The following is a 72,089-nucleotide window of genomic DNA, read 5'->3' as shown; positions in this document are numbered from 1 at the left end:
GATGCTGCCCTCATGGAGCTTCTCGTCTAGTGGGATAAAACCGGTAATAAGAGAACAAATTAATGGACAAGATGTTTTAGAGTGTGAAAGGTACCATGAAGGAGTATCATACAGGAGGGAGAGTGCCTGGGGAGTTGAAAGTTCTCCTTGAGGATTTTGGAAGAGACTTAAATGAGGAAAAGCAGTCACCCATGCATGTGTAGGTCTGGAAGCAGAATATTCTAGACAGAAGGGTCAGCATATGCAGGGAGCATGAAGCAGGAGTGACCTGGAAGAATGCCACTATGCTGGAGAGAATGAGAGGAGATGTGATCTAAACGGTGGCCAAGAGCAGGTCACTCAGAGCTTTGCAGGCCATGGCACAAGGTGTAGATTTTATTTGAAGTGTGATGAGAAGCCACAGGGCTTGGAGCAGAAGAGAGACATGATGTGATGCACGTCTCATACAGTTCAGCTTAGCTGCCATGGGTGGAGATCCAGGAGGGGATCTTGGCCCCTCTGGTGAGAGGTGGTGCACATTAAGATGAGCTTGTCTTGGGCAAGGGTGGTCTCCATGGAGGCAGAGAGCTGCTGATGGGCTTAGGGTGCACCTTACAGATAGAGCTATGGGACTTGACCAACTGCATGCGGGCAGAAGAGAAGAAGGGAGTTGAAGAAAATGTCTTGGATTTTATACAGTACCTGGTGACAGCATGAACTGAGACCGGAGGAATGGGGATGAGAGGAAAAGGGCTTTGGGGGCAGAAAAGGCTCTGAATTAGCCATATTATGTTTGAGTTGACAGTGGACAGGCAAGTGTAAATGTCAGATTTGCAATTGGATATTTGAATTTGAAGCTCAGTGGGGAGGTCAGAGATAAAAATAGAAATTTGGGAGGCATAGTTATGTAGTAGGCTTTTAAAATCAGGACACGTGGTAAGGTCCCATGGAGATTGTCTGTCTTTCTTTCTTTCATTCTTCCTTTTTTTTTTTTTTTTTACAGGCAATATCTAAATCAAAACAAAACAAAACACCTGCAACATTTCATTTCAGTCATTGTTTTACCTTCAGACTTCCAAATACCATTCTCTTTCAAGGCCGTTGCTGTTAAATACATATTTCATTGGATGTTTCACATCCCTGCTACTTACTATCAGGAACGTCCTTCACTTCAATTCTTGATCGGTTTCTCTATTTCTAGTTTTGTTTCTGTACCTTCAGACCCTTAGACAAAGGCAGCTGATGCTCTATAATTCCCCGAGGCCATGAGTGTCTTAATGAGGACCCAGAAGAAGCATCTGAAGAGCTCGACAATAATTTATTTGAGCATAAGCAGGAAGATCCATATTTAGATAATTCTTTTCCCATAGCGTCATTATCTCAATGCTTCTGCTGACAGCCTTAGAGATAATAGCATTCAAAATGTAAATAATGAAACAATACACATGGTAATGAGAGAGACTCAGAAAATACAGTAGTAATGAAAAAATAACAAGACAGCGATTCTAATATTGTAAATACACAAGTTTGCATTAGTGACAGATTATCTCTGTAATGCCAGGCTGAAATAATTTCGAAGCCAGTGTAGCAACTGCTGAACAACATACAAGGTGTCAATCCAGTGCCAGCTGATACATTTAGAGAATTAGGCAGGCTCTGAATAATTAGGAGTATAGGCGGATCTGGAATGGGCAGTTTGCTGCAAAGTATGGGCGTGGTGGACCTTAGCAGCTGAGATGACAAGTGCTTCTAGGCAGGTGCACATAGGAAATCAGAGGCAGAAAAACATAAAAAAAAAATATCAAAAGCCACAGACGGCTCCATATGCGAAAAACCCATTGGAACCACTTTGTTGGATGAAATCTGTTTTCTACAAATAGGAAAGGGCCTAATTATTTTCCAACCTTACTCTTCCGACAGACTCTGTTGGATTTCTATTTCCCTATCCCTTGGCTGCCTTGCTGGCTGAATTCATGCTTTTCCAATATTAGCAGAGTCACACCTTATTAATAGAGACTCCCATTGGGGTACTAAAAGTTTCAGTGTTGTCTAAATCGATCTCACATGTAGTTCATAGCCTCTCACTTCCTGTTGTCTTAGGACTGACCAGAGGGCCGGGCTTGTTGTGTTCTCTCACTTCTCGTCGTTCTTCACCTCAACCCCAAATATCACCCCTGGAACATCCAAGGGGAAGGAGAAATCTGACTAAAGGAACCCTTGACTTGTTAGGATTCAACGTTATCTCTGTAGGGCAGAGGTTCAGTTGTTGGATCCCTCATGGGACATATTTATGTGGTACTTTGGAAGTCCTCTGAGAGCTCTGACTTGGACCATGTTGTCCTCAATCATTTGAGATGCACCCACCCCAGTATTATACCTCCAAGTTTCTTAATGCGGGGTCCTTATGACCCAACAAGCTGCCTCCTTGGATGGGATAGATCCACTTCCTAATCCCTAGAATCAGAATGTTAATGGTAAATGGGGCTTTGTAGATGTGAGTAAGTTAAGGATCTTGAGATGGGGGACATTAGCCTGGATTATCCAGGTGGATCCAAAGTAATTACAAGGGTTCTTATAAGAGGAGGGTGGAGGGTTGGAGTCATATTGAGAACATATAAGGACAGAAGGAGAGGTCAGAGAAGATAGAAGGTGCTACACTGCTGGCTTTGAAGATGTAGGAAAGGAACATGAGCCAAGGAATGTAAGCAAGTTTGTAGAAGCCAGAAAGGACAAGGACACAGATTCTCCCCTAGAGCTCTAGAATGAAGGTGGCCCTACAGACCCATTTTAGCCTTCTGACCTGCAGAACTCTTAAGAGAATAAATTTGTGTTGTTTTATGCCATGAAGTTGGTGGAATTCATTACAGTAATAACAGGAAACCAATATAGGGACTTTCCAGATGGCTTGGGTTTTGAGTGATGTCCTTTTGAGCTGGCCTTGCCAAATGATCAGAGCACACACTACTCCCTCAACCGCTCCCCCTCCTCACCCTGGCACAATGGCTCTGGCCAATCTTCATCTTCAGAATCCTGAAGGCAGAGGCATTCCCCAGTTTGAAGATGCCCTGTTGCCTCCCAAACCCAAGGGAAGCATGTCAAGTCTTCCAAAAATGTTTTCACAGTGGCATTTGAACTGCAGCTTACTCACATCAAAGGGAAAGGGTCTTTTTCTGGCCCTTCTAATTATCACGAGTAGTCTGCAGAACCTTCCCTACTTTCTTTAAAAGTGGAGAGTCCTCTCTACTTCATCCCATTGAGAGAAGAAAAGTCAAAATGTGTCCAAGACCTGGTAACTACTTAGTTTGAATTGTTCCCCCGGGAATTGCTAGTCAGTTATTTATATGGGCTCAGTCAGAGGTGAGGACTAATTTCTGTCAACCCTTAATTCAAATGGATATATTGGGAGCTTTTCGGGGTAAGATTTTACTTATTTATTGATTTGTTTATTGATTGATTGATTTAGAGAGTGTGCACAAGTGGGGGACGGGCAGAGGGAGAGAGAGAATCTCAAGGAGACTCCACATTGAACACGGAGCCAACATGGGGCTCGATCCCACAACCTTGAGATCAAAGCCTGAACTGAAATCAAGAGATAATCGTTTAAGTGACTGAGACACCCAGGTGCCCTTATTTGGCAGCTTTTTATAATATAAGGCAATTTATTGCTTTTTGTCCCATTTAGGACTTAATCTCAAATTCCAGGGTGACAGGGGCACCTGGGTGGCTCAGTGAGTTAGGCAACTGCCTTCAGCTCAGGTCATGATCCTGGAGTCCCAGGATCAAGTCCGGCATTGGGCTCCCTGCTCAGTGGGGAGTCTGCTTCTCCCCCTGCTTGTGTGCTCTCTCTCTCTCACTCTCTCATTCTCTCTCTCAAGTAAATAAATTAAAAATCTTAAAAAAAAGTTCCGTGGTAATAGGACAAGTTCCATTTAACACGCTGTTGAACAATTTGTATGCGAAGTTCAAGGCCGATTTTCTACATAGAGAGAATAGGTATGTAACCTTGGATTTGAGAATTCTAGGAGAGTCATTTTTATTTAAAATATGTATAGTTCTGCTTAAAATTCTTTAGTCAGTGTCTACTACATCTTTGGGTTAACGATCTACAAAGTACATCTTTAAAAATGCAACAAAGTGAGTTTGTGGATAACTGAGTAAGGGTCGCTCTTTCTTACTATGGTGTTCACTAAGTTGGTGACGGTAGTATTTTTCTAGCATGGTGCCTGGTGCTAAAGAGACACTCAGCACATGTTTGTTGAATAACTGGATGAGTAAATGAATCGTTATATCTATTTGTATATGAATAAATAACCTACCAGCTCCTCTAATACTGTGTCATACAACAGCTTGACCTGGGAACCACTACTTAAGTGGAAGGCTGAAATAAGAGATCCTTATAAAGCTGGCAGGAAGCCAAAGGACTCTGGAATGCAGGAGCTTGGGGAGGATGGGCAGGAGGGATGTGTGAGCCTGATGATGACCTCACCTGCTTTGGACTTTGCTTCTTGTTTTCGACTATGGTTGTTAAAAATTCACAAATATTGATCAACACATTTATTAGCCATGGGTAGAACAGTAATGAGAAGGCCTTGGGTAAAACAAAACACTTTAAAAATAATTGTGCTATTTCTCCCGTCAAGTGAAAGACTAAATTTGGGTTCTGTCTTGATATGGAGTATTGGTATCTGGGTGTCCAGCCATTTGGAGGTCATTTCAGTAGAAATTCTGTATCATCGTAGATGATGGAGCTAGAAATCTTGGCTGAGCTTCTGGGGACCATATGGGGTCGTTTGGAAGCTTTTATTTGGTTTAGTAATGGGACTCCTTGCTTTATACTAAACATGAAGCACCACAGATGTGTTACCCGTGTTTCTGTCTTATTTGCATTCTGTTTTTCCATGCTATCTTACAGTTTTTGACCCCGAGAGTTTTTAGATGATTGGAGTAAGTCAAAACTGCAATACTATAAAGGTTTCCAATAACCAAATATTTTAACTAGGATATTCAGAGTATTCTAACCAATCAACACTTAGACCATTTTTAAGTTAGAATTGTAATTATTAAATCAGTGTGTAGGAAACAGGCACAGATATATGATTATTTTACTTTTGAGACATTTACTTAAGCTCTGCTCTGAGGATAGCATTTCATATGTTTAATACTTAATGTAAACTTTTTTTTTCCTCACTGAAGTGTTTAGCTTTATCATGGAGAAGTTGTTAATATCTGATTATATTGATAATTTAGTGATTTAAAAAACTGAGCTCAATTTGTTTGTGTCACAAAAACATTGATTTAATTTTCTATTTCATGTCATGCTTCGTAAAGTTAGTGAGTTACGGTATATTGGTATAACTTCATATTTTGATTAGATAGATTTACTTTAGTCCATGTATGCATTACCAATTTTAAATTATTCAAATATAATAAAATAAACATGCTTAGAGTAAATTTGAATATTTAAAAAACAGCTTTCTTTGAAAATGAAAAAAGACCCTTTGCCTTTCTTAAGTGTGAGAATTACTTGTGAACAGTTTTACGGTGGTACTTGCAAAGCACAGATATGCTGGCTAATAGACACTGCTGGATGTTATTGCTACAATGAATGAAACATCGAACCAGTTGAACTGTATCCAGGAAGTGAATTGTGGTGCGTATTGTGATGTACTAAGTCAAGGAATTTTTTAAATTTGTCAGTTACCCTTGACACAGCTACATGTACTATTTAAACTAGTTGTTATAGCTCTAAATTAGTAGATGTTTGACCACGGGAGCAAAAAGTAAATAATTGAAGGGGTATTAAATTTGTGTAGCTGTGGGTCAATGAATGATTCCTGAATAATAGTTTTTTTTTTTAATGGAGGAAAGAAGAGAAGGGGAAGGAGATTAAAATTTAAAAAGTGAAACAGTGGGAGAGCTTGGGCTTTGGACATGGCAGTTGGCTTTTCACCTTTGCTTTCCTCTTAGTAGCTATGGGTACTTGACAATTTATTACTCTCTTGTGCCTTAATTTCTTCACTATTAGAGAAAATAATTCCTGCCTTCAGGGCATTTTAAAACTAAATAATGTATATAAAGTAAATTGCTCAGTGCCTGGCACTAAACTTTCAGCACAACAAATGGTAATTCCTTTCTCCCCTCTAAAGAAGCCTATTCAGACATGAGACTCTAAATGGAATCATAAAATTATAGAATTTTAGAGATGTTTGGCTCTTTTAGAAATTACCTATTGCAATTCCTTTTTTGTGGAGATGCAAGATAGGGCTTTGGGGGCCAGAAGCAGTCCATGAAGAGAGAAAGAGGAGGAATTATCTGCCTCATCTTGTTTCATATCTCATTTCTCAGTGGTGAAATTTACTCCACCGGAAGCTCAGGTTCTCACACTTCCAGGTAGGATTATCCAGCAGCGTGGTGTCCATTCAGCAAGCCAGAAACCGAGGGTATGGGTTTCACCCAACCATAAAGACACTGTGCAGCTTGGTGAGGAGCTGATCAAGAGAAAGACAAATGGAGGCAGTCGAGGGAATCTGAAAAGAAGATTTGTACCCAATACACGTGCATTATCAAATTGAATCCTTACAACAGTCTTAGGAGATCAGTATTATTATTTTCTTCATTGTAGTATCCCAGTAATGGTACCCTGTGGGCAGTCTGGGTACCCTGGACAGGCAGCAGTGGCTGGTGAACATTCGTACCATGAGGACTGGGAAGGAAGGGGGTGGGTCTGAACCGTGCTATGACCCCAGCGCATTCCCAAAGGTATGGAGGTACCAGGTGCTGCTGTCACTGATGCGCTCCAGCCAAACCAAAGACCAGGGGACAGCAGGCGCCATGCAGCGGCTGTTTGCTCAGGGCCTGACAGTGGATGGCATGGCATCCTGCAGGCAGATGACAGCACGCTGGGCCATGCTCATCTACCCCGTAGGCTTCTGTTTATGATAAAGCTTAGGAGTTGTTTGCAAAAAAAAAAGGGGGAGGGAATACATATTGATCATTTGTATTACTGAATGATTAAATGAGTAGGTGAATGAAACTCTATTTCCTATCTCCCAAATCAAGACACTTCCCATTATGCTCTACTCTCCCATGTCAAAAAGATCCTGCACTTGTCTTTTTTCAGTCTGACATAAATAAGTAGGCAGAAGATCCAGAGTCCCGTTCACTTGCCTGGTCTGTCTCTGAAGAAAACATTTGGTCTTTCAAGTAGATCTGCATTTAGAACTGGAGCATCAAGCCCCACTGTCTTCAGGGACCAGTCAGAAAATGTAAATGAATAAATCCTGTATAAAAGCAATAGGCCAGGGGCACCTGGGTGACTCAGTCAATTAAGTGTCTGCCTTCAGCTCAGGTCATGATCCCAGGGTCCTGGGATGGAGCCCTGCATTGGGCTCCCTGCTCAGCGGGAGGCCTGCTTCTCCCTCTCCTCCCCCTTGTGCTCTCTCTCAATATCTCTTTCGCTACCTGTTTCTCTCTCTCAAATAAATAAATAAATAAAATCTAAAAAAAAAAAAAAAAAGAAAGGAAAAGAAAGCAATAAGCCACAGGCAGTGCAAGTGCCACCTAATGTCATACAGGTTTAAATTTTAGCCAAATAAAATAGGTCTGAAGCCAAAGTAGGCTCTCATCAATTAGCTCTTCCCTTAACATTAATTGTCCTTATATTCTTACAAATACTTAGAAATCTACATCCAAAACAGAAAAGTTTTTTTTTTAATGAAAATTAAGATTACCCGATGTTAATACTGAATTAGCAGTATGTACAATCACCAAAAGAATCTTTCCCAAAATGTTGCAAAGCCTTATTAGGACATCTACTGGCATTCCCGGCTAGACCTCTTTCCATTCTCACTGGAGTTTGTCCGCACAAACTTGGAGCTTGGGATCTAACATATTATCACTAAGAAGCATTGGTATGCATATTAGGAATATGTAATGAATCTTAATAGCATTACTTATTATCCCAGAATGCTCAGTCATACTAATGCAGGTTCGCACTGGCATACACATGCTCATAATTACGGAAGGGATATTTCTTTACCTTTCTATCTGGGCTTCTCTGATAAGTTGTTATGCAGCTGGCATTCAATGCAAATTGGAGTTTGCTGGCTTCTGATATGCATACTCTTACTAATCAGCAGATTACTTGTGTGGAGACTGCCCACCTCTAAAGCTATGCTGTCACATTTGGAATAAATAATAGAGTCTTGCCTTGAATTTATAAAATACTGAATGGCCTAGTTTAGACTCATGAAGTAGAGCTTGGTGAGTGTGGTTTTCATGTGTAAAAAGGACATTTGCTGGGCATTGTAAAGCCTGGAAAATGAATACTACCATATCATTGGAACAGTGATTACCATTAAACAGAATTTGGCAGAAAGTGGCTACAGCAACTGAAATACAGAAAAAGTTATTAATATAATATGGCCCCTCTGGTCTGGACCAATAAAACCTTCAATCCAAATGCTAAATATCCCCGTTACAACTAGAGGATTAAGTTTAAAATACCTTTTCAAATTTACTTTAAGGTACTAGGTCATTGTCATTAACTCATACTGGCGACTTTAGTATTCATTCTTTGATAATGAATAAAAGGAACTATTGACAAAAGCAACGGGTTCTGAATAAATAACAGCAAGAGAAAACATTTTCTAAGTGCAATTGAAGAATTTTTTGGTGAAACTTGGAATGAGCTAGTGAGATCAAAACAATTCGATTTCAGAAAAAAAATACTAATAAACACAGGTACAATGAATTAGATTAGAACAAAGAACTGACTTTAATCCTCATCTTGGTTCTAAAGGGAATTCCTTCTTAAATGAGAAAACTGAGATGCAGAGGTGTTATATATTCAGCTGATAATTGGTAAAGTTGGCATTTATACGTACATCTTGTGGACTCCAAAATCTTTGCTCTTGTCCCCATCCCTAACCACCAGGCTGTTTTAGTGGCAGGTTGAGAACCATTTAGGTAAGAAGTTTTGTGAACAAGGCTCTGAGGAGGGCATTTGTTTTTCAGACCACTGTTTACAGCTACAACTTGATGTTAAAAAGGAAACATGCTTTCAAAATGTTAAAAAAAAAAAAAGACTCTGTGTTCCTGGGTTTTCAATAAGGATCTTCCTCTAAAACAATTTAGCTAAAAGCAGAACATTGTTCTTGTTCGATACAAGGGAAGGCAGATGTTGAATTTATAATACTCTGACAATTATGCAAAATACATATGTACTCGCATATGTCCACTTGGTCCGTAAGAACCAGATTCTTTTAATCTTTAGAAAAGAGATTCAGTTTCTGTGAGTGAACTTCTAATACGTTACCACCATGTACCAGCAAGTTTACTTTTTGCATCCTCCGCTACTGAGGGGTAATTCCTACTGCTCTAGCTTCAATACCCCTTAGACAGCCAGTGTCACTCTAGATTCCTGACAATTTATGCTGCTGATTATAAATTTATGTGTATATGTATGAGAATGAAAAAAGATATGTAGTGATTTGTGAGAAGCATTTTTTAGACAGCATGTGGTCAAGATACTTTTTGGATCATCCCATCAAGTGACTTTGAATAGTAAACCAGAGAGATTAGTAGTTTTTGAAATGTGGAATTTGTAGTGCTATCTGTATTCAGATCAACAGGTGGCCATTACCCAAACCACCTTTATACTTGGTAGTGTAGTTCATTTTTATGTCTTGGCTATATTAGTTTTCTGTTGCTGTATAACAAATTATCACACCCTTAGTGGCTTACAACAACATACGTTCATTAGCTCACAGTCTTTTATGTGAGAACCCCAGGACAGCAAGGCTGAATTCTCTGGCCAGGTTCTCATAAGGTCAAAATCAAGATGCTGGCAGAGCTGAGCTCTTGTTCTGAGGCTACAGGGGAGTATCTGCTTCCAAGCTTATTCTTGTTGGCAGAATTACATTTCCTGCAGCTATTGGACTGAAGTCCTCATGTCCTTGCTGGTTATCAGCTGGGAACTATTCACAGAATCTAGAGGCTTCTTTCAGGTATTTTCCATGAGGCCCCTTCTATCTTGAAGCCAAGAACCTTGTTTCAACTCCTTCTCATGCCAGAAATCTGACTTCCTCCTCCACCGCTCACTAGAGAAAACTCTGCTTTTAAAGGGCTCGTGTAATTAGGTCAGGCTCACCTAAATGGATTTCCCTTTTGATTAGCCAAAGTCAACTGATTATAAACTTGATTACATCTGCAAAAATCCCTTTTGCCATTGTATTAGAGTTCTCTAGAGAAACAGAACCAATGGGATATTGAATCTAAACATAGGCCAAAGCTCCTTGGTCCTCCCCATCTAGCTCAAATGCTGTCAGGAACAAAATGGTCAGGCCTTAACGACAGTAGAATAGGAGAGTAAAACATATGAAACATTCAAGAAAGTAAGAAAACATGACTCATAATGAAAAGAAAAAGTAGTGAGTAAGAGCAAACCCACAAACAATTGGAGCCCCAGAAAAAAAGCCCCATAAAGAATATTTCAATGAATAATGGTCAAAAATATTTTAAATTTTTAAAGATTTATTTGTTTTTATTTTATAAAGATGGGGGCAAGGTCAGAGGGAGAGGGAGAGAGAGAATCTCAAGCAGACTCCCCTCTGAGTGTGGATGATACAGTGCTTGATCCTACAACCCTGACATCATAATCAGAGCTAAGATCAAGTCAGACAATCAGCTGAGCCACCCAGGTGCCCCCAGATTTTTCTAAATTTAAATAAAATAATGAACCCATAGTTCTCAGAAGTTCATTGAATACTTCTCATAGAATGAACTCCCATGCCACATATCACACACACACACGAACACACACACACACACATAATTATCAATCTGCTAAAATCCAAAACAAAGAGAAAAATATTAAAATCAGCAAAAGAGTAAGAACACATTAATACAGGGGAACAAGTATACAAATTATGTCTGATTGCTCATCAGAAACAAAATGAAAGCCAGAAGAAAATGGAGTGACATTTCTAAGGCATTTGATAAAAAATTAAGTTGTTCTGATGATAATTATGTGCATAGCTGAAGTTTGAAGGCATGTTTTCAGAGAAGCAAAAGTTGATACTCATCAGTAAAAGACCATTACAGACATATTAAAGGAAGTTCCTCAAGCTAAAGGATCCTGTAGATCCAGAAACTTGGATCTGTAGAAGGAATAGAGTGATGGAAATGGAAAATGTATGTGTAAATATTTGTTTTTAATTAAACTTAAAGTTTAAAATTAAGGCAATTTCTTAAAGCAAAAATAATTATGATTTTGGGGGGTTATATGATTGATTTACAAATACTACCTATGGCAGCAACAGCACAAAAGACAGGAATGAGGTAGTTGAATTGTAGTATAACAAGTTTTTCACACCATACTTTTTGAGTGGTATAATATTAAAGTTAGATTATTATGAGTAAAGGATGCATAGTATTATCATAAAAGCATCCATTAAAATATTAAGACAATGAGATATAGCTAAAGACTTTAACAAATGGAGTGATAAAACTGATTAACAAAAAGTTGACCCAAAAGAAGTAAAAGAAAAGAAAAAGAAAGAACAAACTAAAAGGTATAGAAAAAACTAGAAGGTATAGAAAATACATATCAGGGGCGCCTGGGTGGCTCAGTGAAAACCTCTGTCTTTGCCTCAGGTCATGATCCTAGGGTCCTGGGATCAAGCCCCACGTCGGGCTTTCTGCTCAGCAGGGAGCTGCTTCCCCCTCTCTCTCTGCCTGCCTCTCTGCCTACTTGTGATCTCTGTCTGTCAAAAAAAAAAAAAAAAAATCTTAAAAAAAAAGGAAAATATATATCATAATGGTAGCCTAAGCACAATTAAAAATATTGTAATTAAGAACCAGTAATTTAAAACTTAAGAATCAATAATCATATTCCATATAAATGTTAAAAGCTTAAAAGACACATATGATTAGTATTAAAAGAAAAAAATCACATGCTGCTTACAAGTGATCACCTTATATATAAAGACATAAGTAAGTTTTTAATATATATTAATTGCTTATATATTATATATAATTACCCTTATTTTTTTGTTACAAATCTTCATATAAGTTATGTATAAATATAAGACTGGATAAAATATGCATACTTTTATCCTATGTAAAATTATCCCCCCAAGTAATATTAAGTCATTTTTTTTTGTGGTAAATGTGTGTGTAGGCTATAATTTATTTGAATAGATTGATATAAATTTTATCTACTCAATATGGATCAAATTTATTTTCTTTATTTTTTTTTGTTTCAAGTTTTTATTTAAAAACTTTTGTTTTATTTAAATTCTAGTTGGTGTAGTATAGTGTAATACTGGTTTCAGGAGTAGAATTTAGAGATTCATCACTTACATATAACACCCAGACCTGATCACAACAAGTGCGCTCCTTAATACCCATCACCCATTTAGCCTATCACCCATTAGCCCATCCCCCATCCACCTCCCTTCCAGAAAACCTCAGTTTGTTCTCTATAGTTAAGAGTCTCTTATGGTTTTCTTTCCTCTCTCTTTTTGTTTTCTTTCCCTATGTTCATCTGTTGTGTTTCTTAAATTCCACATATGAGCTATATTATATGGTATTTCTTTCTCTGACTGATTTACTTTGCTCAGTGTAATACACTGTAGCTCCACCCATGTCCTTGCAAATGTCAAGATTTCATTCTTTTTGATGGCTGAGTAGTATTCCATTGTATATATATACCACATCTTCTTTATCTGTTCATCAATTGTTGGACATTTGGGTTCTTTCCATAATTTGGCTATTGTTGATAATGCTGTTATAAACATCAGGGAGCATATATCCCTTTAAATAAGTCTGTTTGTGTCTTTTGGGTAAATAACTGGTATTGTAATTGCTGGGCAGTTCTATTTTTAACTTTTTGAGGAACTTCCATACTGTTTTCCAGAGTGGCTATATTTAGAATTTACTTATTTATTTGACAAAGAGATAGCACAAGTAAGCAGAGCAGCAGGCAGATGGAGAGGGAGAAGCAGGCTCTCTGCTGAGCAGGGAGCCCAATGTGGGACTTGATCCCAGGACTCTGAGATCATGACCTGAGCTCACTTAACCAAGTGAGCCACCCAGGCACCCCAGAGTGGCTACATTTAAAGCAGAACTTTGAAAGAAATTTCTACCTTTGAATGCCTATGTTATAAAAGAAAAATTTATTAGCTTCTTAGCTAATGAAAGAGTAAATTAAACCCAAATAAATAAAAAGAAGGCACAGGTGAGTACGAAATCAATGAAAGAAAAAGACAAAATTTAAAAATCAATAAGATTCAGTTAATTATTTAAATAGAATAATGAAATTGATAAATCCTTGCAAAGGTGATGAAAGAGAAAAAAGAAGAAAGGGAGGTAGATGATAGGAAAGGCGATGGAGACAAATTAACAATTTTAGAAATGAAAAATCCTAAAAGAAGGAAAAGCTTAATAATGAAATATTATGAACAAGTTTATGCAATGGTTAAATTCCTTGAAAAGCACAACTGAAATAAAAGTTGACACAGAAGAAATAGAAAACATTGACAGCCCTGTATTTGTTAAAGAAATGAAATTTATAATTTAAAATTTACCCATAAAGAAACCTCCAGGCCCAGAATTCTATCAAATATTTAAGGAAGAAATAATACAAATCTTGCCCAGATTATTTCAGAAACCATAGGAGGAGGGAATACTTTTTTTAAAAAAAAAAATTGTATCATATTTTATTCTTTTTTTTTTAATTAACATGTAATGTATTATTAGCCCCAGGGGTACAGGTCTGTGAATCACCAGGTTTACACACTTCATAGCACTCACCATAGCACACACCTAATGTCCATAACCCAACCACCCTCTCCCTACCCCCATCCCCCCAGCCACCCTCAGTTTGTTTTGTGAGATCAAGTGTCTCTTATGGTTTGTCTCCCTCCCAATCCCATCTTGTTTCATTTAGGAGGGAATACTTTTTTTTAACTTATTTTATGAAACCAGCATAAACTTGATAAAATCATTATGAAAAAGACAAAACCACAAAATGAAATTACAGACCAAAAATCAATTGTATTTCTAGATATGAAACATCAGTCATGAAAATAACTTTTATTAGGGTGCCTGGGTGGCTCAGTAGGTTGAGCATCTGACTTCCCCTCAGGTCATGATCCTGAAGTCCTGGGATCAAACCCTGATTCAGGCTCCCTTCTGTCTCTCCTTCTGACCCTCCTCCTGCTCATGCTTTCTCTCTCACTCACTCTCAAATTAAAACAAAATCTTTTTTGTGGGTCAAATTGTAAAATAAATAGATGAAAGAAAGAAAGAAAGAAAGAAAGAAAGAGAGAGAGAGAGAGAGAAAGAAAGAAGGAAGGAAGGAAGAAAGAAAGAGGAAGAATATTGCCTTCCCCCCGGGGGGGGGGGCATGGAGGAAAAAAAGAAAGAAAAGAACTTTTATTAATGACAAGTAATACTTATTTATATATTTATTAATGACAAGTAATATTTATTAACAAAAGTGTTACTTATTGCAGAAAATCATCTCATATTGGTGAATTCAACTCAGTGGAATGTTTTTTCTTCTTGATCTATGGAATGTCCCCTCAAGGACTGCTTTTGGTGGGAAAATGTGGCAAAAGTTGAATAGGCACTGGGAAGTTGAAATGTGTGTGTGTGTATTTGTAGGAATGTCCAGGGATTAGAAATACGAACATCTTACTTATAATAAATTGAGTATAAGAAGGACTGTAGTAGTATCCTAAAATGGTGATATTAAAAGATCTCTTTTTGGACTGGGTTTATAAGATATTGGATTATAGAGTAATTTCTAGTCTTTCTATGTGACTATTCATCATTGACTCACTTTTTGCTAGTAAATGGTAACACTCAAAATAATAAAAAGTAAGGTTTCTGTGAAGGATTGGGGAATTTTAAGAATTGCAGAAACTTGAACTAAATACAGTCCAACTATGTCCCTTTTAAAAAAGAAAGAACTTACTTTTTAGGGAAGTTTTAAGTTAATAGAAAAGTTAATCCTCCACACATGCATAGTCTCCCCCATTATCAACATCTCTGGCAAGAGTGGTACATTTTGGGGCACTTGGGTGGTTCAGGGGGTTAAGCCTCTGCCTTCTGCTCAAGGTCCTGGGATCGAGCCCCGCATCAGGCTCCTCAGGGAGCCTGCTTCCTCCTCTCTCTCTCTCTCTCTGCCTGTCTTTCTGCCTACTTGTGATCTCTGTCTGTCAATAAATAAATAAAATCTTTATAAAAAAAAAAGAGTGTACATTTTGTTACAATTGATGAATCTACATTAAAACGTCATCGTCACCTGAAGTTCATAGTTCACACATTAGGATCTGCTCTTAATGTAGTACATTTTATGGATTTCGACAAATATGTATCCACCATTATAGTATTTTTACTACCCTAAAATTTCTGTACTCTGCCTGATCATCTATCCCTCCCTCAAACCTCTGGCAACCACCGATCTTTTTATTATCTCCATAGTTTTACCTTTTTCAGGATGTAATATAATTGGAATCCTACAGTATGTAGTTATTTCAGATTGGTGTCTCTCAGTTAATAATATGCATTTAAGATTCTTTCATATCTTTTCAAGGCTTGATAGCTCATTTCACATTGAATAACATTTCGTTGTCTGAATGTACTACAGTTTATCCATTCACCAACTGAAGAACATCTTGGTTGCTTCCAAGTTTTAGCTGTTATGAATAAAGATGTTACAAACACCTATGCGCATGTTTTTGTTTGAATGTAAGTTTTCAACTCCTTTGGGTAAATACCAAGAAGTGTGATTGCTGGATTATATGGTAAGAGTATGTTTAGTTTTGAATGAAGCTGCCAAACTGTCTTCCAAAGAGGCTGTGCCATTTTGCATTTTTACCAGCAGTAAATGAGAATTTCTGTTGTACTGTATCATCACCAGATTTTGATAATGTCAGTGTTCTGGATTTTGGTCATTCTCGTAGACATGACATGATATGTCGTTGTTTTAATTTGCATTCCCATAAGGAGTTTGTTGTTGAATATCTTTTCATATGCTTATTTTCCACCTGTATATGTTCTTTGGTGAAGTAACTGTTAAGGGTTTTAGCTCATTTTTCAGTCAGGTTGTTGATTTTCTTATTGTTCAGTTTTAAGAATTCTTTGTACCTTTTGGCTATTAGATGTGTATTAGATATGTATTTTGCAAATATTTTCTCTCAGTCTTTGGTTGGTTCTTTCATTATTTGTTTGCCTTTCACAGAGAAGAAATTTTTAATTTTAATAAAGTTCTGCTGATCAATTCTTTTGTTTATGGATTATATCTTTGACGTTACATATAATAAGGTCAATGTCAAACCCAAAATCACCTAGATTTTCTCCTGTGTTATATTCTAGGAGTTTTATAGTTTTTTGTTCTACATTTAGGTAAGTGGCTTATTTTGAGCTAATTTTGGTTAAAGGTTTAAGGTCTGTGGGTTTTTTTTTTTTCTTTTTTAGTATGTGCATGTCCAGTTTTTCCAGCACCACTTGTTGGAAAAATTATCTTTGTTCCATTTTATTGTCTTTGTTCTTTTTTTATTATTTTTTTAAGATTTTTATTTATTTATTTGACAGAGATCACAAACAGGCAAAGAGGCAGGCAGAGAGAGAAGGAGGGGAAGCAGGCTCCCTGCTGAGCAGAGAGCCCCATGTGGGGCTCAATCCCAGGACCCTGGGATCATGGTCTGAGCCAAAGGCAGAGGCTTTAACCCACTGAGCCACCCAGGCACCCCTATTGTCTTTGTTCTATTGTCAAAGTCAGTTTACTATCTTTATGTGAATCATCTGTTCTGTTCCATTCATCTGTTTGTCTGTTCTTTCACTAATACTGTTTTCATTAATTATTATAACTTTATACTGTCTTTTTTTTTTCTTAAGATTTTATTTATTTATTTGACAGAGAGAGATCACAAGTAGGCAGAGAGGTAGGCAGAGAGAGAGGTTGAAGCAGGCTCCCCACTGAGCAGAGAGCCCAATGCGGGACTCAATCCCAGGACCCTGAGATCATGACCTGAGCAGAAGGCAGAGGCTTAACCCACTGAGCCACCCAGGCGCCCCAAACTTTATACTATGTCTTGAAGTCAGGTAGTGTTAGTTCTCCAACTTTGATCTTCTCCTTCAGTGTTGTGTTGGTTATTCTTTTTTTTTTAATTTTAAAAAATTTTTTATAAACATAAAATGTATTATTAGCCCCAGGGGTACAGGTCTGTGAATCGCCAGGTTTCCACACTTCACAGCACTCACCATAGCACATACCCTCCCCAATGTCCATAACCCCACCACCCTCTCCCTACCCCCTCCCCCTGGCCACCCTCAGTTTGTTTTGTGACATTAAGAGTCTCTTATGGTTTGTCTCCCTCCCAATCCCATCTTGTTTCATTTATTCTTTTCCTATCCCCCAAACCCCTCACATTGAATCTCCACTTCCTCATATCAGGGAGATCATATGATAGTTGTCTTTCTCCGATTGACTTATTTCACTAAGCATAATACCCTCTAGTTCCATTCACGTCATCACAAATGGCAAGATTTCATTTCTTTTGATGGCTGCATAGTATTCCATTGTGTATATATACCACTTCTTCTTTATCCATTCATCTGTTGATGGACATCTAGGTTCTTTCCATACTTTGGCTATTGTGGACATTGCTGCTATAAACATTTGGGTGCATGTGCCCCTTCAGATCACTACATTTGTATCTTTAGGGTAAATACCCAGTAGTGCAATTGCTGGGTCATAGGGTGGATCTATTTTCAACTTTTTGAGGAACCTCCATGCTGTTTTCCAGAGTGGTTGCACCAGCTTGCATTCCCACCATGTGTTGATTATTCTTGATTTTTTTGTCCCTCCATATAAACTTTAGAATGAATTTTTTGATGTCCACAAAATAAGTCTGGGATTTTGATTGCATTGAATATATAGATCAAGTTGAAAAAAACTGGACAACATGGGATATTTCTATCCATGAACATTTATTTAATCCTTCATTGATTTTATTTATCGGAGTTTTTTTCTTTTTTTCTTTTATTTAAATTCAATTAGCCAACATATAGTACATAATTCATTTCAGATGTAGTGTTTAATAATTCATTAGTTGTGTATAACACCCAATGCTCATCACATCATGTGCACTCCCTAATGCCCATCACCAAATTACCCCATCTCTGCACCAACTTCCCCTTCAGCAACCCAGCAACTTTGTTTCCAGAGTTAAGAGCCTCTCATGGTTTTTCTCCCTCTCTGATTTCTTCCTATCCAGTTTTCCCTCCCTTCCCTTATTATCTTCTGCACTGTTTCTTGTATTCCACATATGACTAAAAACATATGATTATTGTCTTTCTCTGATCACTTATTTCACTTGGCATAATATCTTCCAGTTCCATTCACATTGATGTAAATGATAGGTATTCATTATTTCTGATGGCTAAGTAATATTCATATGTGTGTGTGTGTGTGTGTGTGTGTGTGTAGAGAGAGATATCTCTCTCTCTCTCTCTCTCTCTCTCTCTATATATATATATATATATATATATGTATATCTCACATCTTCTTTGTCCATTATTTTGTTGAAGGACATCTTAGCTCCTTCCACAGTTTCGCCATTGGAAATTGCTGCTATGAACATTAGGGAGCAGGTGCCCCTTCGTTTCACTACATCTGTATCTTTGGGGTAAACACCCAGTAGTGCAATTGCTGGGTTGTAGGGTAGCTCTATTTTTAACTTCTTGAGGAACCTCCATATTGTTTTCCAGAATGGCTGCACCAGCTTGCATTCCCTTCCATAGTGTAAGAGGGTTACCCTTTTTCGACATCCTTGCCAACATTTGTTGTTTCCTGTCTTGTTCATTTTAGCCATTCTAACTGGTGTAAGGTGGTATCATATCGTGGTTTTGATTTGTGTTCCCCTGATGACAAGTTGATGTTGAGCATTTCTCACGTCTGTGGTTGGCCATTGGTAGGTCTTCTTTGGAGAAATGTCTGTTCATATCTTATGTCCATTTCTTGACTGGGTTATTTGTTTTTTTTTGGGGGGTGTCGAGTTTGGTAAGTTCTTTATAGATCTTGGAAACTAGCTTTTTATCTGGTATGTCATTTGAAAATACCTTCTCCCATTCTGTAGGTTGCCTTTTAGTTTTTTGACTGTTTCCTTTGCTGTACAGAAGCTTTTTATCTTGATAAAGTCTCAATAGTTCATTTTTGCTTTTGTTTCCCTTGCCTTTGGAGACGTGTTTAGCCAGAAGTTGCTGCAGCCGAGGTCACAGAGGTTGCTGCCTATGTTCTCCTCTAGGATTTTGATGGATTCCTATTTCATATTGAGATCTTTCATTCATTTTGAGTTAATCTTTGTGTATGGTCAAACAGAATAATCCAGTTTCATTCTTCTGCATGTGGCTCTCCAATTTTCCAAGCATCATTTATTGAAGAGACTGTTCTTTTTTTAGTGGATATTCTTCCTGCTTTGTTGAAAATTGGTGACCATAGAGTTGAGGGTCTATTTCTGGGCTCTCTATTCTATTCTATTGAAGTGTGTGTCTGGTTTTGTGCCAGTACCATGCTGTCTTGTTGATCACAGCTTTGTAATCTACCGTGAAGTCAGGCATAGTGATGCCCCTAGCTTTGGTTTTCTTTTTAAACATTCCTCTGGATATTTGGGGTCTTTTCTGGTTTCATATAAATTTTATGAATATTTGTTCCAGCTTTGTGAAAAGTGCAATTTTATCTTGATAGAGATTGCACTGAATGTGTAGATTGCTCTGGGTAACATAGACATTTTAACAATATTTATTTTTCCAATCCTTGAGCATGGAATGGTTTTCCATCTCTTTGTGTCTTCCTCAAATTCTTTCATAAATGTTCTGTAGTTTTTAATAGTACAGATTCTTTACCTCTTTGGTTAGGTTTTCTCCTAGGTATCTCACAGTTTTTGGTGCAATTAGAAATGGGATCGATTCTATAATTTCTCTTTCTTCAATCTCATTTTTAGTTCATAGAAATACCACTGATTTCTGTGTATTGATTTTGTATCCTGCCACGTTGCTGAATTGCTGTATGAGTTCTACCAATTTTTGGGTGGAGTCTTGGGTTTTCCACACAGAGTATCATGTCATCTGTGAAGAGTGAGAGTTTGACTTCTTCCTTGCCAATCTGAATTCTTTTTATTTCTTTTTTGCTGAGGCTAGGACTTCTAGTACTATGTTGAACAACAGTGGTGCGAGTGGGCATCCATGTCATGTTTATGATCTTAGGGGAAAAGCTCTCAGTTCTTCCCCATTGAGAATGATACTCACTGTGGGTTTTTTGTAGATGGCTTTTATGACATTGAGGTATGCTTCTTCTCTTCTTACACTGTGAAGAGTTTTAATCAAGAAAGGATGCTGTACTTTGTCCAATGCTTTTTCTGCATCAATTGAGAGGACCATTTAGTTCTTGTCTTTTCTTTTATTAATGGAGCTATCACATGTATTGATTTGTGAATCTTGAACCACTCTTGCAGCCAAGAATAAGTTCCACTTGGTCTGGCGAATATCCTTTTAATGTACTGTTGGATTCTATTGGCTAGTTATTTGGTGAGTATTTTGACATCCATGTTCATCAGGGATATTGGTCTGTATTTCTACTTTTTTGATGGGGTCTTTGTCTGGTTTTGGGATCAAGGTAATGTTGACCTCATAGAAGGAGTTTGGAAGTTTTCCTCCCATTTCTATTTTTGAAACAGCTTCAGTAGAACAGATATTATTTTTTCTTCTTTAAATGTTTAGTATAATTCCCCTGGGAAGCCATCTGGCCCTGGACTCTTGTTTTTTGTGAGGTTTTGGGTTATTGCTTCAGTTTCCTTCCTGGTTATTGATCCACTCACATTTTCTACCTCTTCCTGTTTCAGTCTTGGTAGTTTTTAAGTTTCTAGGAATGCATCCATTTCTTCCAGATTGCCTAATTTGTTGTTATATAGATGCTCATAATATGTTCTTAAAATTGTCTGTATTTCCTTGGTGTTATTTGTGATCTGTCCCCTTTCATTCGTGATTTTATTAATTTGGGTCTTTCTCTTTTCTTTTGGATAAGTCTTGCGGAGGTTTATCACTCTTATTGATTCTTTCAGAGAACCAGCTTCTAGTTTCATTGATCTGTTCTACTTTTCTTCTGGTTTCTGTTTCATTGATTGCTGCTCTAACCTTTATTATTTCTCTTCTCCTGCTTGGTTCAGGGTTTATTTGCTGTCCTTTCTCCAGCTCCTTTAGGTGAAAGTTTAGCTTGTGTATTTGAGCTTTTTTATTTTTTTGAGAGAAGCTTGTATTTCAATGTACTTCCTTTTTAGGAGTAACTTTGATGTATCCCGAAGGTTTTGAACAGTTGTGTTTTCATTTTTATTAGTTTCCATGAAATTTTTTTAATTCTTCTTTAATTTCCTTATTGACCCATTCATTCTTTAGTAGGATGCACTTTTTAACCTCCAAGTGTTTGAGTTCCTTCCAAATTTCCTCTTGTGATTGAGTTCAAATTTCAAAGCTTTGTGGTATGAAAATATGCAGGGAATAACCCCAGTGTTTTGGTATCAGTTGGGACCTGATTTGTGACCCAGTATGTGATCTATTCTGGAGAAAGTTCCACGTGCACTTAAGAAGAATGTGTATTCTGTTGCTTTAGGATGCCAGTGCTCTGTATATATCTGTGAAGTCCATCTGGCCCAGTGTATCATTCAAAGCCCTGTTTCCTTATTGATTTGCTTAGATGATCTGTCCATTTCTGTGAGTGGGCTATTGAAGTTCCCTATTGTTAATGTATTATTTCTTTAGTTTGGTTATTAATTTGTTGATGTAATTGGCTGCTTCCAAATTACTGGTATAAATATCTACATTGTTAGATCTTCTTGTTAGGTAGACTCTTTAAGTATGATATAGTTCTCTCTTCATCTCTTACTACAGTCTTTGGCTTAGAATCTAATTTATCTGATATAAAGTTTTCTACCTCAGCTTTCTTTTGAGTTCCTTTAGCATGGTAAATTTTTCTCCACTCCCTCACTTTCAGTCTGGAGGTGACTTTAGGTCTAAAATGAATCTCATATAGACAGCATATGGATGGGTCTTCTTTTCCATCCAGTCTGATACTCTTTGTCTTTTGATTGGAGCATATAGCTCATTTACATTCAGAGTAACTATTAAAATATATGAATTTAGTGTCATTGTATTACCTGCAAAATCCTTGTTTCTGTAGATTGTTTCTGTTTCCTTCTGGTCTCTGTTACTCTTGGGCTCTCTCCTTGCTTACAGGATCCCCCTTAATATTTCTTTCAGGGCTGGCTTGGTAGTCACATATTCTTTCAGTTTCTGTCTGTCCTGGAAGCTCTTTGTCTCTCCTTCCATTCTGAATGACAGCCTTGCTGGATAAAGTATTCTTGGCTGCATGTTTTTCTCATTTAGTACCCTAAATATATCCTGCCATCCTTTTCTGGCTTGCCAGGTCTCTGTGGATAGGTCTGTTGCCAGTCTAATGTTCCTACCCCTGTGGGTAAGGGACCTCTTGTCTCAAGCTGCTTTCAGGATTTTCTCTTTATCTTTGAAATTTGTAAGCTTCACTATCATATGATGGTGTGTTGATCTATTTTTGTTGATTTTGTGAGGGTCCTCTCTACCTCTGGGACATTAATGGCTGTTTCCTTCCCAAGATTAGGGAAGTTTGCAGCTGTGATTTGCTCAAACATACCTTCTGGCCTTCTCTCTTTTTTGTATCCCTCAGGAACCCCCATAATTCTGATATTGTTTAATTTTATGGTATTGCTGATTTCTTGAAGTCTCTCCTCATTAGTTAGTTTTCTCTGTTTTCTTCAGCTTCCTTCCTTTCCATTATCTTGTCTTCTACATCACTTCTCTTCTGCCTCATTTACCCTAATTGTTAGAACATCTAATCTAGACTGCACCTCAGAGCATTTTTAACTTCAATCTGATTAGATCTCATTTCTGCACAAAGGTATTCTCTAATGCCTTTTATGCTTTTTTCAGACCCAGCTAGTAACTCTAATTGTTATCCTGAATTCCATCTCTGACATTTTACTTATATCCATATCGATTAGATCTGTGGCAGAGTGTATTACCTCTGGGTGTTACTTTTGTTCTGAATTCCTCCTTCTAGTAATTTTGCCCAGAGAGGAATGGATGAACGAGTGAAAAGAATCAAAAATATCAACGATGACCCAAGCAAAGTACACACTAGATAAATCCAAAGAGGTCAGAAACCAAAAAATAAAAGCAAAAGAAAAAGCAAAAGAAGATAGGGAGTGGGGGGAGAGAGAATATAATCTCATGGGGCAGACAAAACAGGGTGATCCACTTGTTCCTGAGTATATTTTGGTCTGTTGTTAGAAGACACTAAATCCTAAAACTATAAAGAAATGGAAATTATATATATATGTATATATATGTATGTATATATGTGTGTATATACATATATATTTATTTATTTACTTACTTACTTGAATAGAGTGAAAGGAATCAAAAAATGAAGAATATATTTATAAAATGTAAATATAAAATGAAAGTTAAAAAAAGACACAAACAAAGAATTGATAAAATATGAAACTAGTTGAAAGAGGAAAAAAGGGGAAAAAATGGAAAATTTTAAACTGAAAGATAAACATATCATGAGAAAAAAACTCGAGTTCTATGAATTCTGTATACTATTTTCCCTACTATTGGAGTTTTACAGTCCTATGTGGTCCATAAACTTGCTGTGTACCTGTTCTTCCAGTTGGTTTTCTGGAGAAGGGGCCTGCTGTGCTGCTTCTCGGGTGTCTTTGCCTGGGAGGAGTTGTACCAGAGGGCTGGGCTCAGTGTAAGCTGGTCCTCTGTGTGGCTTTTGTTCCCTGAAGGTTTTCTGTGCCTCTTTAGAGGATCAAGATTAAAATGGCGGCACCCCAGTCCCTACCCCAGAGCTGAAAGATTGCAGTCCCCTCTCTTCACTAAACCCTCAGGGATAAACAGTGTTCATGTTTGTGTGTGCCAAACTCTGCAGACTCCTGCCGTGTGCACCATCACACATCTTTCCCATGGAAGGTGGAGGGTCCTGAGTTTCTACAGCACTTTGTAGAGCCCTGGTGAAGAGAATGGTCCCTGAACTGTGCATGCACGCACTCTGTCCCTCCTGGGGGAAGACAGAGGATCACCATTAGTGTCCTTTATAGGGCCCCTGCCCTGAGAGATATTACCTGGTCCTGTGCAAACCTGATCCACTCCTCCCAGGGGAAGGCAGAGGGGCCCTGTGTTCCTGTTCTTTGCATGGTTCCCACTCAGAAATTGTTACCTAATTGAGGTGTGTCTTGCAGTTTATGGAGAAACAAGTTCAAAACCCCCTCCTGTGCTCGCTGAGTGTAACCAGTTTCCTTGCTCCAGTGGTTGGGAACTTTACTGGCTCAGGTACCTCCTTATTTCTGTGACTCCTGGGATCCTGAGACCATAGTGTCCTACCTAGAGTTCTTCCCCTTTTCACCACCTGAGCACCTTTCAGGCAGGGATGTCTCTCACTAGAGCAGATTTCTAAGGGTTCTGGTTTTGTGCTCCAGGGCTGTATCACTTTCTGGAAACTGGTTTACTTAGGTTCCCTCCCTCCATATCCCCTCAGATTCACTTATCTGGACCTCCTGTCTTGCAAAAAGTGTTCTTTCTCTATCTGTAGAGTTCCACATATTCTTTTCATACATCTCAGGTTGAATTCATGGGTGTTTGGAATGATTTGATAGTTGTCTTGCTAAATTCAAGGGGCCAGATGAAACGAGGTCCCCTAATTTTCTGCCATCTTCCCTCCTCCCCTCTCTCATTTATCAGAGTTTTGTAGTTTTCCTCATATAGACCTTATATTTTGTTAGACTTATACCTAAGTATTTTCTTTTTGGGGTGCTAATGCAAATGGAATTGTTTTAAATTTTAAAATGTCACTTGTTCATTGCTGGTATATAGGAAAGCAATTGATTTTTATATATTAACTTTGTATTCTGCAACCTTGCAACTAATTTCTTATTAGTTCCAGGAGGCTTCTTTATTAATTCTTTTGGATTTTTTACTTAAACAATCATGTCATTTGTGAACAAAGACATTTTTATTTCTTCTCTCCTGGTCGATATACCTTTTATTTCCTTTTCTTGTCTTATTTCATTAGCTAGGACTTCCACCAAAATGTTGGAAAGAGAGAACATCCTTACCTTCTTCTTCCTGTCTTAGAGGGAAAACTAGGTTCTCACCAATAAGTATAATGCTAGCTGTAGATTTTTTTGTAGATGTTCTTCATCAAGCTGAGGAAGTTTCTATTCTAGTTTGCCAAGTTTTTTTAAAATCATGAATGGGTATTTTATTTTGTTAAGTGCTGTTTCTGCATCTGTTGATACAATAATGTCATTTTTCTAGCCTGTTGAGATAATGGATTATGTTAGTTGATTTTTGAACATTGTACTTAGCTGCATCCCTGGGATAAATCCTAATATGTCATGCTCTATAACTCTTTTCATACCTTCTTGTATTTAGTTTTCTAATATTTTGTTGAGGATTTTTGCATCTATTTTTATGAGATACATTGGTATGTAGTTTTCTTGTAATTTCTTTGTCTGGTTTGATATTAAGGTAATCTGCCCTCATAGAAAAAGTTAGGAAGGGGTGTGTGGGTGGCTCAGTCATTAAGTGTCTGCCTTCGGCTCAGGTCATGATCCCAGGGTCCTGGGATCAAGCCCCACATCAGGCTCCTTGCTCAGCAGGGAGCCTACTTCTCCCTCTCCCACTCCCGTTGGTTGTGTTCTCTCTCTCACTGTGTCTGCCTCTGTCAAATAAATAAATAAGATATTTTTAAAAAGTGCTAAAAAAAGAATAAGTTAGAAAATATTCCTTCTGTTTCCATCTTTTCAGAGAGAATGTAGGGAATAGATATATTTTCTTCCTTAAATGTTTTGGAGAATTCACCTTTGAAACCATTTGGGTCTGATGATTTCTGATGTTTAGGAAAGTTATTAATTATTGTTAAATCTCTTTAATCAATGTAGGCCTGTTTAGATAATCTATTTCTTCTTGTATAGGAAAGAAAGGCACCTTCTTTATAGGGCATTTAGAGATATTTTTACATTAATTAATGCTGATTACCCTGACTAATAAATGACCTTGGGCAAATTCTTTAACCTCTCTAAGCTTCACTTTCCCTATCTTTAAAATGGAGATAAAATTAACACTTATTTCATACAGTCACCACAAATATTAAAAGGGGGTAAAACAGCAATTGTTTTAATTTCAATGATTCTGTAAATGGTAACTTTCATGTTCAATTTTACAAACTAGGAAACCAAGGCATAGAAATACTAGGCAGGTTGTATGAGTCAAGATTCTCTTGTTGCTTGCTTAAGCAAATGTATTTTGACCGTTTTACTAGGAATTTTGATGGGTCATTCTAACTTTTTGGCACCATAGGTTTGAAATTTAAGTAATGTTATTAGAGCGCTCTATGTTTCTCTCTACATATAGAGCCTGAGTTCTGCTTTTGTTTGGTGGCTTAACTCTCATGTGTATGCTGGCTCAGTAGCAAAATGACCGCCATTGACTTAGCAATTATATTAACCATGGAGAGTACTCTTTTTGTCTTTGCCTGGCTCACATTCTCATCTTTAGACATGTTACTACTTTGCAAGGAAGGATGGATAGGTATTGACCATCTTGGCCTTGAACTCAGTCTGTGACAGGCAAGTTTGAAACACAAATTCTACAGTCCTACCCAGACTCTATGTTAACAGTCTGGAGGACTCTCCAAAGGAAAATGAAAGCGCTGTGACCCAAAGACATGGTATACAGGCAAAGCAAAAATACTTCCTGTAAAAGTTGTCAAAGGTCTACATCTCATAGCACAGACTTCAAACGAGGCCTATAGGATTCTGAGACTAAGCTGCCATAGACAAACATTTCGGTTGGTGACCAGACCAGCTTTGTGATTTGCTTAGTATCCTGAACTTGCCTCTAACACATATCTAAAAGTTAGATTGAAAAGATGTGAGTGACACAGAGTCAGATAGTTGATTGGGTTTTAGGTATTCAAACTGATGCTCTTTCTAAAAGGATAGTTGCTTCATCCTTACTGTGCTCTAAAACTATAATCATAATTAGTATTGATTTATTCATTGCCTTCTATTTATGCAGTGAGGAATACAGCTTATACATATTAGTTTCCTAAGATTCAGCTATCATCTTTAAGTACAGAAGATTAGTTTAACACCTTTGGCATGTATTCCAAGCAACAGAATATACTCTAATTAGATCTGTAAAAGCTGTTACCTTGATTACCTGATATACTAATTATCTTGTCAGTCATTGATCTTACAATTATGAGGGAGGATGCTGTTATTTCAAATGATCTGGACTAAATTCTGTCCTTGAGTTCAGAGGCTTTAGTTGAGTCCCAGCCCAGTGGATGTTTACCCTGCCCTTATATACACAGTAATTAGCTGCATTTCTTTATCCTACAGGCTTTAAAGTTAAAATACTTTACAGTCATACCCAAAAGGCTCAAACCACCTAATCCTACCACCCTAACATAATGATTTAGAATGAAATCCATAAATAGTGAGAAAAAGCTTTATGTTCCATCTCTGGTTAATTAAATTAGCTTAATTTTAATCAGTACACATTATCTGTAGATTTTTCTTAATGTCTATCACAATTTGCACAAGTGTTTTATATTGTTGATTGAGATGGTAGTAATCTTTACTTTTCCTTATATGGGCTATATAAAGAAGTATATTTAACTCTATTATGCTGTGTATTTGCTTTTAGGATATCACATGTGCAATCACTTTCTGCAGGTGTAGATTCTAACATTTTATTATATGCAACTTTGAGGTAGCAGTTATGTCTTTTTCATCTTTGCAACATTCACAGGCCTTAGGGCTATACTTCACATTATCAGGGTGGATACATGTCTTTAACCTCTTTATAAAGCAGGAGTGATGACTGGACAATTAGAGACAAGCTGCTGCCACTGTGAGTGTATTCAAGCTCCTCAGTCTCCTCTCCTGCCTTACTTTCTTTGGCCTGTTGGCTTTTACCTGGTCACTATCGATAAGCAGCCTGTTTCAGGAAGGCCTCATTGTTCAAGTAGGTTTTTATGTTGATCTAAAAGTCTGATTTGCTACAACTTTTACTTGTTGGTCTAATGAATATAACATGACTCCACTGGAAGGACACGATTCAAGTCTAAATCCTCTTCACATTATATTATTGATGAGGAAAGGTCATAAATGTGCTTGTATTAGATTAAAACGTGTAATATCACGAACAAGCTTCAGATGAGAGTTCAGTGATCTGGACTGAAGCACCGCCTCTGTCATTTCCCCCCAGCGTGGTTTTTAACAGACCATTTAGATTTTTTTTTAAGCCTCAATTTACTTACCTAGATATTAAAGCAGTAGCTCTTTTTATCTTACGGACATTTGTCTTAACTCATGTTTATGGTTGTATAACTTTCATATGAAAATTTTCACCCTCCAAAAGTATAGTTTGTCAACTTTTGAGAACTTTAGAGCTACCACCATAATTAAGATATAATCTTAAAAAGTTATCTTGTGTCCTTTGTCTTTTTTTCAATTCCCTCTACCAAGCTCCAGCCATTCTGGTTTTCACATCTGGGAGGTGAGGTATGCCACTGGCATCCACTGAACAGCTAGGGGTGATGCGAAACAACCCACAATGCAGAGGACGGTGCTGTTCCCCCCACTTCTCCCAGCAAAGAATTATCTGATCCAAAACGTCAGTATTGTGAGGATGAGAAATGCCGAGATAAAAAGGTAGATAGAGAAATAGTTGTGGATGTCTGCATGCATGTGTTTTAAGTCTTTTTCTTAGCTCTGTCTGCTGAGAGTGCCTAAAAGTGATGACCAACCTACAGGCCAAATCTTGCTTTCTAAATACTCCTCTAATAGCAGCTAGGGCTCCTTAGAGAAATGGCTAGTTCTAAGGAAGGGACATTTTTTGTGTGTGCCATAAAATAAAGTTCTCAGAGAAATAAGGATATGTCAAAAGGACACAGGAACCAACACGAAGTGGCTCACTAGGGCCAAATCTGGGAACATTTGATCATCTAAATAATGAGAGGTAAGCATTATAACCCACTGAATAAAATCAGAATTCATGACTCCCACAAAGAAACACACACACACTGACACATTTCCGTACATGCATGGAGAACAAGGAAAAGCTCTTCTAACAGTAGAAAGCCAGCCAATGAGTGGGATGGAATTGCAAAAGTCACCATTTGTCAATCTTCATAATGATATTTGATTCAGTCAAAGATCAGTGCATACTGGGTGCCTGGTGGTTCAGTTACTGAGCGGCCAACTCTTGGTTTCAGCTCAGGTCATGATCTCGGGGTTGTGAAATTGAGCAGTCTGCTTGAGATTCTCTCCCTCTGCCTCTGCCCCTCCCCCTGCTCATGTGAGCTCTCTCTCTCAAATAAATAAAATCTTAAAAAAATAATACAAAGCAATACAAAGCAGTGGTTCAAAGTGTGAAAAGTACAGGCTATTTACAGAGCCTCGACCTATGTTTCCACAAGATACTTATTTTTTTTTTCTGTTTTTCAGAGAGAGCCAGGACGCATGCAGGTATGTGTGGGAGCAGGAGGGGAGGGAACAGAGGGAGAGAGAGTATCTCAGGCAGGCTCCATGCTCAGTGGGGCTCAATCTCAGGACCCCAAGATCAGATCTGAGTTGAAATCAAGAATTGGACTTAACTGAATAAGCCACCCAGGCACCCCACCTGCCCAAGATACTTATTAATTAAAAGGCCCAAAATAGTACCATTGCAGAGAGGAATTCAACAGATACTACCTGAAGCAAATGAGCAAAATTAAGATCACCAGCAGTGGGACAAGCTGACATCATGTGCCTCTTTATATGTTGTACTTAGAAGAAAAGAACATCACTTCTGTAATGTTTTGACCCCCAAATTCATGTGTTGAATCTAATCATAGGGAACCACTAGACAATTCCAATTTGAGGGCATTTTACAAAATCATGAGATTGTACTTTTTCAAAATATCCATGAAATGAAAGAAATACTACAACTAAATATAATGCATACCCTGAGATTCTCTTTTGTTGAGATAGTTGGTGAAATCGAATGAGTTCTATAGATTATTTGATAGTATTTTATTGATATTAATTTCCTGACATTGATAATTGTACTGTGACTATGGATACACACATTGAAATATTTAAGGGTATATACAATATCTTGTCTTCAATTTACCCTGAAGCAGTTCTAATATATATATATATATTAAGAGTTGAGGTGATCAAACAGATATGATGAATGTTAACATTTAGACAATCTGGTTGAAGGTACATAGGAATTCTAATTCTGGGTACTATTCTTAACAACCTTTCTGTTTGCCTGAATTTATATCAAAAATGAACAAAGAGAGAAATCTTGTTTTCTGTCTCAAAGAATCTGGGAAGTGCCTCTGTTCTCTGCATGTGAAAATAAGATAACAAAGAAAATGCTTTCTATTCATGCTTATAAAATAAAACACATATATTATCAATATTCAATTAATGCAAAGTGGGATTTTAAAAAATAATCTCATTATAAAAGAATATTCATGTTATGTCTTTGCCACTTTTAATAGCATCATTAAGGAAAGATTTTATTTATTGCTTAATATATTTTCTATTTTCTTGACTCAACACATTTATTGTTTCATTTTATTCACACCTTTCAGTGATAGATATTGACATTGGGTAAAAAATCTATGGATTTTTCTCTGAAAACTCTGGACTGTATTTTGAAAAATATATCAATTTTAGCACCAAGGAGGCAAATGGATTGCTTAGTTGTTAAATAATCTTAATGAGATGTCAACAGCAGAAAAATATTCTCAATCCGCAGCAAGGTCTTCAGATAATGAAACATTGATTTTTTTTTTTTTAAACCTCTACAGCCATTTTGCTTACTGTATGGGAAGCAAATGAAAAATAGTTATTGGTTTCTAAGAGCATAATCCATTTTAGATACTTAATTTAATATTTAAAATTATTTATAATATTTATACCTTCATTAGCTATTTGTTCAGTCTGCACCATTGCCTTTTTGAGTAAACATCCTGAGTTCATTCTCAAAGCAAGTCTCAGTCTAAGAATCTGTCATAAATCATTAGGGAGACTATGCTTGTGGGAAAGCATCTATATTTTAGTTAGAGAGTGCTTTAGGAAACCAACAAACATGATGTAAGAATGTATTGTACTAATCCATTTATTTTTCTTTCAATCATTTAAATATTACTACAATTGAAATTACTTTGATATTCGGGTCAAAAATTTACAGTATTCATGAGAACTATTCAGCATCCAAGGTCTCTGTTTCCCCAACTTGTATTTGTTAGCCTCTGTTCTAAATATTAAAACAAAACAAAATAAAAAATATCCATTATTTAGTAAACTGAAAGTATAGTAGTTATCCATTGACTGCCTTGTCCATCTTGTTAAATAAGAATCAAACATCTTATTTTTGGGAAATAGCATTGTGATTCTAAGTGAGAGATGCAGATTACCTAAATTACCTAAATTTTCAGAACAGGAAAGAACCACTGGTCTCTAGAGAAGCATTTCCAGAGTATCTAAACTTTGGAAATTACTACTTTAGCAGAGATGGGAAGCCATGTTTTTCTCAGCAAACTCAACAAATGTGGACCATTTTCATCTATTCTCATTTCCAATAGAAGTATTTTCCTCTGCATTTGAGGATGCTAAACATAATAAATTAAGATGGGGGGATTTTTTGGGGCCTTGTTTTGGACTTTAAGAGATGCCCACATAAATATTTTTAGCTATTCCTGTTCTTGGTTTTCATAATGAAAGGCCAATGAATCAACTAACTATTGAGTAAGAACCTGCTTCAAAATTCAGAGGCTTTAAACAAGAATCGTTATCACCCATGTGTCTCTAGGACTTTGGGAGTTTGGCTAACCTTGGCTGGGCTTGGCCGGGCAGCTCAGCTTCAGATTGCAGAAGCAGAGCCTGGGGCCACACTGCTTTTCAGTGTTTCTCTGTGGGTCAGCTGGGAAGTTCTATTCTCCCCAACTGTCACTCATCTTCCTCACATGGGCTAGCCAGAGCAAGCTCTTCTCATGGCAATGGAAAAAGTGGGAAAGAACAACTGGAAAACTGTCTCTACTCCTATTGCATTGGCCAAAATAAGTTGCATGGTCAAGTCCAAGGTCAAGGGACAGAATCGCAAAATCACACGACAAAGAGTAGGATACAGGAGGTGTGTAGAATTGGAACAGTAATACAGCCTATACTAACATGAGGAAATGTCTGATACACTGCTTTAAAAACTATTCCTGTTTTACATATTATCTTATAGCAGTGCTTTTTGAAAATCGTTTTGGCTCACCAAGTTTCAATTATGTCATCTTAAGAGAAGAACTAGCCTTTATAAAAATCACGAATGTCTTTTTTAGAATTAGAAGGTATCAGATTACTTGGTATCTGATATTGATTTGATGGCCAAATTTTGTGAGAGATTCAGTTTTAGTATTTTTCAGAAGAAAGAATCTTACAGTCCTTTTGAGACAAAAAATATCAGGAAGTTGTGAATTGGCAGGAAAACCATCAGCTCTGTATTACTGAGGTGGTGCGCAGCATGAGCTTCTAAGGAAACTTTGTTTTGTTACATTTAGAACTCACAGAGCCTGGCTCTGATGATAAGAACTGTCCTCCTCTGTTACCATGGGGGAGAGGTATATTCACTCCAAGTGACAAAGAAAGACAGTGACAAAGTGAAAACACTTTGGAGGGCAATAGTTCTGACAGGTTGTTGTCTACGTAGAAAGAATAAAATGTTCCTTTTGGGTTTTAGTGATGATTTTCAAATTTAAATACATTGCAAAATAATTTAAGACAGTAAACATTCCCTTTCTTGTTTGATAAAATGTTTTAAGTGCCTTAGATCGTTTTGAACTATTAGCAAATATTCCTGAATTCTTTTTATTGCTGATAGTTTTTAATGCTTCAAATGTCTGAATATGAACGGAATGCTTATGAGCTTGTTATAAACACCCGAAGAGAGAAGGTTTTCAGTGACGACACATAAGGAATCTTAACAAAGGTGCTAATATACTGCAGTGACAAACAGCATCCATTCCCAGCAGTGGTGCCGTAGCAATAGTATGAGTTCACAGGATCTGACTAGGGTAACTGCTAACATGTCATCTGTCAAATCTGAGTCACAGTTGCCATTATTCACAAGACATTGATTTTTCTCTTGTTGACAGAAGCATTTATCATGTTTCTTTCAAGATGGGTCTGATTTAAGCATATGCATTATAATCTGATTATACTGGAAATCAAGATCCCTGGGATTTGGGGTGTAGTCTTTACTCTTCCAGTATCTACCTATAGGACCTGTGGCGAGCCCAGTTTTCAGTTCCTTATCTATCTAAGGAGAGGATGGGAAAAGATCATTTCTTAGATCACTTTCAGCTCTATTGTTTCTCTAAATCTGTGCTGGCTCAGTGTTCATGGGGCACTCCGTCTGACCGACACAGGAAATCTCCCATAAGACCCTAGTGCTTCCTCAAGCAATATGTAAATCATGACAGAACTACAGTCTATAAATGGGTGACAGTGTTATGGGAATCCTCTAAAATTTATGTTTCAAACTTTTAGGAAAAACATGATCTGTATTTCTGTTTATGAGAGAAATACAAGGAATTTTCTTATGGTCTTTCAATAGTTTCAAAAATAGTTTCAATAGTTTCATAAATGCAAAACACTCTCTGTAGCTCTGTAGTGACCAATCACAAAGGGAAGGACTGAAGAGTCACTGAATTTAAAGTTCAACTGAATCCTTCCTCATTGTGGGGGGATGATAAATTAGTAGTTATGTATTATGACTGTCCTTGCTAAAATAGAGAAGAGTAGAGTTTGTGTAACTGGTGTTGAGGGCTGGCACATTGCATGCCATGCAATTCCAGAGAATGCCTCTGACATGAATGCTCTTTCGTTGTGCCGCGCAGAACCTTGTTTAACCGAATGGGGAGGCCCTGTCGGGTTATAGCTGGAAATGGCATTGCGATGACTTGACCTCACCAGAAGTGGTTGGGGTGGGAGTGGAAGCTGAGGTGACTTTGTAACCAGGTAACATGCAGTTGTTTAGAAGGGCCTCATACTTGGTTTGAAGCTCTTCGGTCATCATCTTGAAATTCTTAGTAAGTTTTTTTTTTTTTTTTTTTAGATTAATTTATTTATTTGACAGACAGAGATCACAAGTCGGCAAGAAGCAGGCAGAGAGAGAGGAGGAAGCAGGCTCCCCGCAGAGCAGAGAGCCCGATGCGGGGCTTGATCCCAGGACCCTGGGATCATGACCTGAGCTGAAAGCAGAGGCTTAATCCACTGAGCCACCCAGGCGCCCCTTAGTAAGTTTTTTTTTTTTTTAATTTTATTTTTTATAAACATATATTTTTTTCCCCCAGGGGTACAGGTCTGTGAATCGCCAGGTTTACACACTTACCCGCAACACTCATCATAGCACATACCCTCCCCAATGTCCATAATAACCCCACCCCCCCAACCCCCTCCCCCCAGCAACCCTCAGTTTGTTTTGTGAGATTAAGAGTCACTTATGGTTTATTTCCCTCCCAATCCCATCTTGCTTCATTTACTCTTCTCCTACCCCCTTAACCCCCCATGTTGCATCTCCTCTCCCTCATATCAGGGAGATCATATGATAGTTGTCTTTCTCCGATTGACTTATTTCGCTAAGCATGATACCCTCTAGTTCCATCCACGTTGTCGCAAATGGCAAGATTTCATTTCTTTTGATGGCCGCATAGTATTCCATTGTGTATATATACCACATCTTCTTTATCCATTCATCTGTTGATGGACATCTAGGTTCTTTCCATAGTTTGGCTATTGTAGACATTGCTGCTATAAACATTCGGGTGCATGTGCCCCTTCGGATCACTACGTTTGTATCTTTAGGGTAAATACCCAGTAGTGCAATTGCTGGGTCAGAGGGTAGTTCTATTTTCAACATTTTGAGGAACCTCCATGCTGTTTTCCAGAGTGGTTGCACCAGCTTGCATTCCCACCAACAGTGTAGGAGGGTTCCCCTTTCTCTGCATCCTCGCCAGCATCTGTCATTTCCTGACTTGTTAATTTTAGCCATTCTGACTGGTGTGAGGTGGTATCTCATTGTGGTTTTGATTTGTATTTCCCTGATGCCGAGTGATGTGGAGCACTTTTTCATGTGTCTGTTGGCCATCTGGATATCTTCTTTGCAGAAATGTCTGTTCATGTCTTCTGCCCATTTCTTGATTGGATTATTTGTTCTTTGGGTGTTGAGTTTGCTAAGTTCTTTATAGATTCTGGACACTAGCCCTTTATCTGATATGTCATTTGCAAATATCTTCTCCCATTCTGTCAGTTGTCTTTTGGTTTTGTTAACTGTTTCCTTTGCTGTGCAAAAGCTTTTGATCTTGATAAAATCCCAATAGTTCATTTTTGCCCTTGCTTCCCTTGCCTTTGGCGATGTTCCTAGGAAGATGTTGCTGCGGCTGAGGTCGAAGAGGTTGCTGCCTGTGTTCTCCTCAAGGATTTTGATGGATTCCTTTCTCACACTGAGGGCCTTCATCCATTTTGAGTCTATTTTCGTGTGTGGTGTAAGGAAATGATCCAATTTCATTTTTCTGCATGTGGCTGTCCAATTTTCCCAACACCATTTATTGAAGAGGCTGATTTTTTTCCATTGGACATTCTTTCCTGCTTTGTCGAAGATTAAATAAGGAACCTGAACCCCGTATTTTCATTTTGTACTTAGTACCAAAAATTATGTAGCTGGTACTGGATGGTTGTGGGAGTGGTTCAAGACTATGATAACAGGAATACAATTTAAGACTGTAAAGAGGAAGAAATAATTACTTTCCAACTTCTGACATCCAGGTAGGATTTTTATAGTAAGGCAACTGGTAAAAAACCAGGCTTCTTTGAGACAGTAAAGTATTTTTTTACTTTCCTTTTATATCAAAGACCAAACCTGCAAGATTCAGACGATACATTCTTTCCATAAATATAGAGGAAATGCCCTTTTCACATATGAGCCATGTCACAAATGTTGTCAATGTTTACAACTATTTTATTTTATTTTTTTTAATATAAGTAGAAACTTATCTGGACCAGAGAATACCTTGTTTTTGCCTTTGGCACAAATTTACATGGACTTCGGTTCTTGCCATTTGGCCTAGTTGAATCAATCCACAGAGTCAAACCAAATAAAAAATTTTCCTAAATGATTCTTCACATTCAAAAATATAAGTAACTGTATCTTTTACATGTGTACAAAGAAACTAGAATCCATTTTTATGGTTGGCTTGAGCACTTTCCTTGATTTTTTTTTTTAACCTGAGATAACTTTAAACTGAGGGTACTTAAGTTGATCTTATTGAGTTGCATAATAATATATTAACATGGCCAGCTCAAATAATTATGGTCCAAAGTGAATTTTTAAGCTGGAATTATTCACTTAACTTAATCATTCAACTCACAAAAAATGCAAATACTAAGACATTTCAAAAATGGCCAACTAGTCGTATTTCTAAAGAGGAGTTAGCTGTGATTTCAGTATTTGAATCATTCCAGTTGGTAACTGAGTACTCTGTCTCCCATATTTGGAGGGAAGGAGGAAGGGAGAATGGTGATGATAAAGTTAAATATGTATTGGCCCTAAACCTATCATTCTAGCTCTTGTGGGCTAGATGAGTATTTCTCACCCTCTTCACTCTTGACATACTGAAGACTGGACAATTCTTTGTTGAGAGAGAGTGTCCTCTGTATTATAGTATGTTTAGCAGCATCCCTGGCTTCTACCCACTAGATGCCAATGGTATACCTTCTCTTCGCTTGTGATAACCAAGTATGACTCTGGGTATTGCTGAATCACCCTCAGTTAGGAACCAAAGGGCTAGATTTAACTAAGGATATCCTGAGAGGCCTGTCTCCTTAACCATAGTCCAAAAGCAGGACAAGACTTGGAAGAGCTGATGAGCACCGAGTAATAATGTATAGAATTTTTGAATCACTATATTGTACACCTGAAACTAATAAGACACTGTATGTTAACTATATGGGAATTAAAATTAGGAAACTTAATTAAAAAAAAAAACCCAGCTAAACTAAACTGGCTATCCCAGGGCTTTCCCAGAATTCATGTTTTTGTGTGTGTGGGGGGGTGCTTGTTGAAGGAAGGGTAAGAAATGATTCTGAGATCTAGGTAGCCCCAGTCTACCTATTCTTACTTCATGGGAACAAGTGACATAGTAAATGACCATGATCTTGAAGACCACTAATCCAATATACTGAGCTAATACAATATAAACATTAAGTTTTCAGTTTTGTTAGTGATTAAATAAAGAGATATATTCCTTAGGGTTTGGGTTCTGCTAAATTGATATCCTTTCTTTGCAGAGTGCTTGATTCAGAATGTTTGGAAAGATCTGAGTACTCCTTAGACATTGGGGTTCCTGAGAACTTGAAGATAAGGCCTAAAGAAAAGTGAATCTTTTTTTTCTTTCTAAGTCTTAGAACAGCCACAATCAACACTAACTGTGCTTAGTTACCTGAAAAATTTGAATTATTTCCTCCACCTTAATTCATTCAAAGTCTTCAACAACTAGTTTGCCTTTTGATTAGTAGCATTATTATTAATTTTTAGGGCCTGCCATGATTTATTATTGGTTCTATGCTTCTCGGACATTGGGAAAATTTACTAACCAGGTCACATTAAACAAACAAACAAACAAACCCTCCTGGCCAATATAGAGAAGAAAGGATGTATAATATAGGCCCCTTTATGTTTTAACTAAGGAGTTCTATAAAAATAAAAAATGAAAACAATCAGCATAAGTGGTTTAATCTGTGAGTTGGGACTGGTTATGTACCAATTTATGGGGGAAGAGCACATGTTTTAAATTGCCTAGCCATTTGCTGTGAAGTATTTGACTAGCTTCTTCCATCCTATGGAAAAAAATACTGTCAAAATAAATAATGCAGGATACTGCAACATAATTACTCAAATATTGCAGAATCAGACTAAGACATGCTATGTAATAGGACTTGTTTCCAAGTGTTTGTTTTTTTCTCCTTTTGTAGGATAGATTTTTTTTTTCAAGATTTTATTTATTTATTCAAGAGAGTGAGCTGTGCTTGGTGCTGGGGGCAGAGGGAGTGGCAGAGGGAGAGGGAGAAGCAGGTTCCCCACTGAGGTCTATGGAGAGCTTGATCTCAGGTTCCTGGGATCATGACAGGAGTTGAAGGCAGATGCTTAACTAACTGGGCCACCCACACACCCCATAGGATAGATCCTTTCTAAATAAGGTTTTACTATCTAGAGACTTGGCCAAAATTTGTTTCAAAACCAACAACAAGCTTCCTTGTATGTGAAAGTTTCATTTTACATGTAAGGAAAATGCAAACAGTTAAGTGGAGAGATTTGCCTGCATTTGTAATGTGAGCTTGGAAGCTCTGTTTCAAGCAGATGGTGCATTTAATGATCATTCTCCATATTGATATCATCATTTTGCTACCCCGCTTCTGGAAGCAGCATGAGAGGAGGGCATGTTAGACTTCTACCCCTTTCACTTGATGCAACACTCAAGTATCACTTGTATTTTACACTCTGTGTATGACCATACTGCCTATCATTAGGGCCGTAGAGCTGAAATATCAAGAAGCTAAGAGATGAAAAGAACTGAATTTGGCTGAAATATAACAACATTTTTATTTTGATAAAAAATGAAAACAATCAGCATAAGTGTCACTTAGTGTCTTCAGGCTGTGTTCAAACAAAGGAAGTAAATGTTGCAAATTAGAAATCCACAGTTCCTTTACCTGTTCCTGCTTTGATAAACTGTGTGGTCCTAGTAAACCATTTATTCTGGAGTTACCTTCATTCTTCAGTCTTGTTTCTTCTGGAAAAAATCCTGAAACATCCCATGATCACCATCAGAATGCCCAGAAGTGGTAATCTCTAGTGCTGGTGAGACTGTGGGGAAAGAGATTCTTATTCACTCTTGGTTGGACTATAAACAACCTTCTTAGCAAGTTATCTGACAGAGCTAATTAAAATTTAAAATATATGCCCATCTGAACAGCAATTCCACTTCTAACTACTTATTTACTACATATAAAAATACCAGTACTTAAAGATACATGTGTAAGAAATTTATCACATGGCTTTTGGCAACCAAGAACTGGAGACAGGCTCAATTATTGTCAATAACCGTATAACTGAACAAATTAGATAGTCCATATTTTGAATACTATACATCTTTTTGAAAGTGAAAGATATAGATCTATATAAATTGACTTGGAAAGATATCCATGATGCATTTATAAAGTGAGAAAACAGTTTACAAAATACAATACAGTATCATCCTATTTGATATTAAATCTTTATGTTTATGAGTGTTTTATATTTGTGATTAAACAAGGAAAAATATGAATGAATACATCCTAAATGAGCAGTAGATAAATCAAAGAAAAAATTATTACTTTTTCTTAGGATGTATTAATCCTCTTTGTATATTTGCAAGAAGCATATTACTTTTTTAAAAGAAGCATATTACTTTTAATGAACAATATTTTCCCAACATTTTATTATGAAAAGTATCAAACATACAGCAAAGCTGAAATAATTTGACATTATACATCCATATACATACCTCTTGGATTCTACCCTGTTAACATTTACTATACTTGTTTTACCATGTATCTATCCACTTACCTATTCTTCTATCCATTCCTCATTCCACTTTATTTTTTTGATGGATTTTAAAGTAAAATGCATGCATCAGTCTATTTTCTCCTAAATTCTTCACCTTGTATAATAATGACATTTTGGGGGTACCTGGGTGACACAGGTGGTTGTGTCTGCCTTCAGCTCAGGTCATGATGTCGGGGTCCTGGAATCCAGCTCCACTTCAGGCTCCCTGCTCTGTGGGGAGCCTGCTTCTCCCTCTCCTTCTGCCTGCTACCTCCCTCTGACCCCCCCTTGTGTTCTCTCTCTCTGTGTCTCTCTGTCAAATAAATGAATAAAATCTTTTAAAAAATGACATTTTAATTAAAATTTAAATATGTTTTAAAGAACGTTTCTGTCGAGCTCTGGCTGTGGTTCCACTCACTAGGCACCTTGGATCCTTCCTGCCCCTGACATAACAGATCTTCCTGGAGGTCTACAAAATAAACTGCAATTCGGTATTGATGTTTGAGAGTAGGATCTTAGAAATATTAGAAAAATGAATACCTTTTCCCTATACCCTTTGGGGATCCGTATACTGTCATATCTCTTAGTAAATGTGCTTTGGAACTCAATGTAAATTATATGTGCATCATGAAAATGTAAGCCAGAGATGTCCAAGGAGATTTCAGGCTTTTGGAAACAGAAAGCGTATCGCTCGTGAAATAAACCAGACAGAGAAAGACAAATATTGCATGGTATCACTTATTATATTTAGAATCTTAAAAAAAAAAAAGGTCAAACTTATAGAAACAAAGAGTGGAAATGTGATTTTCAAACGGGGTGGGGAAGTAGGGAGAAGTTGATAAAAGGGTACAAATTTTGAGCTATAAAATGAATAAGGTCTGAAGATCTAATGTAAACACATAGTGACACATAGTTGATAACACTGTTTTGGATAATCGAAATTTGCTAAGAGAGTAGAACTTAAATGTTCTCTCTCTCACACACACATTATACATATATATAGTGATAGATGTGCTAATTAACTAGATGGGCATACTTTTGACCATGTATATGTATGTCAGGTCACCACAATATGTACTTTAAACATCTTACAATTTTAAATTCCGATTATAACTCAATAAAGCTAAAAGTAAAAAAGAAAAGAGTGTTTTGCTTAGAGTTCACTTGCCAAAAGTAGAATCCATTCTATCTGAGCAGACAAAGAGTTATTATGTGGTCCCTATGCTGAGATTCCAGGAAGCATTTCCAAATCCATGTGACAGAACTGGGCCAGGGAAGGTGTTGCCTCTGTCATGATCAGAAACTTCGTGATACAATCAGAAACATGTCCTCATGGCTGTTTGTTCCAGAGTGATACCTCAGCCTTTGCTAGAAATCTGCCAAAGGAGGAAACTACCTGTGGAATCAGGAAATCCCTGTCTGTTCCAGAACCAGGCTGCCTTTGCCATACTCTATATGAGCAACATAGTAAGTTCTTTTCCTGAAATGAATCAGTATCCAGACTAAGATGATAATCTGAAATCTCATTACAAGGGACTGTAGGAAATGCTTTTTGGAAAATGCTGTTGTTGACTAAAATAATCAATTTTCTTCTGGAGTACATGACTAGACTATGTTTTTCAGTCTTCTCTGTAGGTGTATGTAGCTATGTGTCTGTGTTCTTGCCTTGAGAATGTAAGTGAAAACAATATACACCTTAAGACAATGGTCATATTTTGTCCACAGTTTTTCTCTTCATTATTGGCTGGAACCTGACCCAGCTTCAACTGTGCAGATGACAATGCCAAAGGATATGGAGGTACATCCTGGGTTCCTGGATGACTGTGTGGAGCAAAGTCCATTTAACCACTTTGGATGATTACATAACTGAGAAAACAAAACAAAACAAAACAAAACAAAAAAAACCCTCAAATTTTCCTTAAGTTACTGGATTATTGTTTGGTCTTTTTATTATAACAGTTCAGTCTTATCCTACATGATGTCGGCAGATTTTAGCTCATCAGCTTTAGTCTATACCTGCAAGTGCTAATTGGGTTTAATGTTGAGCCAGCCAATTCACAGTACTCTCCCGAAGAGGACTCCTCCCTCTCCCTTCAAATCACACCCTTACTCTCTCTCCTATCTCTCATCGCATATAACCAAGTGCGTGTGTGCATGCTTACATACGTGTGCGCAGGTATGCGCGCGCACACACACACACACACACACACACACACAATCTGACTTGTTCGTTGTTGAATCATTAGTGCCTAACAAAGAATCTGGTATATCCTAGATGTTCAACAAATATTTGGTTGATGAATAACTAAAAACATCCTCACAATTAGAGAATTTGTATGGGGTCAGTTTAAAATATTGTTTTTGACATACTTCAGTGGAAAGAGTGGTTTGATGTTTGGAAAGGATTTCAACATACCAAGATGGGGTAAAGGGCATTCTGGGTGGCAGAGAAGAATGCCTGAAGTATGGCAGCGTGGTAGGAGTGAGGGGAGCTGTGAGCTTGCCATTGTTTTTGGTGGGAAGGTTGAAGGGAAAGTGTTTGGAATCGAGGTTAGATTCTGGCTGGGTAAATTCTTGAATGCTATACTAAGGTAATAGTAATTCTGTAAGCCAAGAAAACATCAAAGGCTTATTTTTCTCACTTTAATTTTTGCTTTAGCACTGTACTGATCAGCTTGGCTCTGTCTTTTAGAAAACAAAGCGCTGGCAGTGTGGAAGAGAAGATTGGAGGTAAGGGAGACAGAGAGGACTTTAATGGCCAAGGAAGGAACCATGGTTGTTTAAATTAGGCAGAGGTGAAGGATAGATTTAAGGGATACTTTGGAGATAAAATTAAAAGGACTGGATGACTTTCTAGATGATGAAGAGAGCAAATATCTTATCTCTAGATTGAGAGGACAAACCTATCTTGACTTACCACAGGAAATACAAAAACAAGGAAATAAAATGGGGGGATGAATTAAAATTTATCTTTCATACTGTTACATTACATTTTAAGTCTATTAAGTAGCTAGATGGAAATATCCATTTAGAAGTCAAGAGGCAGATTAGGATACCTGTGATTTGGACTTGAAAGCCATGAGTGCAGGACAAGTTAGTATATCTCAAGATGTGATGTGAGAACTTGTGCATCAGAGATATTCGTCTTGAGGTGTTTGTAAAAATGAAGATTCCTGGGCCTTATCACAGAATACTCAGATTCTCTGGAGGATGGGGTCTAGGAATCTGTTTTCTAAAAATATTCTTAGGTTATTTTAATGCTTTAGAATTTCTGAGAGCCATGGGTAAAGGTGACAACTAAAGCCTAATGGTATGTAGTATTATTGGGGAGAAAATGAAGAGTGAGGAAGGAGTATGGAACAGGACATGGATGAGAACGGTACTGGATTGAGACACTGCAGAGTTAAAAAATCTGTTCCAAGAGAAGAAAAGAGAAGAGATTCCTGAGAATATGGAGAAGCAGCAGTGGGAAAAGAAATGTTTTAGGGAAGTGAGGTTGACGGGAGACTCCAGGGAGAGCAACATCTGTAAAGAGGCCACCTGGAATGAAACAGAGAGAGGGATGCTGGTCCCATCGATGAGCTGGCTGTCATTGACCCCTGAAGCAGCAGTTTCAGTAAACTGATGAGAGTGGAATAATATGACACTGAAGTAAACCACTGAAGGAACCAAGAATCGAGAGACAGACTATGTTGATATTGTTTATAACTCAATGTAATTTATATTTCAAATTCGCATGGAAGAGAAAATGTCATATTAGTTGGGTATTTATCCCTGTACCTCTTTCTCCCTGGATGTGTGACCTCCACTTTGTGCTCAGGTGGGCCCAGGTGGGTCATTGCTTAGAGGTCTCTAGGTCCATCTTCACGGATCTTCTGACCTAGCAGCTTTCTCCCCCTTCCTGGCCATGCTCAAGTTGGGGCCTTTGTGGGGCAGACATAGCCTGGAGTACTCAGGTGCACCAAACAGCCATTTTTCTTGGAGTAAAGTCTCATTTGGGGGTTTACTCTTGAGCATCACACACCCATCCTGGAGTTCTGTTGTATACCAGGGCTATGGTGAGACACTTTTCAGACACCAGTCCTGAGTGCCTGCTTCTTCCTTGGGAACCCTCTACATTTTGCTTATCTGAGGTGTAGTGAACAAAATAGATGAAATTGAGGAGAAAACTGCAGTTCAGAACATTAAGCTCACTTGTACAAAATTCTGTACGTGGCTAATGAGTTGTGGGGTGATCTGACCGCTCAGGCTGCCATCTTCCTGTTTGGGGCAAAGCAGAATATGCCAGGGGAGAAAAACAGATGGCTGTTATCTGACAATAATCGATGGCAGGGTCTTGGATAAATTAGGAGAGGATAGGATTAAGAGTATAGCTGGAGGAATTAATTAAAGACATTTAGTAAATGGGATGTAAGAAACACAAGTAGAAGTATTTCAGGCAAAAGATTATAAACATATGGAATCAGATAATAAAGCTAACTGAATCAGCATGCAGACAAAGTAATTAGTTAAAGAAAGACATCTGGAAAAGGAGAGAAATAAGAGAAGCAGAGGAAATAAAAGGTAGGGTCGAGATCAACTAGAGTATGTTGGTAAAGTCAGATGATTTTTTTCCTCCTTTGCTTTACCTATATTGTATCTTTCTTAGCCACAATCCCAAATATTACACAATTCAACATGTTATATTTGTTTCTGGAAATATCTAGGAGCTACATAAATACATCTGCCAAAGCAAATGTTCAAAGAAGATCAATGTTTTTCATGGCTAACTTAGCATGTGTCTGGCTTCCCACAAAAGTCTAGATCTTACATTTGTGATTACATATTTTGGGCCACAAAAATAACAAAAGTGGCTATTTAACATAGTTTTCTGTAGAAACAGGAAACAATACCCAGTAAAGGGCCACTACAAATATCTTTCATCATGCTCTTCTCATCACGTTCAGACATAGAATAAGGCAATTTTGTTGATGAGAGACTGAGGTGCATTATCCTTTTGTTTTTTGTTGCTCTGGGAAGTAATCGCATCTGTATGAATGATGAGAATATCTCATTTTCCATGGATTCTTCTCATCTGAGTTTGACATGTAATTTCAGTCTGTGGAATGTCTTTGGTCATAGCCTACACTGCGTGGTGGCGTAGATGGTTGTTGATGTGATGTGCCTGGGAGGAGCACTGAAGAAAGGCCTGCAGCCCCCAAACATTCTGCCCTCTAGCTGGCTGGATTTCAGAGTCCCTGATGGCTGTCATTTTCCGAAAGGATAAAAGACTCAGCAAGTGAATAGATTTTATGATAAAATATATCCTCTCTGCCTTGTTTAAGAATCTGTTGTTGACTCACAGGGAAGTTGGGATACCAAGTCCTTGGATGGAAACACTGTACAGCTAAATTTTCTTTGGTACAAAAGAGCAAAAGTACAGAATCACTCTGATCAGAGAAATAAGGTTAGAGCAAAGGGATCTGTGACTGTGAGCTCTGTCATTTCCAAGGTTTTTGATAAAGTATGTGTGGTACAAAAGGCAATGACTCTGAGCATGCTGTTGTCCTCAGACTGGTTTCTGAGGAAAATGATCTGCTCAAAGTATCCTTTAATGTGGATCAATAACAGATCGTTTTCTCTTTAACTTCTGGAAGACTGGATAGCGTAGGAGAACTAAGAGGACTTCAAAGTTACATTATTATAGTCATATATACGTATATATTTTTCAATAGGTATTTATTGAACAATTACAAGGTGCCATACTTTGTGCTAGGTAGTGGAAACATAAAAACAAAAAAGCTGACATTTTAGTCTTTGAAAATTTCAGTGTTTAGTGGAAAAAGAAGGACATGGAAACCCCGAAAATAATTTTAAAAATAAAATAATAAAATAAAGTCTTGTAAGCAATAACATAGACTACCTATACAAAGTATTATAGGAGCACAGAACAATGGGTAACTTTTCCTAGGAGAAATTCAGAACAATTCAGAGAAATTAACTTGAGTTGTATGAGTTTAATTTTTCAAAGGAGCAGAGAGTGAAGAGTATTCTAGGAAGAGAGAGAAAAAGCTCATTAAAAGAGTCATACTGCAGAGGACTGAGCTTTTGTGTTGCCCTGAAATTCATATTAATTCCCAATGTAATGGTATTTGAAAGGGAGGCCTTTAGGAGGCAATGAGGTCATGAATATGGAGGCCTTGTAATGGCCTTGTGCCCTTACAAAAAGAGAGACAATTGCTTCCCCTCTTTCTCTGCTCTTTGCCATGTAAAGATACGGCAGGAAGATGACCATTTCAAACCAGGAAGTGCCCTCACCATATACCAGATCTGTGCGTTCCTTGACCTTGGATTTCCTAGCCTCCAGAACCATAAGAAATAAATGTTTCTTGTTGAAGCACCAAGCCTATGGTATCTTGTTATTTAACAGCCTGACCTGATTAAGACAAGTACTCACTAACCAATCAGAATGGATGGCATAAATCATAGTGGTTAGTTGTCACTAAGCAAGGGCTGAGAGATGGCCACACTCAATGGATAAATTTGACAAGGCTGTAACATGAGCTATTTTCCAGGGAGGATGGCCCAGTACTAATGGGGGCCCTAAACATCATGAAGGCATTGAGAAACCTGGTGTGTGAGCAGCTGGCATGGGAGAAAAGATGCTGATAAAAAGATGGGAAAGGCCAATAAAAATAAATTTTGCCTTCTTAATAATTTTTCTTAGCATCAGTCCTAATCAATTTCAGCCCACAAGAGCCCATGTATCCAAATCAAGATGACATTAAAAATATGGAAAGATCAAAATCAATACCCATGGCTCTAATAAAGAGCTGAACTCAGCATGTACCATAGAGGGTGTCAAGATCTAACTCCAGGCCTTTTAAATTCTGCAAAGTGATGAGCTTTGAAAGCATGCTGTGTCTGCTCCAGAATTTCAAGTAACTGTTGTAAAAAGTCAGAGCATACTCCTGGCACTCCAGTTGTGCCTAATTTCTCACAGACAGTGTTAGTTATGAGTGCGTGTGTGTGTGTGTGTGTGTGTGTGTTGTATATTTGCTTACTTTGAGCTTTTTGGATTGTATCTGCCTTATAGACATGAAAGGTCACATTGAGGTCACAGAGATTTTTGTTTTAGAAGAGCAGCCACTGACTATGGACTGGTTCTCAGAGAACATCTCAACAGTAACACACTGTTTGGGGTCGTGAGGAATCATGAAAATATGTCTTGAAATCTCTATTTCAAGAGTGCTATTTAGATGCCAGAAGTAATACTGCATTTCTCAGAATTAACAGAATTGCTAGACGCTTCTCTAAGATAATAGGTAGGCATGAATTTTTTTTTAATTAAAAAAATCTTAACATGAGAATTTGGCTACATATGTGGAAAGCAAATGCGGTATAAAATAGTAGTTTCATGAGAGGCAAAGGAATTTTTCAGGTGGATAGCAAGAAATAGCCTTCTGGGTCAGAGAGACAGAGAACGAGTCTATATCACAGAGTGTTCTGCTTTCTGATAAAGAGAACGTTAGACCACATTATCATGGAATCAATCTTAGTTTCTAATAAAGGGATGTCTCGTTTTATTGAGCACTTTGAGGAGGAGAAGGCTCTCCCTGAGCCCTAGAAGTTATACCATAAGGGCAGACCTCATTCTCAAATCTTTACAACAATCTTTTTTTTTTTTTAAAGATTTTATTTATTTATTTAACAGAGAGAGACAGAGATCACAAGTAGGCAGAGAGGCAGGCAGAGAGAGATGGGGAAGCAGGCCCCCTGCTGAGCAGAGAGCCTGATGCGGGGCTGGATCCCAGGCCCCTGAGATTATGACCTGAGCCGAAGGCAGAGGCTTAACCCACTGAACCACTCAGGTGCCCCAACAATCTCATTCTATATGTGAGAACGCTGAGGTTCTGAGAGCTGGAACAACCTGGCACATGCGGATTTGAACCCACCTCTCGTGCTCCGATTTTCTCCCCCATCTTGCAACTTCCTTTGATGACTTAGTCTTCTGCTTGGAAGCTGACATTGCCATATATCTTCTGCACAAAACCCCGATGATGGCCAAGGCCCAGTTTTGGGGACTGGGGAGAAAACACCTGAGATGTGAAAGCAAACTTCTCCCAGGTGATCGAGGACTGTGACAGGTTCTTGAGGCACATGTCACTGTGTGATATTTCAAAGCTTTACATTTATCAACTTCATTCATCTTCACCCAATATTGTGAGGTAGGTGCTATTAGTATCATTCTCGTTTTGAGGATAATTTTCCCAAGGTCACACAACAAGTATTGGTGGTGGTGGCATTGAAACCAAGTAGTCTGGCTCTAAAGCACGTGATTTTTGCCATCATGTGATACCTACATGCATATAGGCAGTATGTTTCTATTCCTTCAGCTATAGAGTAAGAAAAGGGCTGTAAAAATGGTCTACCTAAACTGAGGGATCATATCTACTGTGAGTTTAATATAAGGGCTTTTAGAAGACTCTAGGGTATCAGAAGAAGTTTGACAACAAGGAGGGCCTCGAATGCCAGAGCGAAATGGCTATGTTAAGTTGGGTGGGCTCTTTGGTAAAAGACCAGCCACGGAGCTATAGGAACATTAGCTGACAGCTCAGCAGGGGGCAGTGTAGAGTGCATTAACACGGACACTCAATATGTCTCCTAGAGGGATCTCTATTCAAAAACATAGTCCTTTCTCTACTACATCTATATGGAACAGGCTTCTCCAGAGAAACAGAATCAGTAGATGATTTGTAAAATTATAATTTTACTTTAATATATTTATATTACATGCAGTGTAAATGTATTTTGTTTACATAAAGGAAATTTGTTAGGATGAATTGGTTCTCGTGATTATGGAAGCTGAGAAGTTGCATAATCGGCCATCTGCAAGCCGGAGACCCAGGAGGACTGGTGGTGTAATTCAGTCCCAGTTCAAAGACCTGAGAACCAGGGGAGCCAGTGGTTTAAATCCTCAGTGCCAGAGAAAATGAGAGATATCCCAACTCAAGCAAGGAGATAGGCAGCAAAAAACAGGCTAATTCCTCTTTTTTTCACCTTTTGTTCTATTCACATCCTTAACAGATTGGATAATGCCCCTCCACATTGGGGGAAACATACTACTTTACTGAGTCCAATTCAAATGCTTATCTCATCCAGAAACACTCTTACACACACACCCAGAGATAATGCTTAAAATGCATTCCCTGTGGCCAGTCACGTTGATACATAAAATTAACCATCACTCCATTTTAAGCTGCCAAAAGATGAGGGCCATGTCAGTGTCAGAATATTCCCCATTCCCTTCTCTTCGGGCCATGTGGGTTGACTTCCCTTCAGTATAAATTTGCCAAAGACAAAAGCTAGTAATCCCAACCACATGTCACTTAGGTAGTGATTTATTTTTATAACTAAGGAGCCCTTGTTACGACAGGACACCAGGTATACCAAGGGGTGATCAGGGGCTAGTCATGACCTCAGCAGACCGAGCAGGTTGCTCAGAGCATCCACTCCTTCCCATCACTGTTGCCCTATTGCCGCTGTGACATCTAAATTGCAACCAGAAAAGAGGCGACATTGACAGGAGCTCTGTTGGTGAGAACCCAAACTGCAGGGACTCCAATTAAATTCTTCACTTCTTGGTTCCAGTTTCTTTGGCATTAACTCAAAATGACTTCGGTCTACTTATTCATTGGTCAGCTTAAGAATGGGATGATATGCATTATTATAATACTAACAAGCAAGAATGGAGGCCAAGTCTGCTCTCTTCTGAACTGAAGTCAGAATGGAAACCCAGAGGCTGCCTGCTGCTTGTTGTTTTATCAGTTGCTGTCACAAGCAGTCATGGGAGGGAGCAGGAAGTAAAGGTTACATGAATGATTCAAGGACTGAAGGACTTAGGAGAACAGTACAACCATCTGCTTTATCATTTTCATTGATAATTTCTCCAGTATAATGAGTCTGAGAATGAGGGTTGATTTTTTTTGTTTATAAAGACTATTTGCTAGGGTAAGGGTTACAGAATGAAAGTACCCTTGCAGGGCTGAAAATGGCAAATTGCAAAATGGAGAGGCTGTGAACATGCCAGGAATTTAAAACATTCCTTATAGATTATTACTAAAAAGTGAGGAACTGAACACATAGAGACAAATTAAGAGTTTGTGCCAGTAAATAACAGCTCATACAGGGATGACAACTGTGAGCATGGAAAGCAAGAGGCAAGCGTGAAGGCGCTTGTTGAGGCAGAGTGGGCAAGATTCACTGAATGGTATAACGTGGCCAGTGAAGGGATTAAAAGATGCAAAGATGATGCTAACACGGTGAGCCAGGGGGAGGTGATAACTTTGATAGGAAGTAAAGACCAAAGAAGGAGCAAATTGAGACGAGAGGGTGCTGTAACCAGAATGAGACAGATTAAGTTCAAGGTGATGAAAAGAAATTCCAGGACAAATGCCTAGAGTGGGTGGTTGTCAGTGTGACTCTGGACTTGAGAAAGTAGAGAGCTTTGGAGAAGCCCTGAGAAGATACTGGAAGTGACCTAGCAGTTTAATCTAGATCATTTGATGCCACAAAATTAAAGATGAAAGGACAATTGAAGCAAGAGGCCAATAACTGCAAACTCTGCAGACAAGGGAATTTGAGGGATAGAAAATTTTGCTGGATTGATCACAAAAACAAACAAACAAACAAACAAACAAACAAAACCCCCAGGTATCTGTGTGGAGCAGAAACCAGAATGTAAGGGGTGCAGAAGTAAAATCAAGGCCTTAGGGGCCACAGGTTTAGACTAATTTTCAGCATTTTGACAGTGAAGGAAAAGAGAGTGCTATGGTGATTGCCTGGAGGGCCAGCCCTACAGAGGGAAAGATTTTAGGCAACGACCTAAACATAAGAGGATGGGACTATAGAGATGAGAAAATAAGAACCTTCAAAATGTACTTGAAGAGAGAATTATTCATAAAAATTGCTTTAAAATTGGCATTCAAGCAGTAAGATGAAGACCAATATTCACAATTAGGGTAGAGATGATTCTTTCTCTGAGTCAGGAGACATGGAATAAAAATGATGGAAGATACAAAAGAGTTGGCAGATCAGAAAGATAATATGAAGAAGTTTTCACTGAACTGTCTCAATCATATCAGTAATAATAGGAATCAAACCATTTTTCATAGTAAAAAAAATGTATTTTACAGTTTGCAGTAAAGATGGGTGAATACTTGTCTTAGCCACATCTTTTATTTTCTGTATTCTGATGCTTTGACATCAGAGCCTTTCTGACCCTAGGGCTATAGGGCTAGCTGATTCCTAATAAAGATATTCCTAGACATAGATAGGGAAAAGCCAGTGAGGGTGTTTTTCAAATACAAACCAATCAATCCAGAGCCCACACCCCAGCTGTCTTCTTTATCATCCACCTGCCCTAAGTACCCCATGGGCAGATACCAGAAAACTAGGAATAGCACCTATGCCTCAGAGCTACTGAAATTATTTAGCCTAACTCATCCCAAGTCTGTTCACCCTGCCTCACTTGTACTTTCCTGCAGAAATCTCCCAAAAGATTCCTGCTCACAATTTCTCCCTCTCCTTCTGCCTCCTGACTGGATTCTCCTCCTTTTCCATGAGATCCCCTGTGGTGTTAGGTGCCCCCTCTGCTGTGATCAACAAACCAGCTTTCCATGGAAATTGCCACTTGATCTCTTAGCCCTACCATACCTAAATCATAAAAACAGTTAAAAAAAAAATACACTGAAGAGGCATCTGGGTAGCTCAGTCGGTTAAGCATCTGACTCTTGACTTCAACTCAGGTCATGATCTCAGGCTCTGCCCTGGGTGTGGAGCTGCTTAATATTCTCACTTTTCTTCTCCCTCTGCCTCTCTCCCAGCGCCACCTTGGGTATGCTCTCTCTGAAATCAAAACCAAACCAAACCTTGTAATTATGTACATTATGCCAATATTTCATACACTTAAGTTATGAAGCAGGTGGGTTTAAATAGTGGCTTGCAAAATGAGAAGGAATAATTGTTCTCCAATTTAGTTGTTAAGAATTATTTTGTATCATCGTGGACATCTTCTGGTGGTTTGTACAATTGTAAATAACACAATTTGAGATAAATATGTATTTTTAAATGCAGGAGTTAGAGTGTGTGCCAAATCAGAAAATACCCATGTAATCCATACGTCAGAGTTCTAAGGTTTGCAAAGGCAGTACTTGGACTAATGGTAAGAAGGAAGCTAGATGTGACTTTCTACATAAAATAGGACATCATCTCCACCAAACCCCCTGTGTACAGAGTCAACAGTTGAGTGAGGAGGTCATCAGTGGGCCTCTCAAATTACAGCAGCATCCTTTCTGTCTACTTCCATTTGCTCTTAATTCATGGCACCAGCCCCATTTTGAAAGCAATTTTCTTTTTGATGGATTGAAACACAAACTTGTTTCACACTGATTTTGAGTAAGGGTCTAGGGATGACACTTTTCTATTGCATCTGACATCATCAACTGGTTGTCTTAGACTGACCTGAACTAGCAGTGTAAGATCTAAGTGAGAAGCTTTAGACTGAGATAAATCATTACTTACTGTTCCGCAAATGGTAACAGCAGTGGTGTGGCCAAGCCATTTATACAGTCAGCCTATTATATTACATTACATGAATTCCCTGTCTCCTCTGAGTAGCTTTGATCAAATGAATGGAGACTTTTATAAATTACTTTAAAATATTGTACCAGTTATACAAAAGGTTACTTTAAAATATTGTACCAGTTATACAAAAGGTTACCCCCAAAGTTCTAACTGGAAGATTCGTGGTTAATGGGGTGACTCAGCTTCTAGCAGTATTGTATTCTGAGGCTATCTGGGTGAGACACAGCATCAGACTTTCCACTTTAGCCTCACTCATGATTTTTATAATTCTGATTATTAGTGGATTTGCTATTTTACTTACCTAAATGTTCTAAGGGACGGATGCCATGGAGCAATCAGTTTAGAAAACAAACAAATGCATTGAGGGAAAAAATATCTTTGGCTTTCATTTCCCAGTATCAACATCATGCTTTAATTTCCATTGTTTATAAAAACAATGGTCTCATCTACATAAAACCCAATAAATGTGAATATAGAAAAGAAAGCTTTATAAAGGCCTCTGACAAAGTATTTGATGCTATAGTTCTGTTGAATCTTTACCATTTCAAAAAGAGAAAAAATATTACTTACATATTTTTCTAGTTGAACTTAACATGCTGAGTTAATAAGATTTCCTGTGTAACTCATTAAGCGAATTTTAGTGAAGTGTTTGCTTAGGCTTTGGAAAAGACTGTCATTGTAAATGTCCATTATTTCTGAGATTTCTGAAATCTTCTCCCTACACTTGTAACTACATGAAAATCACACGGTTAAGCAACATTTTTTCCAAGTTATTTATCTTCTGTTGTGGAAATTTTACAAAAATTTTCTGGGTTGAAACTGTAGCTGATTTATGGCCATGCCTTCTGCTTTGAGCTAAACATGACGTTCTCAAGGTCCTTGTGAAAGCTGTCACATATTTTCATTTGGCATAATATTTGCTTAATATCTAGAAAAGACTTTAGTCATTCAAGAAAATATAAAACAGGAGCTGAATAATTAAGACTTAATTTTATTCCTGCCTAGGGTGTTTATCTGAAGAAGGTGGGTTTTCCCATCTTGGTTTGGTGATGTGTCAATCCTCAGATATATAAGTGTCAACATGAAAAACAAAAATAGAATATATTTGGCACTTACACTCATTTATTATTCACTCACTCATTTACCATTTTTTTTTAATCCAATAGAGACAATAACACCAGGGTTATAGTCTGGGTGCTGTTGTTTATGGGTCAAAAAAATATTTAAGAAATAAAGTCAGACTAACACACCCATGGACTACTTTTTCTGGAACAGCACTATAACGGGGAAAAGAGAGAAGGGAATCTAAGGGGAGGCATGGGAAGAGTGACATCCTGGCCCTTTGGAAGTACCTTATTTCTTTCAGACCATAAGAACCAATGTAGGAAAAAGCACATTCTCTCAGTAAGCAATTCCTTAAGTCAGGGGTTGGCAAACTTCCTGCAATGGGCCAGATGGAGAATATGTTGCATTCAGTGGGCCGTAGAGTCTCTCCTACCACTGCCAACTCCGCCATTGCAGAGTGAAAGCAGCCATAGATAATACAGAGAGAGTGGTGTGACTGTCTTTCAATAAAACTTCATTTTTAGACCCTGAAATGTAGATTTCATGTGCCACAAATATTACTTTTTAAAATTTTTCTTTCAATCATTTAAAAAGATATAAGCTATTGTTTATATAAAAAAAGATGGGGGAAATACTGGATTTGACCTTTGGGCTGTAGTTGTCTGATCCCTGTCCTCAATTAGCATCTTAGTTTTAAAACCTCCAAATACAGATACGCACATATGCATATATATATATATATATATATATATATATATATATATATTTACACATGCTAAGATTATGTTTTTGTCAAGAGATTCGTTCCTAATGAAAGGTCTGTTTTTATTAAAGACATGCTTGTGAACATGTCCAACTTTCAGCCCAAATAATAATTGAAACTCAAATGAGCAGCCATAGATTAAACTAGCATTCAGGAGTGCCCCAAGCCCTGCCTGAGTTTCTGTGTGTCTTGTGTAAGATTTTTTTGTAGTTTCACACAAATTTCTGATTCACTAGAGCAAGTGCTACACTTCACAGCCTTTTTACCTCTCCCCTTGCTCTCTTTCCAAAGCCGATTTCTTGTCCTATTTATGTCTTATTTAGGCTTCACAAGACAAAAGGGATTTAAAAAAAAAAAAAAAACAAAACCTTATTTATTTGAGAGAGAGAGACAATGAGAGAGAGCAGGAGAGAGGAGAAGGTCAGGGAGAAGCAGACTCCCCACGGAGCTGGGGGCCCAAGGTGGGTCTCGATCCTGGTACTCCAGGATCATGACCTGAGCTGAAGGATGTTGCTCAACCAACTGACGCACCGAGGCACCCAACAAAAGGGATTTTGATATGCAACAAAGCAAGAGAGAAAATGGCAGAGAGAAGGAACGCCAGAAAAGTGAGAGATGAATTAGGTGAAAGAGACAAGCTCAGGAAGGAGGTGGTTTTCATTCTGTCAGGAGAGGGTGTGTGATCAAAGAGGTGGATCACTCTGTTCCTCCTACTTTTCTTCTGGCTTCTCCTCTTTTTCCCAATTTTCCTGTCTTACCCCCAAAGGCTCGGTTGCCCATTTCTTGCCTGAACCTTATTTCCTTCTTGTGTTTGAATTTCTTACCAGACTCTCTCTTTCATGTCTACTTCTTCCTTTTGTATGTTTTCCAGCACAACCCTCAGGCTCACCACCTGGAAAGTGTCACTACAGCTTGCCTTTCCCCTTGCCCTGCTTCTGGCATGGCAAGTAGCCACTGCAGGCAGCAACGCCCCCATCCCCAGCCTCCGGGGGTGTCTGATCACACTCTGCAGAGTAGCGTGGGCACTCTTTATCCCTGCCCACCTCCCACTCCCATCTCCTGAGTGTTCACAGAAAGAAATAGTATCCCTGGGCTGACGCATTTACAAGACAGAGTACTATTCTGGCTCCCCTAATTTGCTTTTTAAATGCAGAATTTAGTTTTTATCACCTTTTCCCACACACTTTACTGACGTGTCTGAGTACTGGGGAACTTGCATGCATTTGTGGGTTCAGTTATACTACTTTTTTAATGAGGATTAAAAATTATTTTATTGTAAAAATTATTCAGCCTCAAGTAAACATACATTGTTTACTGTTAAAATTTTAGAGCATGAATATGCACAAACAAAAGTCAAAACTCATAGCAAACTCTGCTTCTCAGACATAGCCATTTAACATTTTGGCATATAATCTCCCAGAGTTCTCTATAACCCGAAACATGGATAGGTTTATGCATATGTATCAGTCACAATTTCATCAGAGAAGGAAAACTATTTGGAGATATAGATAAAATAAGGGATTTGACCTTTCTCAATCATGACGGCTAGTTAAATACTCTGTGCTGTTGCTTTTGTGTCTGGTGTTGGTCTGAAGATCTTTCTCAAGCTAGTTACAATCTCTGAACCTCAATTTTTTCATTTGTAAAATGGAAATAATACTTACCTAAAAGAGTTATTCAACATTACTATCATTATTAAATGAAATGATAGTATAATGTGTTTCATCATACTTTCTTGTTTGCAGAAAGCTCAGTAAATTTTATCAATGATTACTATTAATAATTATTAATAATTATGCTTATTACATTTTCCATCACTGACACTAGCTATGGACCAGTAATTGTGGCTTTTCTGATGCTCAGTTTCATCATCTGTAAAATGGAGCCGTTAATACTTACTTCAAAGTACTATTGTGAGAACTAAATGAGAAAGTAAATCTAAAAATACCAGAGACAAAGTCCTGCATGAAGAGAGTACTTGGTGAACGTCTTTGATTCTCCTAATGCTAAGATTGTGTTAGCATTTGTTAGTAACACTGCCTTGTCATTATCTCACGGGAAGCCTGTTGTCATTTATATCCTTGGGGTTTCACCTGCATGGTGAAATACCTCTGCTATGCTGTATTTGAAAAATGTTGTTTATCCTCCTCAGTATAGTATTTTATATTTATCCTCATTCTCTTTCATTACAATAACTTTCTACCCCGTAGCTCAGAATGCCCAGATTTCTTTCAAATTTGATTCCGGGTCCAACATGTTTTTCTTCCATCGTTTTTTATGCTTCCTACCAGTTGATCTAAGTTATTAGGCTGAGTCTTATAATATTGCTGTTTTTGTAGGTTAAAAATGGTTATACATTGGCAGTTGTATATGGCTCAACCGAATATTTATAACTAAGTTGAATAGAACTGAGGATGTGAGTGTGAATTAATTCTTTATTAGTAGTTTTGACCTTTTTTAGGTCATGAATCTCTGAGAACCTTATGAAAGTTATTTCTTTTCTGGAAACACACACACAGACACACACACAACTTCATACTGTCTCTTTATTGCATTGGATATTCATTTCCTTCATGGAGACAGAATACAAAACAACCCCTCTCTTCTTCTCAACTTTAATGTGAAAAATGTTACTTGTTTTAAAAATTATAGCAATATAAATTGTGTATAAAACTAAAATATAAACTTAAATCATGTTGCACTTTGAATTTCATTGAGAGCATAGGTAGTTTTTTGGTTTGAATAAGAAGTAAACATTGTAGAATGAACTAATATGACTGTGAAAATCATCTTTTGACAATCATTTCTGAGTTTTCATTTCTTTGTCAACAAATGCTGGAAACTCTGACAAATGTCTGGCATAGCAAAACAATGGAATCAGAACTCCCATTACAGGTTTCGCTAGATGAGAGTAGATTTGTTTCAATGAGAATTTCCAAGGTCTTCAGGTGGGATTTAAATCATCTCATGTCCTTGCTCTCGAGTCAAGGATATGAACTTTCATAAGGCCTGCAGATCAGCAAAATAGGGATTATGAATCCACATTTCATTTTTAGGTTATCTGAGGGGAAATAAGATTCTAAAAAAATTCTGTGGTATTTCCAAATGTCTGTAGGTTTTGGTTTGCTTAAAAATTTAGAAGGCCTTGTTACTTTTGATTCTAGCCTACAGAATCACTTCCGTCAGCAAAGGACATTTTCAGAATTGTCTCTCTCCAATCTTTTGTTCAGAATGTCCCTTTAGCCAAAATGTCTCCATTATAAACGCGCAGTATTTATAATGCTGATCATAGGTCCTTAATGGAAATTTTTACATTATTTCTGTGGCTGAAAATATTTGTCAAGTTACGCAATTCAGAAAGACATGTTCTGTGCCAAATGGTTTTATGAATGGATTTCTTCTATCAGATAAAAAGAGTGATGGTGGGTTGGGGTTGGGGAATCTGTCCCAAGTTAATCGAGCTCATATTAAAAACCCCTTCTATATCATATGAAAGAATCCATATTCTGCTCCTTTATCTTGGCAAAACTTTTTGGCAAAGTGATTCACTTTCCTGCCAGTAGCCAAATATTTTAAGCTGTTGACCAAGTCTATTAGATTAATGCACCTTGATGTGCAACACTAGGTTCATAATTATGGGTGGAATTTATTTCCTTATTCCTTTATTTATTTTTTTTAAGGATTTTATTTACGCATTTGACAGACAGAGATCACAAGTAGGCAGAGAGAGAGGGAGGAGGAAACAGGCTCCCCGCCAAGCAGAGAGCCTGATGCAGGGCTCGATCCCAGGACCCCGAGATCATGACCTGAGCCGAAAGCAGAGGCTTTAACCCACTGAGCCACCCAGGCGCCCCTTCCTTGTTCCTTTATTTTTATCAACTCACTTGATAAATGTTGCCTAAAGACTCTCAAGGACAACTATCACACAGAACTGACATTTATTTTCCCTTATTTGTTACTTTCATAGAGGGAGATGAGCATGACTCACCTTCTCAGGACACAAGATAGCATAATCACTATGTATTTTATTATAGTACTTGAAAGATGAACAGCAATGTGCATGTTCCAAATAAAAATCTTTAATTGACAAAACATATCATATTCCCTTATTAATAACAAGTTAGTTTGCAAATGATGCATTAAGTGTCTTATCATTATTATAAATTATCATGATTATTAGTTAAAATATAACTATAGAAACGTTGTTCAGGATTTATCCTTTAAATTCCCACAATAAATGGCACTTAGCCAGTCCCGTAGTTGGCTTAGCCTTCACCAAGATAGTTCTTCCATTCTATATTCAATTTTATTTATGGTCCCAACTTACATTGTGGTTATATGTCTTGTTCCAAATTCTTTCCCATAGGCCAACCTAATCTTAATATGGTTATTATTTCCATCTGGTTTTTACCTTTATTGAACATCTCCCATTGTAGATGGGAGAATTGTAGAATTTATCCTCTTCCCAGGCTTCTTCCTTCTACTCCTTTAAATGTATTATTACCTTCCTTCTAACCACCCCAAAAAGCGCATTGATCAAGGCTTCCATCTGGCCAGCTGCCGGTAGTACACTTTTACAAGGTACTCTGTACATGAATCTCCATTTTCAAGTTCAGAGATTTTTCTTGAGTATAACATTTGGTGTATAGCACTATTAATTATTCCCCTATTAGTAGATCTGTTTCTGTCTAAAAATGATTTTCTCTCATTCTGCATTCCTACCCCATGAGTGTCTATTACAAAATGTGAGCATTACATAAGACCATATTTACTTGTTAGAATCTAAAATTTAAACTGTTTAAAACATTTGTTCAGTGGGTAGCTTATAAAAATTAGACAGGGGGCGCCTGGGTGGCTCAGTGGGTTAAGCCTCTGCCTTCGACTCAGGTCATGATCTCAGGGTCCTGGGATGGAGCCCCGAGTCAGGCTCTCTGAGCAGAGAGCTTCTCTGCTTCCTCCTCTCTCTCTCTCTGCCTGCCTCTCTGCTTACTTGTGATCTCTCTCTGCCAAATAAGTGAATAAATAAAATCTTAAAAAAAAAAATTAGAATGAGCATTTATTATTTTCTGTTACTATGAATCTCCAGTATAATCATTTTTATTTATATGCCATTCTTATTGCCCACCATATTTTCTTTTCCTCTCTGTCCTGAAAATATTACTTTAAAGCTTTCTTAATCAAGTTAGTGCACTTTCTGGAATCACAGTTTCCTTGGAATTTTTAAAATGTTCTTTGTCCCTTTTCAGGGGACCAAATTTAATTATTGTAAGAATATCATTTTCAAAAATTTTAAGTCACGAAATCCTTCTTTCCTTTAAAGGAAATCTCACACAGAGCCCTTATATATAAAATACATAAAAGTGAAGTTCTAGTTGAAGGGCATATATATGTGTGGGGAAGTGTGGAGAAGGAGGCCTTGTCTAGGTGATACTCTGTGGTTCCAAATCCCTTGCAGAGCACAGTTTTGCAAGCCATGGTAACATCAAGCAAAATCTTTTATTATGGCCATTCCTTTCTTCTTTGAATATTTACTGAGAACCCACCATTGGCAAAGCACCGTACTATGCATTACATAAATCCTACTCTCATTTCCAAAGTCATACCTTTCCACCAAGCATAAGTGAAAACAGTCTTACATCCTCAAGTATCTAAAAAATCACCAGGAATCTGTTCTGGGCAGTTTCTGGTGATTACATTCTTACTAATACAAATAAGCACATATGAAAACCAGGTTTTCTCTTTTAAAAGATTTTGATCTGAACCATCAACTTCAAATTCCATTGAGCTGGGGACATGGCACAAAATGTAATGAACATAACTGTCACAGAAGAAAGCTCGAGTTCTCTAGTTGTATTTCCTTCAGTGACCCTGATCCCGCATGAGAGGACCTAGTGTGCCCTGTAAACACCGTATGTCTTACCTCTGTTCCTTCTAGTCCACTCTCAGTGGGCTGCTGGTCCACTTTTCTTTGTTTAGTACTTTTCTGTCTTTCAAATCTTAAGCCCCATCAGCCATAAATCACTGTTTCCTCTACTGTGCCACAAATCGCATATCTACTTTAAAATCACATGTCAGTCCTTTTACTATAGTTATTTTTGTATGTTTTGCACCTGTCTTCCTACAGGATGATAAATGCCCCAGGGACAGAAGGCACTCCCTCTAGGGCCTAACTGCAAGAATCCAGTTAAATAGCGACCTTGGTTATTTATTTTAACTAAAGAAATTGAGGGAAATGTTAAACGGGTGCACAGGAAGAAGAGAAATAAGGCTAATGTAGGTATTATGTTTAGGATTTCTGGATGAAACAGTGTATCTCAATAATAGGGAGAACCATTTCCTTTCTACCAAAATGCCAACATACTCTAAGCTCCTTGAGGATGACAATGTTTGGGACTGTTGGCAGCAGACCCTCAGCATAGCACTGGGAATCTCCTGGCAGGCCACACAAACCATGGCAGAGGTTAGGCATGCCAGAATCCCAGGAGGAAAGGACATTGACCAAGATGAGTTAGACCAGGGCAGGAGGAATGTGGAAAACACTACATGGTCCAGTGGTGACTGCGGCTGATGGACCAGTTCGCGAACACATAGAAAAACCTGCTAGAGCTGATGAGGCAGATGGAGAAGAATTTGCAGGAGCTCGCAGATCCTGGTTAGCAGATGAGGACAAGATATATTTAATCTGTGATCATGATTAAATTGCCCTACTTCCAAAAACTGGTGAGGTCCAGAAATGTTTGGATTACATTTATTTTATAGAAAATGCAAAACCTTTTAATTTGTAATCGTTAAAAGACTATTCGATGAAAACATCCATTAAGACTAAGGTATAAATGATTAACATCATTGTATATACACACTATGTGTGTATTACATGTGTATGTGTCTGTATGTCTGTCCTCAAGAAGAGATTTTGCTAAGAGAGCAAAACTGGCTAGCCAAAATTAAAAGAAGACATAGAAAAGAGAAACAGTGGATTTTCTGGAGACTTTGAAGAATGCAAATGAATCCTGTTTTTCAGTTTTGACTATGATTGTCTATCTTAGTGAGCAATTTATTTGATATAAACTTAGCATTTTGCCCAACTCTCTACAAAATACAGATTGGCCGGAAGGAAGAAAACATGCTTCAGCCCCCAAATTGAAAGTAGTTGTTCTAAAACTATAAAAATAGTGAGTCTATAAGGATGACTATAAGCAGATGTCTCTGAAAAAAAGTGTAAAACCCACAAAAATTCTAATTTCCTTCTATCACTGGAACACTCCTTTTTGGTTTGTAGGCTGTCAGCTTTAGACAGCCAGGTGGGCTTGGAGAAACAGCGTACATAGATTTTCCATTTTTCTAAGTGTAAGTATTTGGAAGCTAGTAACATCTGAATCATCCCTAAACCATCTTTTACCCAATAATTTTTTGGATCAAGTTAAGCCATTGTCTGCAATCCACTACCACTTCAGTTATTTCTGGCCCTGGTTTTATTCAACTATGCAGATCATCTTGCATTTCATAATGAAACATCAACTTATTATTGCTGTATTCTTCTCTTTGATTCAATCATTTTTGGACACATTTGGAAGGGACTGACTTAAATCAGTGTTATCTATGCTCTTAGGTGACTTTTCTGACAAAATATAATCATGGAAAGATGTCGGAGCCAATAAAACCATCTGGGGCTTTCATGTTTTTAAGACTCAAAATCTTTTAGATTTGTGGATTGTGCCAATAAATTTCAAACCACTTGGATTGAAACAGGTAAAAAATGGTCTGTATCTGGGTCATTTTTTTTTCTTTTTAAAAAAAAGTATTCATTTGACAGAGAGAGAGATCACAAGCAGGCAGAGAGAGAGGAGGAAGCAGGCTCCCTGCTGAGCAGAGAGCCCGACTCGGGGCTCGATCCCAGGACCCTGAGATCATGACCTGAGCCAAAGGCAGAGGCTTAACCCACTGAGCTACCCAGGCACCCCCTTTTTTTTCCTTTTTTAAATATATATTTTATGCTACAAATACTTGGATTGGGATATTCTTCCCTGAAGTAACTCTTATTTATAGCTGCACAGCATATGATATTTGCACAATTAAAGCTGGTGTTATTTAAACCCCAAGGGAATAAATGACAATATAAATACATACTAGTAATTTTTAGTGGTATTCTCATTCTAATGGTCAGCAGTTCTTGGAGATCCTTGTTGCTGGGGCCTCAGAAGGGTAGCACACTGCTTCCTCATTACCAAGTACTCACTTGAGTTCAGGGCAGTGCATGGAGGTATAGATGAGTGGATATGAGCATGCGTCTTCAAGGAACTGATTAACTTTGTGTGCTTAATGCTCAGGTAATGAGATACTTACAGCAAGTGTTATTGGATGATTACCAAATAGCCTCTCCTCATTTCTTGCTGATACAGTCTCGGTTCTGTTTGTGCTCTATCATTTACTCAGAAATTAGACCACAGACTAAGAATTTTTAATTAGACCTTATTGTTTCCTAAGAATTCACTGTGAGAAGGATGAAGAATGAAGGAAGCTACCAGCCAGTAGCTAGGGATTCATCAAGTCCCACTTCTTTAAGACATCAAAATTATAGACTTTCTTTTGTACAGTGGTACAAGCTAAGACCTCCTCTAAGAATTGTCTTATGGCCAAGGATGCCTGGATGGCTCAGGTGGTCCAATATCCAACTCCTGATTTCAGCTCAGGTCATGATCTCAGGGTCCTGAGATCAAGCCCCGCATTGGGCTCCATCCATGTTCAACGAGGAGTCTACCTGTCCCTCTTTCTCTCTGCTTCTCCTCCTGCTCATTCTCTCTCCCTCTCTTTCTCAGATAAATAAATTAAAACAAAAAGAAAAGGAATTGCCTCGGGCCAATGACAGGGAAGAACTTTGTGGTACTCAAGTAGAAGAAAGGAGAAATCCATGGCAGGAGAAGAGATCAGACCCTATATTGATAATTAAGGAAACATGATTTAAAAAATGTGAAAGGGGGTGCCTGGATGGCTCAGTGGGTTAAAGCCTCCGCCTTCGGCTCAGTCATGGTCCCGGGGTGCTGGGATCGAGCCCCATATCTGGCTCTCTGCTCGGCGGGGAGCCTGCTTCCTCCTCTCTCTCTGCCTGCTTGTGATCTCTCTATCAAATAAATAAATAAAGTCTTTAAAAAAAATGTGAAAGGAGTTGGCTTACCTTCGGCCCAGTAAGATATTAAGAATCAATTATTTTTTGAGACTTGAACTTTGCTTCTTCAATTATCAACCTGCAGTGATAGCTGATTATGGAGGGTCTGATTTTTTTCCTGATAGGGGTTGATAGAAAAACAATGACTTCCGCTATTAAAAAGAGGCCTTTCTCTTCTTTTGCTCTGCGTTATCATATCTGCATGGCATATGTGTGACCCTGAGAACAGCTGGCCTTTGACACGATGACAATGTTGAGGCTGGGAGAACAACAATGGAGAAAGTCCCGATTGTAGATGATGTCACAGAGCTGATGAATCAGTCAGGATTAGAAGTGCTCTGGCTTAGGACTTCTTGCCTTAGGGGGTAACAAAAATTCTTTAATTCCTTAGGCCACTGTGAGTTGAGAGTTTTTTCACTTACAGTCAGAAACTCTCTGACCAATATATTGTTTCATCCAAATGTCTTTGTTTAGTGGAAATAATACCTAGGATATGTAATGTCTGGTATGTAGAAAATATGGATCCAATGAGACTAAACATTTCAGGTAGAGAAATTATTTTCTGAAGGAGTGGCTCAGGTATATGGGATTGTAAGGAAGGAAACATTTACAGCAAGACAGCGTTGCCTTTATAGTAGACAAATGATTCCAGGCACTTATGGCTGAGGATGTTAATATGCCCCGACAGCCTAGATTCCAGAGATTCCAGCATCAGCTCAACAGACTTAGTAAATAATGGTTTAAATAAAGTTACATTGCTTTGTGGCAGAACTGCTTGGAACCTAGACTTTGCTTATATATCCTTTGACTTTCCAAGAAGTATAATATGCTCCCTTTCCCCATATAAAAATCAGAATCTTTTATTTTCAAAATATGTAGGAAGATAAAACTATTAGTTTCCTTTAGTGAAGAGAATGGAAATTATCTAAAAGCACAGCATTTGTACTCACTGAGAATACTGAAATGTACATTAAAAGGAGCAACCTGTTTCCTGCTCCAGTTTCTTCTTTGGACCTATGTATGGAGAAAGGAAGCTTCTGGGAGAAGGAGTAGGTATGCCTTATTCAAAATGCAGAAAATGGGAAAAATCAGGATGGCTTTTGAGAAACTCCAGTCTTGGGATACAAAAGAAAAGCTAGAATCTAACTAACTTCAACTTAATTGGAAACAGGACTTGGGAGAACTTCGTAAGGTTTGGGAATTTAAGACTTCCTCATGACCATCCTCTTAGTTTTCTTCAAAGCAAAGTTAGTGGTGACATGGGGATGCTGAAATACTGTGGCAGAGTTTTAAGAAAGGCAGAAACCAAGGGACAGGGAATGTAGGAGCAGCTTTGAGGAAGGCAGAAAAACAGGAAAAGAGTAGGAAAACAGATGGATTCCATCTAAGTGGCCAGGGTGCCTCTCAGGAGAAAAGGCTATGTGTTTTCTGGAAGAGAAGGCATGATGTGATTTCTGGGCTTATCAGCCTTAATGCAGGAGAAAATGAGAGAGAAAAAAACTAGATGTCTGGGAACACAATAGAGACCTAGATGTTCTGTGCCCAGAACGTTCATCAAGAGTGATCAGGGAAGGCTATAGAAAGCTGCATCAGCAAAAGAAGGGCCAATTTGTGACACAGTCAAATGAAACAGCCAGGGTCTGTTTGGATGGAAGAGTGGACTTCCTAAGACCTTGGCATCTCAAAGCAGTTCTGTTGCTAATAATTGTGTGACTATGTTGAATATAAATCTTTATCCTTCCTGGGTCTTAGACTCTTAGACAAAAAGTCTCCAAGACTCTTTCCAACACCTAATGGTCTACAATACCCCCACTTTCCTTAAAATAGACGTTGGCAAGAGGATTATGAGGAAAAAGTAAAAAACAAAGACAAATGGCTATGGGAACACAATTACAAAAATTATCCTGGAGACAGAAAGATTTCTTATGTCTTTATGCAGACTAAGACTGCACTTTAATGATAGAAGTAAGAAATCATTTTGAGGCTGCTCTATGCTCGATGAAACAACTGGGCCTGCACAAAAGCCCTTCACTTTCAGGTAGATCAGAAGTTCCCACATACCTCTGTGTGTGTGTGTGTGTGTGTGTGTGTGTGTGTGTGTGTGTGTTCGGACAAGGCAACCTTGGAATTTAAAGATGTCATCTCATTTACCTTCCTGTTCTTATCATGGAGGTAAAAAATGTAGAGAGATTGTTCAAGGCCTGGGAAAGGGAAGAAAATCAGCTAATACGCGTTCCTATCTTTGACATACGACACAGCTTTAGATGTTTAGATGTCTGTGACTGAACCAGGAATTTGAAGGGTGGATGGAAGAAAGTCAAATCACTCCATTTTGTCTGAAAAAGGAGGAAAATGTGAGTCCAGAGCAGAGGTCCCTGCTGTGGCCTTCCTTGTAACCTCTTCTGATGCTTTCGTTGAGTTTTCAATAGAGATTTTTTTTTTTTAATTGTGGTAAGAACATTTATCATGAGATCTATCCTCAGCACATTATTAAGTGTACACTACGGTACTGTTAACGGTAGGCATGATGTTGTACAGCAGATCTCTGGACTTACTCGTCTTACTTAACTGAAACTTTACACCCCTTGATTAACAATTCCCAATATCCCCTTCCACCCATCTCCTGGCAATCACCATCCCACTCTGCTTCTATATGGTGTTTAGTTTGGGGGGGCAGTGGTAGTGGTGGTGTTAAACTTTTAATTTGCTTCAGTTTTCTCTTCCCTTGACATTTTTAGTTACAAGAGCCAATATATTCATTTGAGCTAGGTTTAAGACCATTTGCTGCTGGAAGATTCCTTACTGGACATGCCCCTTAAAGCCTCTCCAGTGATCCTTTAGAACCATTTAAAATCTCATCAGCAGCTCCCAGAGTCGGTCATTCAACCTCCTGGCCTGGACTCCTGTCTCACACTCCACGTGGACACCAGAAAGTTCCTTGGAGATCTTCGCCATCAGGCAGTTATCACTTCTGTGCCTTTTCTTACCTTTTCTTCAGGACAACAGTGCCCTTTACCTCTCACCATCACCCTACTTCTTCTTCATATTCAAGTTCCAGCTAGTACACTGTCTGGCAGGACACTGAGGGCCAGACTGGCTGCTGTCCACTGTGTTCAAAATGGGCTCTGTGAACCCTTATGGGACCTCATGTGCTCTTTTGATCTGCCCTGGGAGGTGCCTTCACAGAGAACAGGATCCTTGCCTTTCCTCAGAGCCCTGTGTAGGTAGGACCAGGGGCTGGGCAGGTGTCCAGTAGGGAATACTCAGTCAAAGGCTGAGTGCTGTCCTGCGTTGTTGCCCTATTTTTATGCCGTTTACCATTCTGGTTTGAACACCATATCCCACCCATAGCCTGATCGTCTGTAAGTAGCCAACACTTGATTCATAGCTTTCATAATGCATGGTTAAGGAATATGTCTCTTTGAAAATCACTCCTCCCACTATCTTCCTCTTTATCTTTTTCTGTTTTTTTTTTTTTTTGAAGCCTTATTGAAGTATTATGACAAAACTGTAAGATATTTAAAGTGGAGAATGTAAAGATTTGGTATAGGTAAACATTGTGAAAGTGTTTCCCCCACCAAGTTAACTAACATCCATCACCTCACTTATTAACCCTTTTTTATCCCTTGGTGAGAAAATTTAAGTTCTACTTTCCCTGAAAATTTCAATTAGACAATATAATGTTACTATAGTCACCATATTATACATTAGATCCTCAGACCTTATTCATTTTATAACTGAAAGTTTGTGGCCTTTTACCAACCTTTCCTTATTTCCCCACCCCCACCACTGGCAATCCCTTCTCTACTCTTTTTCTATGAATTCAAGTTTTTTTTTTTCTTTTTCTTTCTTTCTTTCTTTTTTTTTTTTTAAGATTTCACATACAAGTGATACAGTGCAGTATTTACCTTTCTCTGTATGGCTTATTCCACATAGAACAATGCCCTCCAGTTTCATGGATTTCTTTCTTTTTTAAGGCTGAATAATATCCTGTTGTATATAGATGGCACATTTTCTTTACCCATTTAAGAGTTGACAGACACTTAGGTTGTTTCCATACCTTGGCTGTTGTAAGTACTACTGCTATGAACTTGGCAGTAAATATGTATCTCCTTGACATAATTGTTCTATTTCCTTTGGATATATACCCAGAAGTGGGATTACTGAATCCTATAGTACTGTGTTTAGTTTCTTAGGAACCTCCATACTGTTTTCCATACTGTTTGCTCCAGTTTGCATCCCCACCAACACTGCACAAGGGTTTCCTTTTCTCCACATCTTCACCAGCATTTGTTATTATTTGCTTTTTGATGTTATAACAGGTGTGAGGTGATAAGTCATTGCGGTTTTGATTTGTATTCCCCTGATGATGAGTGACATTTGGCACCTTTTTGTGTATTTCTCAGCCATTTGTATATCTCCTTTGGAAATATGTCTGTTCAGGTTCTTTGCCCATTTTTATACTGGGTTTTTCATTTATTTATTTATTTTGATGTATGAGTTCCTTGTCATTTTGGATATTAACCCCTTATCAGATATGTGGTTTACAAATATTTTCTGTCTGTAGGTTGCTTTTTCATTTTGTTGATGGTCTCCATCGCTACATAGAAACATTTTAGTTTGATATCCTCCTACATATTTCTGTTTGCTTTTGTGGCCTTTATCTTTTTTGTGGTAGACTATTTTATATACCTCATTTAAATCCATCATATGTATATACCATATTTTATTTATTCATTTTCTTATTGATGGACATTTGATTGTTTCCAAATCATGGCTATTGTGAATAACGCTACAATAAACATGGGTATTCTGGAAGACAGGGATGAACCAGGAAGTGTACCTTCACTCTCCTGCCTGTTCCACTATTGCTGGAAGTCATTAACACAGAGGCTGTCCACTTTTCACGGGACTGCCTATATAATTTGAATAGAGACCCTGAACTTGCTCCCTGTGTAATGTTTTGCTCTAAGACCTTACTGTAATTGAGGATAAAACAAATGACTTATTTTATGCTTCATACTCTAAGCAACAACCTTCAACCCCATTTAAACAATTTTCTGAAGGAAGTGTGTAATCATCCAACCCCAACCTCAACTCAGTCTGGTTGATAAAATCCAGACTATTTTGAACACCAAAAGAAGAATGAGGTCTGAGGATCGACTAGCCAGAAGCTTTAGAGCAGACTCCGAAGCCTAGTTTTGAAGGGAATATGACAGTTTGGACTATTCTGGGAATACTTTGGCTTCCATGGCATTGAAGCCTTGCTATAGTCAAGACACAGGAAATGCTCCACCTTATGTGCTACTGAGCCCATGAGCACTTCATCTCTCCTAGTATGTTCTTAATTTCAGGGAAAGCTTTTAGTTCTGTTGGCCAATTGAATTAAGTCAAGAATGGTTCAAGTTTATATTGCTTCAGGAGTAAACAGGGTTATATTTAGATGGATGCAAATCTCAGTTTACTTTAAGGGAGTGTATTCTAACATTAAATCTTCTTGGAGGTAGAATGGTCCCTGCTGTCACCTTCTCAAAGTCAAAAGATTAAAGTAGGCTTCCATTTGTACGTATGCAAAAGAAATTGAATGAAAGAGTGAATATGAACACGTTCATGCTGAGGATGTAACAACCAGTTCTCCTTCGTGTGTGGAGAATATTTGTGTAATCAGTGAAAGAACAGGATACGACACTTATTCTGGACTTCAGGTTGGCCAGGTGATTTCATATATTATGCATTTAATCCCCACGGAAATCCAGTCATGCTAATATTATCTTCACTTTACTGAGAAGAGCTTGGGCTCACCTGCCCAAGGACACAAATATAGAATTAGGTAGGCCTTTCCAACTCCTGAAACCATGTTCTTAATAAAAATGAACATTTATGGAGCACTTACTCTACGTAGCACCATGTCGAAGCACTCCTCCCACGTTATGTCCTTTAATCTCCAACAGCCTGATAAAGCAAGTGCCAGTCTCATTCCTATTTATATATGAGGGTATTTAAGCGTAAAAAATTAATCGTATTGTCCACTGAAAAATATTTTATTACTAGCAAAACCAGGATTTGACCCCAGGCAACTTAACTGCACACTTTTAATCATTAGTATATACTGCCTTACTTCCATACCAGGCTGCTCGCTGGGATCTACTACAGTAATGATTTCTGGCATATTTTTCCAGCAAGCAGTACACCTTCTTATAGGCCTATTTAGAAATAAAACCACATTTATTCACAGATAAATTTTTTAAAAATCTGAAGTAATTATAAAACCAGAACTCATAAGCTCTAAGTCATTTCTAATTGCCACAACTATCATCAGTACCGTAGCAAGAGCCTGTGAGGGTGAATTGCAGCAGAAATGAGGCAGTCCTGAGTTCCCTGCCATTCTCAGTTCTAGCTGTACCTCCAACTCTTTCTCTCTCAATAAAGGAAGCATGTGGGATTGCTAGTAAGAGTGATATTATGATAGGGAAAACCTTACATTCTAAACAAGTTAGTTAAAAACATTTACAAGTGTTTATATTTTATTAGTAGTAACATTGTGCATGCATGCACATGTGTGTGTGTGTGTGCATGCATGCGGGTGTGTGTTTATGCACGTCTGTGCATGCATCTGTGTGCATGTTCGTGTGTGTGTGTGTGTGTGTGTGTGTGTACATGTGACACAGCTTACAGCTAATCAAGGTATACTATGGTCCAGCATTCTCCAAGTACTCTTCCATGATAATGTTAGGTAAATGTGTGTAGCAGATAATGTTGATTCTCTGTCCAGATCCTCTTGGATCTCATTTTTACAACTTTCGTTTCCCCATGAGAGGATTGCTTACGGGCTCCTGGAGCCCTCTTTTGCAGGGCAGTATCCCTGGGTATTTACACCCCCCCTTGAGGATTGGCCCTTAACTGGTGACTCTCTCTTCCCCCCTCCAGAACAGGCTTCAACTGGGATAGTCACTGCTTGGAATGTGTGTGTGAGAGTGTGTGTGGGTGTGGGGGGGAATGCTTCTGGGACACATCTTCCACCTTTGCTGCAAACTGTTGTTGTTCTTCTGTGTTGATGCTGTTGAGGAGGAGAGTAAAAGAAAATAGTGACTATTCCCAAACTTACCTAACTCTTGTTGTGGTCCTCATTTTGTCAATAGTCACCTCTTCTCTGACCAGCCGTAACCAGGTGTCAGGACTATGGCACCAGCTGTGTTGTGCTGGCTCTCATGGACACAAGGGTGAGCTCCTTGGAAGCCATTGCAAGGCCTCCCAACTGTATAGCTCTCCAGAGGAAAGGTGGCTTTAATGTTACCTATTTTTCTACTTTATATCCTTCTCCCAGAAGTATACTCTCCAAATTCTTACTCTTAGGCCCCAAATGGAGTGTCAACATGCTGGCTCAAACCCAACTACATTTCATGGGATCCCATGGATACATCATCCTTCCTCCTTCTCCTCCTAATTCTCCTCTCCTCCTCATGCAGGCTTAGGCTAGTCTACCAACTAGGCAGGTATCCAAATGGGAAATAAAATGCAGTGTCCCTTTTTGATGGCATCTTTCAATCTCTGTAAGAGATTCTCTTGGAGTCCCATATCCACACACCTCTCACACTTTAGAGAAAGAATGAAATGATCTTTGAAGACTAATAGAGCATTCCCCATGAGGCCAAAGCCAAAGAAACTAAAGACTCCCTCTTCTCTCTCCATGTCTGAGTCTTTAGATAGAAATAGACAGATGGGTAGATGAGAAAAAATAGATAATTGAATTTTTTTCAAATACAGATGAATAACGAGGCGCAGATAAATGATAGATGATTAGTTGTTAGATGATAGGAAAAGATAGTTGGTTCAGTAGATTTTGTTCCCTTTAATTAAGCCCTGAAGAAATTAGTCTGGTCCCATTGTTGAGGAAAATTTTTATTAATCCATGCTCTAGAACCAATTTCGAGGCAATAGAGAGAGTTCCTGTCAACATCCCAATACAGCTTTTTTTTTTCCCACTATTCCAAATAAGAAGAGTGAGGATTTATTATTTCTCCCAAGCCCCCCCCCAAAAGATGAAATTTTAAATTGTTATTTACTTAGCATATACTGTGAAATTAGGAGTGTGCATAGTGACAGAGTGGTACAAAAAATAGAAGTTTATAGGAACTGACCTCAAGGAACTTGCAATCTTAGGAACGCTTAATTGATATATATAAAGTGTTAAGTGATAACAGGAAGAAGTCTCTGATTATGTGTCTCAAAGAAATGGTTCTAGGAGTAATAGTTATAGGATAAAGACAATTACAAAGTCTGTGCATGTTGAAGTAACCAGTGAAGAATAAGCCTTGATTTAGACTTTCAGGCATGTTTAGAAAGGTATAAATTCCAAAGAATGGGGGAGCTAAGATTCAAGTGCCTGTGATTTCCTGGCACTAAGGAATATCAGAATCCACTTATTGAATAAACAATATTCAAATATTGTTTATATTTGTTTTTTATTTATTTGTATCCTTTATTTAGGATGCCCAACTCCAGAACACCTAAACAGTGAAAATTGTTTGTTTTTTTTAAAGATTTTATTTATTTGTCAGAGAGAGAGAGAGTGAGCACAGGCAGAGTGGTAGGTAGAGGCAGAGAGAGAAGCAGGCTCCCTGCCGAGCAAGGAACCTGATGTGGGACTCAATCCCAGGACACTGGGATCATGACCTGAGCCGAAGGCAGCCG

This window comes from Lontra canadensis, unplaced genomic scaffold (assembly GCF_010015895.1).
Source record: "Lontra canadensis isolate GAN:19392208 unplaced genomic scaffold, GSC_riverotter_1.0 scaffold13, whole genome shotgun sequence".
Lineage (NCBI taxonomy): Eukaryota > Metazoa > Chordata > Mammalia > Carnivora > Mustelidae > Lontra > Lontra canadensis.
Note: the sequence above shows the minus strand (reverse complement) of the source record.